The sequence below is a fragment of the Triticum urartu genome, chromosome 2 (genome assembly GCF_003073215.2).
Source record: "Triticum urartu cultivar G1812 chromosome 2, Tu2.1, whole genome shotgun sequence".
NCBI lineage: Eukaryota > Viridiplantae > Streptophyta > Magnoliopsida > Poales > Poaceae > Triticum > Triticum urartu.
The window spans coordinates 528,376,734-528,448,822 of NC_053023.1; positions in this window are offsets into that span (position 1 = coordinate 528,376,734).

Genomic DNA, 72,089 nt, shown 5'->3' on the forward strand with positions numbered 1-72,089 from the left:
CGCGCGTGGGCAAGGGAGAGGCGTAGTAAGCAAGCTTCTCCTCGTTCGGCGAGTTGATGGGACACATCAAAGCAGTACTAGTACTAGTACTAGTAGTCCATACCGCGTCCTTTCCGATTAATATGGCTTAATTTGAAACGAGAAAAATACACTGGCGGTCAACGTATGTAACAATACGCTCTTTACGGTCACTATATATAGTTTTGAGGCAATTATACGATCACTAGCTCATCGTAGAGCACCGTATTGCACCCTACTGACCGGCCACATAGTCGACGTGGCACTTTCTTGACTGGTTAAATTGTCACCTGGTGTCTGGGTCCCACCTGTCAGTTGGCAGAGCAAAGAAATTAGTTAAACAAAACTTTACGCTGGCGCGACACGAGTCCAACCCTTGCGCGCGAACCGCCCTGGCTGTGTATGTGAGTGCATGCACGTGTCCTCCCTTGGTCTTCCAACAAAGAGTGTACATCAGCTATAAAACAAAGAGTGTAGTACATGATGTACATCTACACTTCCAATGCATTTAGCCTTTAATCTAAATTGATATTGATTGACTAATGCACCAACTTGTGTTGTAGGTATAGGCTACATGTCTATCCTTATTTACAGCATGCAACGGCCTTTATTTAATCTTCTTATCTCAATGGTCGCATGCACACATAAGTCTGCTACTTTTGGGCGTTAATTATGCCCTGGTCAATGTGTATATCTCTAAATGTACAATCTTTCATGGACGTAAGGAGTAGGTTGAGCACTTGAGCGTGAGCGTGTGTGTTGCGTCATGTGCTGTGTGCCGCATGGGTGCGTGAGTGTTGCGTGCGTCCATGTGTACGTGTGAGTGTTGCATGTTGCATGCATGCATGCATGGGGCTTACTCCCTCCCATTAACATGTTCATATTTCAAGCTTCCTCTGTTCCCTCCATATGGTGATACTCCCTCTGTTCCCAAATACGGAGTATTTGTCTTTCTACAGTTTTCAACAAGTGACTAGGTACGGAGCAAAATGAGTGAAGTGAGCGTAGAGGCATAGGGATACTGTAGAAAGGAAATCCTTGCGATCCATTATTGCCCATCTCGGTCAGAGAGAACTATTCAACTAGTCTTCGCAGTGAAGTGACAATACACGCTGCAGCAGATGGGACACATAATTAATAAGCTAAACCAGCGTGTTGGTGTTACTAAATCAGCCTTACCCAGTACTGCCATCTCTTCTTCTTCCTCCTCTCTTCTTCTTCCTCCTCTCTTCCCCATCGTCGGCCGCACACCATTTACCCCCGCTCACCGCTCGCCCGCCCGTGCCATCTTCCTTGGTAGCTCGCGTGTACCATATCCCCCCGCTCACAGCTCGGCCACACGAGAAGAAGCTTCTTCATTCGCCCGCCCGAATCCACTTCCCCGCTGGCTCGCAGGCACCGAAAACCCCAATGGCAGAACCGACTGACACGCAGAGCCGCGATTGGAATTCCCTCCCCGATGTTCTCTTGGAGCAGATCTATAGTCGTATGGACCTACTCAGCACCGTCCGTCTGGCCGCATGCTCGGTGTCTTTGTACCGTCTACTCATCTGCAACCGGCCGGCTCTTTTCAAGACACCCTGCTTGCTGATGCCCGATCCTCGCAGGTGGCCCAGACACTGACTTGACGGTCCTACGGAGGTTGCCGTGGTGCCCCTCGACATGCTACCACTACCCGTCCACCTGCCCTTCATGCGCGTCCACTACTGGGCGAGCATGAGGGCCAACTAGATCGTCCTCATCCACCACACCGGTAGTCCGTGGCGTCTCATGGATATCTACTCCCAGCGAGAGATCACCCTTCCATCGTTGGATACCGCCGCCATCGAGCCTCGCGGCCCACCGGACACTCCTGCATACTACGCACGAGACGCGTCAAGCTTTTGGCTCGACCTCTGTTTGCAGAAAGTTGTAATCTGTGAAGTGCCCACACCATCAGAAGACTACATGGATTACAAGCTCATTGCCTTGTTCAACATGGGATTAGTCTATCTGGAATACGGTCGCCATACATGGTTATGGCTCATCATCAATCATGTTGAGGCAACATTTCTATCTGATGCTATAGTGCATGATGAAATCGTTTATGCGATCGACGCACAGATTGGCTGCCTATACTGGTGGAATCTATCGTCATGTAATTGTTCTATCTCATCTCATCTTGACCTTATGGATACGACTGCCTGTTCATTTGTTACAAATTTAGAATACATAGCATGTCTATAACCACATCATTGCTATATGTTCCTCTCATTTCCTGGATTTTTATGACCACACATGTTATGTTAGAGTTGATATGAGAACAATTGGCATCTAATGATTGTTAGAATACATATTATGAGAATAACATCATGATTGCTATATGTTACTCTTGTTTACAAGATTTTTATAACAACACATGTTATTGCTTAGAGTTGATATGAGAACAGTAGTAGTAAGTGCTATGGTAGAATATGAGTAGACGCTGTCATAGCTGTTTTCCTCTCATTGTTACATGATGTTTGAACCATGACATATTGCTAGAATATGAAATCCATTGGCTTATTTTTTTAACTTGGGGTATGATTATGACCACGGCATTGCAATTCTCTGTCTATGATATGTGTCACTGTTATAATAATCTTAATTCCACACATACTCTGAACATGATTTTTTATTTTTGTCCTTTTGGTCTCCAATTTGAATTGTTGCAGCAGACGCAAATGCGCTGGCCTTCATGATTCCAGGACCTGGAATCATACCAGCCGATGGGTGATGGTTTATCGCTCATTCAGCTGACGGCGGTCATTTGATGCTCATTCGCACGTACCAAATTGACCAAACCATTACATCAAACCACATGCAGTACAATGCGTGGGGCGTTCGTGACATTGATGGCTATGGCTGCTTCGTGTTCGAGAAAGATCCCAGCTCCGTTGGGCCAGGCGTATTCAACTGGAGGCGGGTTTACAGCCTCGGCAACCACTCCTTGTTCCTCAGGCTCAATTATCCGATCATCCAACCAATCATCGATCATATCACCGGCGATGATTACTGTGCTATGCAACTTCCATTCGTGAGGGGGGCTGTGTTTACACATCATACCATGGTTTTCATGAATCACCATATCCAGAGATTCGTCGACACAGCTTGTTGCCAGATAATCTTCAGTGTGTGAAAGGCATCAAGCTTCCATGCGATGGATGGCTTTTGCAAACCCGACATGCGGCGATGTGGTTCATGCCAACAGCAAATATGCACAACTTGATTCGTGTTGATATCTAGACTGAGCCATGTATTCTACTGCTGTAGCACGACCCTCTTTTGTTGGATATTATGTACTGTTGTTAGTTTGAAGCACTCCTCTGGTTTGAAGGATAGATACCTACCTGGGATCAAGTGCATCCTAACTCACCTGCGTAGGATGTACTGATAATGATGATGGAGATGCTGTGCAGAAGCCATATATATATGTATATATATATATCAGTTAGGCTTCAAGTGCGCACTTGTTAGTTAAACATATGTATAAATTGTGACACTAAATATGACTAGTAAGTAGTACAGTAGCAGTACTTGTCCTGGGTTTGTCACGGCAGATGTCCTCGTGAAAGGACTTAGTCATGGAGCCATCGCAACGAGTTAGCTTAAAGGGGTTAAACCGGACAAGGGGACGTGGGGACTTTATACTAGTTCGGCCCCTTCGATGAAGGTAAAAGCCTACGTCTAGTTGTGATTGGTATTGCTAGGGTTTTGACGACCAGGGAGAGAATCCGCTTTGACTGGACCTCGAGTTGTTGTTTTCTGTCCCCAAACCGTGGCCGGGTCGTCCCTTTATATACACAGGTTGACGCCCGCCGGTTTACAGAGTCCCGAGGCCGGATCATAGAGGTGTCCGGCTTGGTCTCTATTCCTCTAACTTGCAATACAAGTTTACATGATAAAGTTGGTTCACATCTATAGGCTTTAATCTGTCTTTGGGCCTTGGGCCTTCTTAAAGCGCCAGTATCTTCTATCTTCATGGGCTTCAATCTTCATGGAGCTAATCCGGCCATGCCTAGCCGGTTTACCTCCAGTAACTATATCCCCAACATTAGGCCCTAGATTGATTTGAACCTGTTCATGTCAATCTCCAATACTTAGAAAAATTCTTGCTCTGGCACCTTTGTATAAATCTGGTAAATCGCCGTGACGTCATCCTTTAAATCCGCAGCCAATCATTATGATGTCATCTACCCGTTGAAGCCGAAGATGCCCTTCATTAATGATCGTGTCAACCCTCGAGGCGTCATCCTTAATAACTATCCATTTCCAGCTCCTCGATTTACGCACCTGTCACTTATCGGCTCACCTTATAAATAAGACCACGGGCCCTTTTCTTTACCCCCTTCATCTCCGCTTCCCTCTTCTTCCTCCTTGCGACATCTTTGTCCCTGAGCGCCGCCGCCGCTACCGAGCTTCGCCACCGTTCCTCCGCCCGCCGCTGCATCAACCTGGTTGTACCAGAAAACCGCGGTGCTGTTTTGTTGCTTCATCCTCTATGAGTTCTTTCCCTTTCCCCCTTTGTAGATCTATTTGAAGGTTCATTCGTTCTTCGCAGTTTATCAAAGTTCATCGGGGCTCCAGTACGGCTCGGTTCCTCCTCATCTATGGATTTAAAAACTTCACGCTTGATATATTGCGCGTAAATAGCTTACTTTCCGCTACCAGAACAAACCTTTTGTACGCAAAAACCGATATGAAGCATTACGAACTGCTGTGGGTCCAACCCTTGTTAGGTCAAAATATTTTTGCTTTCCTGTCTTCAGTAGATCCAAAATTTCCATGCCCTCTTGCGGAATCTGTTTCTCCTTACTTAGTCATTTTACCTTGGGTATGTATCCTCTTTACCATGTAGGCGGTTTACCCTTGTAAAAACAATCAATCTCATACCATTAGTCCCCTGGTAAACCGGCAAACCCCCTTTACATTCATTGTAATAGTCGGGTTTAACAACACATGTATACCCTTGATATGACCTTGTCATTCATTATTGTATCAGTCTCCGGTTTACGCAATTTCACATATTTGTATATCTTTATTCCATTGCATCTTGCGTACCACCATGAATGATTTGTAAACCGGCATTTCTTTTTCAGCTTTTCGTTTCACAATGGCCAAACAGTTTTACGCTTGCAACTGGGCTCCTTCCCGGGTCACCGAAGAACAGTTGAACGGAATGGTCAATATCGGCACCTTGCCCAAGAAAACTAAAATTCGATGGCGAGTTCCAGGAATAGAGAATCCTCCTACCCCGAGGCAGGGTGAGGTAGTGGTGTTTGTCGACCACATAGGTCATGGTTTCAAACCGCCCGGGTCGAAGTTTTTCCGAGATGTGCTTGCCAGTTTCCAACTCCATCCTCAAGATATTGGACCCAATTCAGTGTCCAATCTATGCAACTTCCAAGTCTTCTGTGAAGTGTACTTACAAGAAGAACCAACTCCTGAGCTGTTCCGGGACTTTTTTCATCTGAACCGGCGTACAGAATTTGTAAACGGTCCCAACACTGAACTTGGTGGTGTCTCTGTTCAAAAGCGGAAAGAAGTTGAATTCCCTCATGCCAAACTGCACAGTCACCCTAAGGAATGGAACCAGACTTGGTTCTACTGCATAGATACCTCTCCTGAAGATGAGAACCCTCTTCCAGGCTACCGTGATCACCGGCTTTCCAACACTCATCCATTGCCGCAACGTTTAAGTTCTGCAGAACGGGCCAAATATGCCCCTCAACTCGCCAAGCTCCAGGCCTTTATGGCCAACGGTTTATCAGGCGTTGATTTTGTGCGTTGCTGGATATCTTGGAGCATCTTGCCACTAAGCCGCCGCCCCGGTTTAATGTGTGAGTACACCGGTGAATTAGAAGACCCCCAACGCCACATCAACAGTCAGTTAACCGATGAAGAGGTCACTGAAGGCGTTAAGAAATTTTGAATGAATCGGAATCAGTCTATCGCCAAACCGGCTTGAACCCCTTCTACACTCAAAATAAACCGCCTGCTGTAAGCACCATGCTTCCTTTTTATCTTTAATATCTTTAAATTGTTCAACTTGTAAACTTTCTTCTGTTTGTGTATAAACAGGGTGATGATCCCTTCTGGAAGCGGAAATCCGCAGATAAAGCAGCAAAGCCATCCCGTCCCAAAACCAAAGCCGTCAAGCGGACCTCAAAGCGGAAAACTGCTGAACGTATCAACATGGAACTTGATGAAGATGCAGAGGAACCGGAAGTTGAGGTAGAACTTGACTCCCTTGGCTCCCTTTTCATGCATCTCATTAACAATGATCTTTATCAGGAGGACGTAGAAGGCAACCAGGCTGATGATGTAGAGGTAATTACCCTTTCCTCCGGTTCAGACTCTATGCCAACACAAAAAACCCGTCAAGCGGTCCGGAAAGTAAGCTTTTCTCATCCTCTTGCTTACTTGGATCCAACGTTTATTTTGAAGACGCAACAGCATGAAGCTCGCCGGACAACCCGGCACAGCGGCCAACAGGTCACTTCGGCCGGTTTATCTGATACCCCGGTTTAGAAGCGCCAATCTGAGGTCTCCCCCACTTCTGAAAATTCTTATCCCAAGGCAGGTTATTTCAGAAAACCTCTTAATCCGTCCGATTCAAATTATCAGGTGACACCTCCCTCATCCTTTGGCGACTCAACAACAACCCAACTCCCTCCTCTCAAAACTGTAGCTGGGTAAGTACTCAAACCCTTTCTTCGAATGTTTTGCATATTCTGAGTAATATGCTAAATTTTCACCTCTTTTATTTTTATTTGCAGAGCCAAAGCCAGACCCAGCAAAAAACCTTGGGTGAACAATCTGTCTGAAAACTAGGTGGTTCTTGAACAGGAGCAAACAGATGAACCGGACCAAACTCGTGAACCGGAGGGTCCCTATCCTGACGCTACCTTTGATGAGCCACCCCCTCAAGACCGGAATATCAATGAACAAACTGAAGTTGATACTACTGTTCCTGATACTGAACCGACAGCTCCAATCCAGGATAGTCCGGTGAGAGTTACTAACACCCCACCATCACCCACAAAAACTACTGGAGGCCCAGGAGATGATGTTATCATTACTGGCATGGGCCACAACTCTCCTGGCCATCCTGTAATCTTGGCCAAACATAGCTTCAAAGAAGAGCGTGCTACCACGGAGAAGGGTAAATGGAGCACTGATTTGTCAAGTTATGCTAATCTCAGCGCTGAAGATCTCCATTCTGGTTTTTTAAACCGTTTGCACTCAAACCGAGATTATGAGACCGGTTTGGTGAACTTGATGAAGGAACGCTATGAGGTATTTTCATCTCCCTTTATTTCTTGATTCCAAAGTTGAAACACTAGCCCAAGTAGCCCCCAAGGGCCGTTTTATGATGTTAATCTTAAACCGGGACTTTGTAATACTTTAATCCTCTCCTGCTGACCCTCAAAATGTGAGGTCCTTAGTGAAAACAAAACCGATACTTTACCAATGTAATTATGTAGTTTTCCTCAGTGTAGCCCCCAAAGGCCGGTTTAGCTTTGCAAGGTAATTCGGGTCTTGAATCCATTCGTCAGTTTTGAACAGATGTACATTTGCCCCCAAGTGTCAAGGATAATGCTTGAATTGTTCTTGAGACTTAGAAAAGATGTATTGATAATAGAGAAAATAGGCATTAGCCCCCAAGTACGAAGTGCATAACTTGTTATACGCTTAGTACTTAGAAAATACATATCCTTTTGTTGACATATTTTCACTGTTATAGGCCGAGCTAAGCAATAGAGATGCCCGAACCGCTGACCTGCAAGAGAACGTGAAGTCCCAACAAGTAGAGGCTGTGAAAGCCAAGGAGGAGCTGACCAATGCCCTGACAGCAATGGAAAAGCTGAAGGAGTCTTTAACAAGTAGCGTGTTGACTGGGAAACTGAAAAGGCCAGTTTAACCAAAAGAGCTAAGGATGTCGAAGCAGCCCTAAAGCCAGTTGTAGATGAACTAACTGGTTTGAAGCAGCAAATCAACTCTATGGCATCCACTGTATTTGGTAAGTATCTCCTTATGTTGTTTGTCTAATTCATGAGATCTTTATTGTTTACCAGTCTGGCTGATATTAAACCCTGACAGGCACTCACATTACTCATCTGGGCGCTGATATGCGGATGAAGCTTAAAGCGGCTTACACCTTAATAGAACAGCTTTACTCTGGATCCCAGCGTGCTATATGCACTGCAGCCTACAATAAACCGGCACCAACACTGATAAAAGAAACCCTTGAGAAGCTGGCCATGCTACCAGCCCGGATTACTGAACTGAAGAAGGCAGCCGCAAGAGCAGGAGCGCTGACCGCACTAATCCGGGCCAAAGCATGGATTCCGGATCTTGAAGCGTATGTCATCATTAAAGGATATCCAGGTGTGAAGGAGGACGGTTCAAGGTTCAACAATGATGATCTCCGAAGGCTAACAAAGGAGATGCGGCCAATAGCTAGCAAACTGGCAGAAGACACAGACTTATCTCATTTCCAGCCGGCTTACGACATTGAAGGGAAGAGACAACCTGCCAAAATCCATGAAGTCGAAGAACTTGTGCCTCCAATTCATAAGCATACTTACGCTCCTGACATTAACCCCTCCAGCCTTATCCATGAAGAAGCCGTGTTTCAAGCTTTAACCGGAATCGATTGGTCAACGGTTGATTTCCAGCGTCTGGGGAGGGATGAAGAAGAAGTGATTGCACCAAATGATCCTCAACCGTCAAGCCGTCCAGACGAAGCATCTTAAACCGGCAGCCGGTTTACCAGCTACTGTGTGCCACTGCTTTGAAACAATTATTCAATTGGAGCCGTTTTGAAGCTTCCTGTAATAGGATAGCAAAACCCCATTATCTGTCATGCCCTCGAGCATGTTTATGTTGCTTTGACATGCGGAAAACTTGTTTCACTTTTTTGGGATCTATTTATGCATAGTCCATGATGATTTGTGTTCCTGGATACAAGAACTTGAAAGTGTCCTAGTGGTTTATCACTGGACGGGTCATGATGCCAAAAATTATACAATACTTGGATGGATAATCAAAGTTTGTATTAAAAATAACATCTGCAACATACCTCGTTGGCTGACCAACTACTTGTATGGTAAAGGTGAAAACACCAATCCGGAGCATTGATAACTCCTGGCTTTCTTACCGTTGCATGTAGAAATCATATTGGGCTAAAAAGTCATTGAGTTGTTTGTATAATAATGGTGACATCTAGTCAAAACCAGACCGGAGCAGTTTGCTACCAATTTAGAATCTGATCATGTACTGACAACTAATCGTTGAAAGTCAAGCCGAGTTGTAATGAACACGGGTTTGTCAGAAAAATGTTTATAAATCCCTTATCATAAAAATAGCAAAAATACAAGAAATGTGCAAGGCTTTTCATGGGCTGCCAGGCCCTAAATCGAGGCTTTTCATGGGCTGCCAGGCCAATGAGTTAAACCATTTTACAAAGCCTTTTTAAGATGGACCTCAATCTTTAACCAATCACTTATTTAACTTTGACAAGTTCAGGGTCCATGGGATTGACTTGTCAAATGTTCGATGGGTCGTACCAGGTTTACCTGGACGGAGTGACTTACTTAAAGAGGCGGGATAACCCGGGGTTTTAGGTGAATACACCTGGCTTCCAAGCCTGGCTTGATAGCCTATTACATGGGTTCAAAACTCATTGTTCTTTGAGAAGCAAGAGCCCCCAGGTAATATGTGAGCTGTGCTTGGTGGTTACCTATGTTTGAGTTGTGCTTAATGCAACAGACTCTCTTTGGCTCCACATAATTTCCTTTTGGCTTAACGCCTATCAAGAGGTGTAGCTATGGTGTGACAGCAACCAAGCCCACTAGTGATATCCCTTTGTGGTGTTAAACCGATCAAGAGGTGTAGCTATGTTGTGACAACAACCAAGCCCCCTAGTGATATCCCTTTGTGGTTTCAAACTGATCAAGATGTGTAGCTATGGTTCAGATACGACCAAGCCCCCTAGTGATTTTCTTTATATCCGTGTGGCCGCAGAGGCTGGTTTAACAAAACTCCGCTTTGTCAGTAGAAACTCTTGTAAGCTCACACACGATGTAAAAAGAACAGAGACCCCACTTTATTCGAGGTTCTGGTTTATTATATAATATATGCATTGTCATAAATATGTACATAAAGAGCCTGTGGCTCAAGTATAGTAAGGGAAGAAGAGCTATATTCCACGTCCGCTTGGTCTCCTCCTCCGATTTACGTGAGTCTTTGTGCTCTCGAACATCAATGAGGTAGTATGACCCGTTGTGCAGATTCTTGCTGACCACAAAAGGTCCTTCCCAAGGTGGGGATAATTTGTGCATATCAGTCTGATCCTGGATGAGGCGGAGCACCAGACCGCCCTCTTGAAAAGTTTTAGTTTTAACCCGGCGGTTGTGATAATGTCGGAGATCTTGTTGATAAATCGCCGAACGTGCTGCTGCGAGATCACGCTCCTCATCTAACAGGTCCAGTGAATCCTAACGTGCCTTCTCATTATCAGCTTCAACATAAGCTGCCACACGGGGCGAGTCGTGACGGATGTCACTAGGAAGAACCGCCTCTGCTCCATAAACCATGAAGAAATGTGTGTAACCCGTAGATCTGTTAGGTGTGGTGTTGATGCTCCATAACACCGAAGGTAATTCCTCCACCCAGCAACCCGGTGTCCGCTTCAAAGGAACCATAAGCCGGGGTTTAATACCTCTCAAAATTTCTTGATTTGCCCTCTCCACTTGACCATTAGATTGGGGGTGAGCCACCAATGCTATATCAAGCCGGATGTGCTCACGTTGGCAAAATTCCTCCATCTCTCCCTTTGATAGATTAGTACCATTATTAGTTATAACACTTTGTGGAAAGCCAAACCGGAATATCACCTTTTTGATGAACTGAACCACCATGGCCGCATCACACTTACTGACTGGCTCTGCTTCCACCCATTTGGTGAACTTGTCAACTGCCACTAATAAGTGGGTCTTTTTGTCCTTGGATTGCTTGAAGGGTCCAACCATATCAAGCCCCCAAGTCGCAAACGGCCAAGTTATTGGAATCATCCTCAACTCCTTAGACGGAATATGAGCACGGCGTGCGAATTTTTGACAACCGTCACATATTTTGACTAAATCCTCCACATCAGCGTGAGCTGTTAATCAATAAAAACCGTGGCGAAAAGCTGAATTTCCCCTGAGACGCTGTAACGATGTAACTCTCCGTTGATTATGGTCATTGACTTGGACCGCCAGATTATTTGCCGGGCCGAGGTTTCATCCTCTGGTAACTCGCCCCGGTTCATGTAAGCCAGGTATGGGATTGTCCAATCTGGTATGACATGCAAAGCTGCCACCAATTGAGCCTCCGGATCAGGAATAGCCAACTCCTCTCTGTTGGTACCTTGACCAACGGATTATGCAGCACGTCAAGGAAGACATTTGGTGGGATCAGTTTACGCTGAGAACCAAGGCGGCTTAAAGCGTCCGCCGCTTCATTCTTTCGCTGGTCTATATGGTCAACTTGATAACCCTTGAAATGGCCAGCCACCATGTCTACCTCTCGTCAGTATGCTACCATGAGTGGGTCTTTTGAATCCCAAGTGCCAAACACCTGTTGAGCCACCAGATCCGAGTCACCAAAGCACTTAACTCGGCTTAAGTTCATCTCCTTTGCCATCTGAAGACCGTGGAGCAAGGCCTCGTATTCAGCTGCATTGTTAGTACAAGGGAACATTAAACGGAGGACATAACAAACTTGTCACCTCGTGGGGAAGTTAGTATGACTCTAGCCCTCGAGCCCTCCAACTGTCTGGATCCATCAAAGTGAATAGTCCAATACGTGTTATCTGGCTTTTCCTCTGGTGCCTGCAACTCTGTCCAATCATTGATGAAATCCACGAGCGCTTGGGATTTAATTGCTGTGCGAGGTGTGTATTTGAGCCCGTGAGGTCCAAGCTCAATAGCCCACTTAGCAATCCGGCCAGTTGCTTCTCTGTTTTGAATGATATCTCCCAGAGGGGCTGAACTGACCACTGTGATAGGATGACCCTGAAAATAATGTTTGAGCTTCTGGCTTGCCATAAACACTCCATACACCAGCTTCTGCCAATGTAGATACCTCTGTTTTGATACAATGAGCACCTCACTGATATAATAAACTGGCCGTTGAACCAGATATTCCTTTCCAGCTTCCTTGCGCTCCACCACAATAGCCACGCTAACAGCTCAGGCATTAGCAGCCACATACAGCAATAACGGCTCTTTATTGATCGGGGCTGCAAGCACAGGAGGTTCATCTAACTGCCTCTTCAGATCCTCAAACGCTTTATCAGCCGCCTCGCTCCAGACAAAATCATCTGTTTTCTTTAACATCTGATATAAAGGGATAGCCTTCTCCCCAAGACGACTGATAAACCGGCTCAAAGCCGCAATCCGGCCAGCCAAACGTTGAATGTCATTGATACACGCAGGTTTAGCCAAAGATGTAATTGCTGAGATTTTTTCCGGATTGCCTCAATGCCTCTGTTTGACACCAGAAAACCCAAGAGTTTGCCTGCCGGGACACCAAAGACACACTTTTCCGGATTGAGCATCATCTTGTAAACCCGGAGGTTGTCAAAGGTTTCTCTCAAATCATCTATCAATGTTTCCTCCTTCCTAGATTTTATCACAATATCATCCACATATGCATGAACATTGCGCCCAATCTGCTTATGAAGACAATTCTGAACACAACGCTGATAAGTCGCCTGGGCACTCTTGAGCCAAAAGGGCATGGAGACATAGCAGAAGGCTCCAAAAGGAGTTATAAAAGCTGTCTTCTCCTGGTCCTTAACTGCCATTTTGATCTGATGATAACTAGAATAAGCGTCCAGAAAACACAAACGGTCACAACCCACTGTAGCATCAATAATCTGATCAATACGAGGGTGGGCAAAGGGATCTGCAGGGCAAGCCTTGTTCAAGTCTGTGTAATCCACACACATACGCCAAGTGCCGTTTTTCTTAAGAACCAGCACCGGATTAGCCAACCACTCCGGGTGAAAGACCTCCACGATAAACCCTGCGGCCAACAACCGAGCTACCTCTTCACCAATAGCCTCACGCCTTTCTTCATTGAAGCGGCAGAGAAACTGCCGGACCGGTTTAAACGTAGGATCAATGTTAAGTGTGTGCTCAGCGAGTTCCCTCGGTACACCTGGCATGTCAGAAGGTTTCCATGCAAAGATGTCCCGGTTCTCACAGATGAACTTGATGTGCGCGCTTTCCTATTTGGGATCCAGGTTAGCGCTGATGCTGAACTGCTTGGATGAATCACCAGGAACAAAATCAACCATCTTAGTATCTGTGGCCGATTTAAATTTCAACGCCGGATCGTGTTCCGTAGTTGGATTTTTCAAAGAAGTCATATCTGCCGGATCAACTTTGTCTTTATAAAACTTCAGCTCCTCCGTGGCACAAACCGACTCAACATAAGCCGCATCACCTTCCTCACATTCCAAAGTGATCTTCTTGCTCCCATGTACTGTGATGGTCCCCTTATGACCTGGCATTTTAAGCTGTAGATAAAGATAACACGGCCTCGCCATGAACCTAGCGTTAGCGGATCGCCCAAACAAAGCGTGATACGGACTTTTGATTTTTACCACCTCAAAAGTCAATGTTTTTGATCTTGAATCATGATCATCTCCAAAAGCCACCTCTAAGGCTATCTTGCCCACTGGATATGCAGACTTACCAGGCACCACACCATGGAAAACGGTGTTTGACGGTTTAAGATTCTTATCTGTCAACCCCATACGATGGAAGGTATCATAATATAGAATGTTGATACTACTTCCCCCACCCATGAGTACCTTAGTGAACTTATATCCCCCAACTTGAGGGGCCACCACTAAGGCCAGATGGCCCGGATTGTCAACCTGGGGCGGGTGATCCTCTCTACTCCATAAAATGGGTTGCTCAGACCAGCGCAAATACTGAGGCACCGCCAGTTCAACAGAGTTCACCGCCCTCTTGTGAAGCTTCTGATCACGCTTACACAAGCTAGTGGTGAAGACATGATATTGCCCACTATTTAACTACTTAGGATTGCTCTGATAACCCGACTGCTGCTGCTGCTGGTTCCCCTGATGGTTGTAACCTCCCTGGTTGCCCTAGTTCCCTTGATTGTTGTTTCCGGTTTGATTGCCCTGAAATCCTGAACCGGAGCTGCCGCCTCCGTAACCCGGCCCCTGGAAACCACCTCCTGAACCGCCGGGCGGGCCATTATCGTACTGAAACATATTGGAGTTCTTGAAATCTCGCATGATAAACAATCGTTCCAAAGATGCGATGCTGGCTTCTCCTTTGATCCATGCTTTGGACAGAGTTGATTTAAAAGGCGCTCCAAATTGGGGCCTGAACCTCCGCCCCTCTGGGGCTGTTTGCGCTTATGGCGCTGACCATTCTCCTGAGCATTGGTGTTAGCCACAAAGTCCAGCCTGTTGTCGGCTTTGCGCTTACCACTATTCCCATGGCCTGCCGGATTATGCTGCTGACCCTTGGTGTTGCCGTTGTTTTTCCCTTTCCCCGGTTTATCCTCCTCTGAGTCAGGGTCTTTGGTATTATCTAAATCGTCATACTTAACCAAAGCGGCCGTAAGCATTGACATATCATTGCAGTGACGTTTGAGCCTTCCTAACTTCTGTTTCAGTGGCAGAAAACGGCAATTGCCCTCCAACGTTAGCACCGCGGTATCTGCATTGATACAATCCGATGAATGTAAAATAGCTGAGACCCGCTTTACCCAATGGGTCGTGGACTCCCCATCCTCTTGGACACAAGCGGCCAGATCCACAATTGACATGGGCTGCTTACAAGTATCTTTGAAGTTCTGGATGAACCGGTGCTTCAATTCGGCCCATGATCCGACAGAGTTAGTTAGTAAGCTCTTCAACCAAGTACGAGTTGTTCCTTCCAACATCATGGTGAAGTATTTAGCACATACTGCTTCATCCACATCTAACATCTCCATTGCCATCTCGTAGCTTTCAACCCATGCCTCTGGTTCTAGATCGGCGGTGTAATTGGGAACCTTACGAGGTCCTTTGAAATCCTTGGGCAGTCGCACATTACGCAAAGCGGGGGTGAGACACGGCACCCCTAAGGAACTGAATAGCACACCTGGCTCTACTGAAGCGGTAGGGTGAACCAGAGTAGGTTGACCGGCTCCGTGCAGAGCTGCTAACTCGGCCTCCTGACGTGCGCGACCATGATCCACCACATCCTACGCATTAGCACCTCCCCCTGCCGGGTTGTGCCCTCGCGGCAAGTTATGGTGATGTGCACTGCTTGACACGGCCGGTTCATCCTCAACGTGCCTGCTGTAGCTCCGGCTTGGATGGGGGGTGGAATGAATCCTCTCACGACAATAAGCCTGCTGCTGGTTTAGAGCTGTTTGAAGGAGATCTTTGGCCCATCGTGCCTCAATCGCAACTAGTGATTCGCCGTCGGTTGGGAGGGCTGCCAACCGTGAAGCGGCGGCCACAATATTGTCCAACGGGTTGGAGTAATGCCCGGGGGGTGTTGGAACATACTGTGGTACAATGTTGTTCTGACAAGGCGGGTCCATCGTGCACGGCTGAATCGGCGCTCCTGTTCCCGGCGCCTTCGTCCGGTTTAATATTGGCTGGTTACTAGTTCCTGCTCCTGGCGTGTTGAAGAGATTTCTTGGCTCATAACTCGGTGGGAGATGCAATCGGTATCTTCTTCTCATGACTTCCTCTGAAGCATTCTGATCCAGCCTAAGCCGGTAGGCCTGAGCTTCCAACTCGGCCCGTTCTGTAGCCATCCTAGCGTTCTCTGCTGCTAGGTCCGCTTTAGCCTGAGTTATCTGATCTTTCACCTTTGCGATCTCCGCGTTGTGCTGATCTCGGGCTGCTGCGTCCACCTCAGCAGCCATCAATGTTGCCAAAGCGTCGAACAAGTCAGACAGAATTTGAGCCGGAGGTGGCCCAGAGCTCCCTGCCCCCGCCGGCATGGCTGTTGTTGAACCGGAGAGCATTGCTGCGGCGGTTGATGAGTGGGGTGCTGATTGTGTATCGGCCATGAAGATAGCGGCCCGGTTTGGCAGATCAGGGGAGTCTGGAATACTGTTGCCCTCGGAATCTCCACTAATCCGGCCATCCTGTAACTGATAGAGCGATTCAGTTTCTCCAGAAGACTCGTCATCGGAGCAGACAACGGTTTCTCCATCGGATGCCGGTCCATCCTTATATTCTGCTCCATGGATGACACCCACGAAAACAGGCCTTGCCATGGGCTGAACCAGGGAAGGGCTTGCACGCTGAGCCATCTCGATGATGTCGGTGCAGGTGTCCGGCTCAGGGCCCGGTTCGCCAATCTTGTGGATGAAGACATGAATCCCACCAAAGGGGACCCGGTACCCGTATTCGATTGAATCGCCCTCGGGGCCCCATCCCACATTGTCGATGTAGAGCTTGTGCGACGACTCTTCGTCATCCGGCCCACAGCGTATCCCTTGAGTCCATCAAAGCTGCCCTTCAAGAACTCGAAACCATCGTGTGATAGCCCCACAGTGGGCGCCAACTGTCGTGGGTTTGTCACGGCAGATGTCCTCGTGAAAGGACTTAGTCGTGGAGCCATCACAACGGGTTAGCTTAAAGGGGTTAAACCGGACAAGGGGACACGGGGAGTTTATACTAGTTCGGCCCCTTCGATGAAGGTAAAAGCCTACGTCTAGTTGTGATTGGTATTGCTAGGGTTTCGACGACCAGGGAGTGAATCCACTTTGACTGGCCCTCGAGTTGTTGTTTTCTGTCCCCAAACCGTGGCCGGGTCGTCCCTTTATATATACAGGTTGACGCCCGCCGGTTTACAGAGTCCCGAGGCCAGATCATAGAGGTGTCCGGCTTGGTCTCTATTCCTCTAACTTACAATACAAGTTTACATGATAAAGTTGGTTCACATCTACAGGCTTTAATCTGTCTTTGGGCCTTGGGCCTTCTTAAAGCGCCAGTATCTTCTATCTTCATGGGCTTCAATCTTCATGGAGCTAATCCGGCCATGCCTAGCCGGTTTACCTCCAGTAACTATATCCCCAATAGTACTAGTATAAGTCGGTCAAATTATTCATCATGTCCACACATTAAATTGACGTGACAACACGCTGCGCGTGAGGTGACACAAGAATCCCGGCGGCGTGTTCGGGTATTCTGGACTTCAGATTTGGAGTACCACTTATCTGTCGAAATCTTTCATCATTCACTTAAAACAGTCGATTGATCATACATTGAGTACCATATAACTGGAATTACCAATGCAAGTCGAAGAAGGATTGGCCGGTGCTGCCGGTTGGCGTCAAGTTCGATCCCACGGATCAGGAGCTGATCGAGCACCTTGAGGCCAAAGTGAGTGCGGACAGCGCGAGATTTCAGTCTCTCATCGATTTGTTCATACCAACCATCGACAGCGAGCACGGCATATGCTACACCCAACCTGAGAAACTTCCAGGTAAGACACCGATCGGCCGTCTACTTGCACAAACATATTCCTTTGTTTATAGCGCTATTTATCTTTTTAGACGCAGACCTGGTGAAGCAATTACAATTTGAAAGTTAATAAAAAGTGAAACAAATGACTGCAACATGCCAAAGATGTTATGAAAATGCCAACTAGGTACACTGAAACCTGTATTCCACAATACTACAGGTATCACACTGAGTGGCCTAAGTAAGCATTTCTTCCCGCGCAATTCCAGGGCGTTCAAAAGGGGCACGTGGACGCGTCGCAAGATACAGTCGGAGTGCGGCATGCACGCGATGTGGCACAAGACCGGCAATACCTTGCCAGTGATGGTCAACGGCCGGCAGACGGGCAGCAAAAAAGGTTCTGGTGCTGCACACCAACAAGAACTTCGACCAGCAGAGGACCAACTGGGTGATGCACCAGTACCACCTCGGGGACCTGGAGCAAGAGAAGGAGCGGGAGCTGGTCCTCTGCAAGATTTTCTACCAGACGAACACTAGGGCCAGGAGTAAAAAGATTATAAGTTAGTTTGGTATTGGTAGTTGTACTACCTTGTCGTCCGCAAGTTGGTATTGTTGTTAACGATCTTTTGGTATGAACTTGCATTTGCTTCCAACCATCATGCCGAGGGTCGACGTGGATATAAAGCTGAATCATTTGTTTCGAAACTAATTTTTAGGCACCTGATTTTTATTTGATGGGTAGCATAAGCACCCTCCGTTTGAATTCCCAGTTCTCCAATTTTTTTGAAACAAGTGCATGCACTTATTATCACGATAAAAAAACCATATCTATGCTGCATCCCAGTTATCAGTATGTACTTGCAGAATTCTCTCCATTTATTTAGCACGTATATTGTTTTTTCAGGTCGAGCAAGTTTTAACTAGGCTGTAGACTGCCCAGGGTTAGTTTTGTTTTTAACAGGCCCAGCCCATGACGACAACGGGGCACAAAGATCCAGTAGGTATCTACTAGCCTCTGGCCCGCCAGCGTTAGTTATATTTTGTCTTACAACATCCGCAGGCAGTCTTTCTTTACTGAATCAAACACATGGCCCAGTTCTATTTTCCTCTTGAAACGCATGTCCTACATCCGTTTTCTAATCTCTACCTATAGTTTTACTAATTCATATACACGTATCATTATATTGAAAACACATAAAATTCCCTTTTCATATTTACATCCTTATTTTTGTTGTTTTTTCCCACCCAGCGCTGATTTTTTACCACTGGTTTTTCCCTTAAACCAACTCAATTGTCCCACGTCTTATTTGCTTACAAAAACAAAATGATTTTTTTGGCAAATCAATAAGTTCTTAAAAAATGTTTATCATTTCGGGATTACAACAGTTCGGACTCCACCGAAATATGCAAAATAAGGTTGACTTTTTGACCGTGGTCCTGGGCAGAAAATGGGCTGTAATAAATTACTTAAGAATTAGCAAATGGGCTGCAAATTATAAAAAATAGCAAATGGGCTTTATGTTGTCTGCCACAGATTTGGAGGCTGACTTGTGGGCCTACTAAGTTCATGCGTACACAAGGTTTCTCAAAAAAGAAACTTAGTCAACAATCGACTCTACCAGCGTCAGACCGTTAGATGTCAATCTAACGACAATCGTGCTTCTTCAGTCTCTGATCTTCCTGCCAGCCGCCCAAACCAGCACCGTCGGAACCGCCTGCTCCCGCCTCCCGTGGCCGGGTAGTGCTGCCGGGCAGGCCTCACGGCCCCATCATACTCGCATCCCTGGCCTGTCTATCCCTCTACTCACCCACACCTCCTGTTATTTTCCGGCGACGACAGCTGAACCAGCCGAACCAATCAACAGCGTAGTGCTTCTTCAACATCTGGTCTTCTTGCCCCCGCCCAAAGCAGCGCCGGTCGTGCCGCATGCTCCTGCCTCCCGTGGCCGGCTGTGCTGCCGCGGAGGCCTCACCGTCCCCATACTACTCCCACCGCTGGCCAGGCCATCCCTCCACTCACCCACCCCCTGTTATTCTGCGGCGACGCAGCCTCACACCGCAGCCGAACCAGTGAACCCTCGTACTCCTCTCCACATGGGCATCCACTACCGGGTCTTCCCCGGTTCTGCGTCGTCCCCTTCCTAGGCCTCGCCGTCGTCCACCGCCGTGGTGCTCTCGGTGCGGCGTGGTCAATGTGGTCAACGACCGACTTCCATCGGAAGAGTACTGTACATGGAGAGGCTGACAGCTGGGTCCACGACAGCCATAAGGAAGTGCCTCCTTATTACGTGCAAAATAATTATTCCTCCACCTGACAGCAGGGACCCACCGGACGGGCCACCAGTATTTCGCGGAAAAAATGTTTCCCCCTGACTGCTGGGACCCACCGGACGGGCCACCGTATTTCGTGAAAAAAACGTTCCCCCCACTGTCAGCTCGGACCCACCGGAAGTGCCTCCTTATTACACACAAAAAAATGAATACTCCCCCTGCTAGCTGGGACCCACCTTGGTGGGAGGCTGACTTGTGGGCCTACTAAGTTGACGGGGACGGAGGGCTTTGTCAACTAAGTCAATATGAACGATTCTAGCTCCAGTGACCTTACGATGTCCATCCAACGGCCGTAGTGCTTCTTCAACCTCTGGTCTTGTTGCTCCAGCCGCCCAAAGCAGTGCCGGTCGTGCCGCCTGCTCCTACCTCCCGTGGCCGGCTGAGCTGCCGCGGAGGCCTCACCTGTAACACCCTCGATGCGACTATATCTCCCACGTGTCGAGGCACGACTTAGAGGCATAATCACATTGAAGGCATATGTCGCAAGTTAGGCAATCTTCACAACATCCCATGTAATATGAATAATAAAGGGGAGATAACATAGTTGGCTTACACTCGCCACGTCAATCAAGTACATAAATAACATTACATCATCCAAACACTCATGGCCCGACTACGGTGCCAAAATAAAAGAGAACCCAACATGCGACAACGGTCCCATTCACCCCCAACTGGGCACCACTACTGATCATCAGGAAAGGAAACATAGTAACGTTGAGAGTCTTCGTCGAACTCCCACTTGAGCTCAAACGCGTCTCCTGGAGCGGAATCATTAGGCCCTGCATCTGGTATTATAGTAATCTGTGAGCCACAGGGACTCAGCAATCTCGCGCCCTCGCGATCAAGACTATTTAAGATTATAGGTAAGGCAAGGTAAAATATGAGTGGAACTGCATCAAGCGACTAGCAAGTATGGTGGCTAGCTTATACGCAAAAGAGAGCGAGAAGAGGAGGCAAAGCGTGAGTGTGGAACTAGAGAACAGCCTGCGCAAGCATTACTCCAACACCGTGTCCACTTCCCGGACTCCGCCGAGAAGAGGCCATCACGGTAACACACTCAGTTGATTCATTTTAATTAAGTCAAGGTTCAAGTTATCTACAACTGGACATTAACAAATTCCCATCTGCCCATAACCGCGGGCACGGCTTTCGAAAGTTCAAATCCCTGCAGGGGAGTCCCAACTTAGCCCATGACAAGCTCCCACGGTCAACGAAGGAATAGACCTCCTCCCAAGATGTTCCGATCAGACTCGGTGTCTCGGTAATTCAAGACACTTCGACAGGTTAAAACAAGACCAGCAACACTGCCCAAATGTGCCGACAAATCCCGATAGGAGCTGCACATATCTCGTTCTCAGGGCACACTCGGATGAGTAAGACGTCGGGTAGGCCAGCCCAGAGTTTCCCCTGGTAGCCCCGGACATCGCTCGGTTGGACCAACACTCAGAGGAGCACTGGCCCGGGGGGGGGGTTAAAATAAGATGAACCTTGAGTCTGCAGAACCCAAGGGAAAGAAAAGGCTAGGTGGCGAATGGTAAAACCAAGGTTGGGCATTGCTGTAAAAGCTTTAATCAAGGCGAACTATCAAGGGGTTCCCATTATAACCCAACCGCGTAAGGAATGCAAAATCCGGGAACATAACACTGATATGACGGAAACTAGGGCGGCAAGAGTGGAACAAAACACTAGGCGAGAGGCCGAGCCTTCCACCCTTTACCAAGTATATAGATGCATTAAGATAAAAAGATAATATAATGATATCCCAACAAGTAAATAAATGTTCCAACAAGGAACGGCCTTCAATCTTCACCTGCAACTAGCAACGCTATAAGAGGGGCTGAGCAAAGCGGTAACATAGTCAATCAACGATTTGCTAGGACAAGGTGGGTTAGAGGTTTGACATGGCAATTTGGGAGGCTTGAAAGCAAGTGGTAGGCATCGTAGCATTGGCATAGCAAAAGAGCGAGCAAACTAGCATAGCAAAGATAGTAGTGATTTCGAGGGTATGATCATCTTGCCTGCACAGTTGTCAGAGTTGACTGGATCCTCAAAAGCAAACTCAATGGGCTCCTCGTTAGCGAACTTGTCTCCCGGCTCTACCCAAACAAGACAAACAAGCAACAAGGATACAATCAACCACGTGCAAACTCAAACAACACAATGCAAAGATGGTATGCTATGCGGGATGCGATGCGGGATGCGAAATGCAAGATATGACAGGAAATGCATGAACCTGGCCTCAACATGGAAAACCAAGTGTTCCACTGGAAAGATGAGATGAAATCGCTTGAAAACGATATAAAGAACGCCGGAATCGGAGTTACGGTTTGGAAATGGCAAGCGAAACAAAAATGACACCGGTCTGCGATTTACAGCAAGTGGGCATCTAAATGCAATGAAATGAACATGCTACAGCACCCAAACATGGCATAAAAATACATGGCAGGGATGCACACAAGATGCTTAACAAAAGTCTAGCACTGAGCTACGGCCAATTCATCCATTAACAGGTTCAAACAAGCATGGCAAAAATGCATATGGAAAACAGATCTCACACTTAGTGAAATTAACACTTGTCTAGAATTTCAGATCAGGTAGCCCTCTTCGGAACAACAAAACTACATTCTACGGGACCTGAACATGGCAAAGTAAAGCATGGCATGGAGGTACTCAAAGAGCTTAACAAAAGTCCCTTAGTGACCTTGAGCCAAAAGGGATCAGAAAATACAATTGCAAACACGTGAACATAGCAAAAACATGATCAGTTTTCAGACGGTGAAAAACTGACATGCTGAAATATAACTCAAGTAGGCATGTTTACGAGCTCGATGCACTCACTACGGTGCAAGTCATGGCAAGACAAGCATACACCCATAAAGAAGGCACAAAATGCAAGATAGACATGGCAAGAACAATAGCATAGCATGCACGGATCAACTACAACATCATCGGCAAAATTGCAAACAAGTTGACAATCTGCCCAGATTCACGAAGTAGCAAAAGTAGAGCTCGATTGACTCAAGCTACGGTGCTCCATAATTGCAAACAAAGACATGGATGGATAGAGTACTACAATATTAACAAAACATCCTTACTGATCATCCTCAAAAGAGGCACGGATCACTAGGAAACAACATGAACATATGGCAACATGAGCTAAACAGATCAAGGACTTAGTGGAATTGCTAAGTCCCTGAAAACAGAATTAGCAAGTGCACCACTTTGCAAGCTTGCACAAGTCACCACACACATCACAAAATATATGGGTTGCACCTCTGGAAAGATGACAAAAACCTTAACAAAACACGTGTAGAGCATCAGGGCATATCATGCACACATTAAACATGGCAAAAATGACAAAAACCTAAATGGAGCAGCAGATCTGACAATTAACTCAAGTAGCCCTCTTCTAACGGCATTTCGGGCATCAAGATGAAATCAAATGAAAATCATGCAATGGAATGAAATGATGTACTCTCTGAGATGAACATTTTGATATGCTATATGCCTGAATCGAAGCTACGGATGCAAAGATACGGCAGGTCAAAGTATGCAACATGAGCTAGGGTTTCTGAGGGAAAAGTCAACCTGAAAATTTCAGATCTGAGATTTGCACGCGGATCGAGGGCGGCCGGCGAGGTACTGTAGCTCCGGTGAGGCTGAGGTGGCCGGGGCCGGCGAGATCCGGTGGCGGGTGGCCGGATCCGTCACCGGGCGCGGCGGGGCGACGAGGAGGAGGCGGCGGGCGGCGGGCGGTGACGGCGGCTTGGCGGCAGCGGCCCGGCGGGGTGCAGCTAGGCGGCAGGGTCGGCGATGGCGGCGACGGCTCGGGCGGCGGCGCGCCGGAGTGGGCGGCGGGGCTGGCGCGCGGCGAGGCTGGAGGAGACGGGCGGCGGCGCGGGGAACGGACCCTCGGGGGCTGGCCTTGGGCTTCCCGGGCCCGGCGGTGGGAGGCGGCGGCGAGTGCCACGTGGCGGAACGCCACTGGTGCGAGGGCGGCGGTGCGGAGTGTCCGCCCGTGGGACAAATGTCCGGCGGCGCGTGAGGTTGATTTAGGGTTTCGGGGAGAGGGGCTCCGGGATATTTCGAGGGACCTATTTATAGGCATAGAGGGAGTTAGGAGAGTCCAAATGAGGTGCGGTTTTCGGCACGCGATCGTGATCGAACGCTCTAGATGATGGAGAAGACTTAGGTGGGTTTTGGGCAAATTGGAGGGGTGTTGGGCTGCAACACACACGAGGCCTTTTCGGTCCCTCGGTTAACCATTGGAGTATCAAACGAAGTCCAAATGGTACGAAACTTGACAGGCGGTCTACCGGTAGTAAACCAAGACCGCTTGGCAAGTCTCGGTCCAATCCGGAAATGTTTAATGCCCACACACGAAAGAAAGGTAGAATTGACCACTGGAGGAGAACGAAGCGCCGGAATGTAAAACGGACAACGGGGAAATGCTCGAATGCATGAGATGAACACTTATGCAAATGCAATGCACATGATGACATGATATGGGATGCATGAAAACGATAACAACACACGGAGACACAGACCCGAACCCGAGAAAATAAATTAAACTTAAAGCCGGAAACAGCAAGAGTTGGATTACAAATTGGGAAAATTACATCCGGGGTGTTACATCACCGCCCCTACTATTCCCACCGCTGGCCAGGCCCTGCGGTGACGGCAGCCTCACACCGCAGCCGAACCAGTGAACCCTCGTACTCCTCTCCGCGCGGGCTTCCACTGCCGCGTCTTCCCCGGCTCCGCGTCGTCCCCTTCCTAGGCCTCGCCGTCGTCCACCGTGTGGTGCTCTCCGCGCGGCGTGGTCAACGTGGTCAAGGAACGACTTCCATCGGAAGAGTACTGTACGTGGAGAGGCTGACAGCTGGGTCCACGGCCACACCCAGTTTTTTTGTGATTTGCCAAGTAAGTCGCTTTGTCAGGCCTGTTGGGCTGCAAATCTTTCAAGACGAGGAGAGCTTTCATTCGGCTGGCCGAGAAAATGGCCCATCAAGTAATGAGAAATGGGTTGTACATTTTTAAAACACATCAAACCGGCAATTAGTTTCAAATATCTTTTTTTCATTTAAGATTTTAAATTACATTAATTTTTATGCGTGGAGAATTTGTTGGATTTTATATTGATATACATTTATTTTTAAAATCAGTTTGAATGTGAGTCGAAATTTCGGGATTAAAAACAGTTCGGACCGCACCGAAATATGCAAAATTTCGTATAATTTTTTAACCGTGGCCACAATATGGGCTGTAATGCTAACAAAAAGAATATGGGCTCCAAAAAAACCTTAATAATTAGCAAATGGGCTGTAAATTATTAGAAATAATGGCAGATGGGTTGTATGTTGTTTTCCACAGATTTGAGGCTTTCCTAAAAAAGGTTGACGCACAAGCAGTGACTGTTGGATGGCCATCCAACGGCCGTCGTGCTTCTTCAATCTCTGCTCTTCCTGCTCCAGCCGCTCAAACAAGCGCCGGGGACTGCCTGCTCCCTCCTCCCCGCGCCGGCTCTGCTGCCGCGCAGGCCTCACCGCCCCACTGTACTCCCATCGCTGGCCTAGCCATCCCTCTACTCACCCACACCTGCTGTTATTCTCCGGCGACGGCAGACGAACCAGTAAACCCTCGTACAGTCGTACTCCCCTCCGCGTGGGAAACAACTGCCGAGTCTTCCCTGCCTCCGTGTCGTTCCCTTCCTAGGCCTCGCCGTCGTCCACCGCCCTGGTGCTCTCGGCGCGGCCTGGTCAACGTGGTCAACGACCAACATGCATCTGAAGTGGACTGTACATGGAGAGGCCGACAGCTGGGTCCACGGCCGCAAATGCCTCCTTATTACGCGCAAAATAATGATTCCTCCGCCTGACATCAGGGACACACCGAAAGGGCCTCTATATTTCGCGAAAAAAAAACATTACCACCGCTGACAGCTCAGACCCACCAGCTATATCTTCGCACGCAAGGAAGTGCCTCCTTATTACGCACAAAAAAATGAATACTCCCCTGTTAGGCTGGGACCCAGTATTAGTGGCAGGCTGACTGTGGGCCTACTAGTTGACGGGGACTGGAGGGCTTTGTCAACTTAGTCAATATGCACGATTCTAGCTCCAGTGACCATACGATGTCCATCCAACAGCCGTAGTGCTTCTTTCACCTCTGGTCTCTTGCTCCAGCCGCCAAACCCGCGCCAGTCATGCCTCGTGTTCCTGCCTCCCGTGGCCGGCTGCGATGCGGCGGAGGCCTCAACGCCCCCTACTACTCCCACCGCTGGCCAGGCCATCCCTCTACTCCCCCCCACCCCCTGTTATTCTGCAGCGACGGCAGCCTCACACCGCAGCGAACCAGTGAACCCTCGTACTCCTCTACGCGTGGGCATCCACTGCCGTGTCTTCCCCGGCTCCGCGTCGTCCCCTTCCTAGGCCTCGCCCTCGTCCCCTGATAACCCACAAGTATAGGGGATCGCAACAGCTTTCGAGGGTAGAGTATTCAACCCAAATTTATTGATTCGACACAAGGGGAGCCAAAGAATATTCTCAAGTATTAGCAGCTGAGTTGTCAATTCAACCACACCTGGAAACTTAGTATCTGCAGCAGAGTGTTTAGTAGCAAAGTAATACGGAGTGTGGTAACGGTAACAAAAGAGTAATGAAAGCAAAGTAATATTTTTGGTATTATGTAGTGATTGTAACAATAGCAACGGGAAAGTAAATAAGCGTAAACCAGTATATGGAAAGCTCGTAGGCATTGGATCAATGATGGATAATTATGCCGGATGCGGTTCATCATGTAACAGTCATAACATAGGGTGACACAGAACTAGCTCCAATTCATCGAATGTAATGTAGGCATGTATTCCGAATATAGTCATACATGCTTATGGAAAAGAACTTGCATGACATCTTTTGTCCTACCCTCCCGTGGCAGCGGGGTCCTAAGAGAAACTAAGGGATATTAAGGCCTCCTTTTAATAGAGAACTGGAACAAAGCATTAGCACATAGTGAATACATGAACTCCTCAAACTACGTCATCACCGGTAAGTATCCCGATTATTGTCACTTCGGGGTTAACGGATCATAACACATAATAGGTGACTATAGACTTGCAAGATAGGATCAAGAACTCTCATATATTGATGAAAACATAATAGGTTCAGATCTGAAATCATGGCACTCGGGCCCTAGTGACAAGCATTAAGCATAGCAAAGTCATAGCAACATCAATCTCAGAACATAGTGGATACTAGGGATCAAACCCTAACAAAACTAACTCGATTACATGATAATCTCATCCAACCCATCACCGTCCAGCAAGCCTACGATGGAATTACTCACGCACGGCGGTGAGCATCATGAAATTGGTGATGGAGGATGGTTGATGATGACGATGGCGACGGATTCCCCTCTCCGGAGCCCCGAACGGACTCCAGATCAGCCCTCCCGAGAGGTTTTAGGGCTTGGCGGCGGCTCCGTATCGTAAAACGCGATGATTTCTTCTCTCCTATTTTTTTCTCCCCGAAAGCAGATATATAGAGTTGGAGTTGGAGTCGGGAGGTATCTAGGGGGCCCACGAGGTAGGGGGGCGCGCCCTAGGGGGGCGCCCCCACCCTCGTGGACAAGGTGTGGGCCCCCTGGTCTTCATCTTTGGCGAGGATTTATTATTATTTATTGTAAGATATTCGTGGAGTTTCAGGTCATTCCGAGAACTTTTGTTTTCTGCACATAAAACAACATCATGGCAATTCTGCTGAAAACAGCGTCAGTCCGGGTTAGTTCCATTCAAATCATACAAGTTAGAGTCCAAAACAAGGGCAAAAGTGTTTGGAAAAGTAGATACGACGGAGACGTATCAACTCCCCCAAGCTTAAACCCTTGCTTGTCCTCAAGCAATTCAGTTGACAAACTAAAAGAAATAAAGAAAAACTTTTACAAACTCGGTTTGCTCTTGTTGTTATAAATATGTCAAGCTAGCATTCAAGTTTTTAGCAAAGATTATAACTAACCATATTTGCAATAATTCTCAGGTCTCATGATTACCCATATCAATAGCATAATCAACTAGCAAGCCATAATAATAAATCTCGGATGACAACACTTTCTCAAAACAATCATAATATGATATAACAAGATGGTATCTTGCTAGCCCTTTCTGAGACCACAAAACATAAATACAGAGCACCTTTAAAGATCAAGGACTGACTAGACATTGTAATTCATGGTAAAAGAGATCCAATCATAGTCACACCCAATATAAATTAACAGTGATGAATGCAAATGATAGCTGCGCTCTCTCCAGTTAGTGCTTTTAATAAGAGGGTGATGACTCAACATAAAAGTAAATAGATAGGCCCTTCGCAGAGGGAAGCAGGGATTTGTAGAGGTGCCAGATCTCGGTTTTGAAATAGAGGTGAATAATATTTTGAGCGGTATACTTTCATTGTCAACATAACAACCAAGAGATGGCAATATCTTCCATGCTACACACATTATAGGAGGTTCCCAAACAGAATGGTAAAGTTTATACTCCCCCTCCACCAACAAACATCAATCCATGGCTTGCTCGAAACAACGAGTGCCTCCAACATACATCAGGTCCCAGGGGGAGTTTTGTTTTGCAATTATTTTGATTTAGTTTGCATAAAGCATGGGACTGGGCATCCCGGTGACCAGCCATTTTCTCGTGAGTGAGGAGCGGAGTCCACTCCTCTTGAGAATAACCCTCCTAGCATGGAAGATACAGGCAGCCCTAGTTGATACATGAGCTATTCGAGCATACAAAACAGGATGATTATTTGAAGGTTTAGAGTTTGGCACATGCAAATTTACTTGGAACGGCAGGTAGATACCGCATATAGGAAGGTATAGTGGACTCATGTGGAATAACTTTGGGGTTTAAGGAGTTTGGATGAACAAGCAGTATTCCCGCTTAGTACAGGTGAAGGCTAGCAAAAGACTGGGAAGCGACCAACTAGAGAGCGACAACAGCCATGTACATGCATTAAAATTAATAAACATTGGATGCAAGCATGAGTAGGATATAATCCACCATGAATATAAATATCGTGAAGGCTATGTTGATTTGTTTCACTTAAATCATTCAAAGGAGGATACCACCCCATCATACCACATCATAACCATCTCAATAGCATGTTGGAACGCAAGGTAAACCATTATAACTCATAGCTAATCAAGCATGGCACAAGCAACTATGATCTCTAATTGTCATTGCAAACATGTTTATTCATAACAAGCTGAATCAAGAACGATGAACTCATCATATTTACAAAAACAAAAGAGGTCGAGTTCGTACCAGCTTTTCTCATCTCGGTCAGTCCATCATATATCATCATAATTGCCTTTCACTTGCACAACCGAACGATGTGAATAATAATAAGAGTGCACGTGCATTGGACTAAGTTGGAATATGCGAGCATTCAATAAACAGGAGAAGACAAAGCAATATGGGCTCTTGGTTAAATCAACAATAAAGCATATAAGAGCCACTTCAACAATTTAATCATGGTCTTCTCCTACTGACCCCCAAAGAAAAGAAAAGAAATAAAACTATTTACACAGGAAAGCTCCCAACAAGCAAAAGAAGAACATGAAATATTTTTGGGTTCTCTTTTTAATTACTACTACAAGCATGGAAAGTAAATTATTTAAAAGCTACAACTAATTTTTTTGGTTTTTTCTTAAGGTTTATTAAACACACAAGAAGAAAGCATAAAAGGAAATAAACTAGCATGCATGATACAATGAAAAAGTATGAGCACTGACATCTAGCAATGAGTGTGTGTGAACATAAATGTAATGTCGGTGAGAAATACGTACTCCTCCAAGCTTAGTCTTTTGGCCTAAGTTGGTGTATAGCCACGGCTGGCCTGGCTGATATCCATAATAATAGTTGGGGTCGTACTGCGATGCAGCGGCTATTGCCTCCTGAGCTGCAGTGTGGCGACGAGCGACCTCCGCTCTCCTCTCGTACTCATCTGCCTCCTCTCTGGTAATAGTATATCCTCATCTTGCCTAATAATCAAAGAAAGCAGGAGCAGGGAGAGTAATACGGACAGCACGACGTCTGTCAAAGATTAGTCGGTACTGGAGAGGCGATTCGTTCCTCTCAACAAAATGGTGAGAAACCATAGAATCAAAATCTAAATAAGTAGGAGGCAACTCCATGTCTCCTTCATGAACGTCTATCTCAAGAAATTTAGCTAAGCGGGTTGCATAAATTCCTCCAAAGAAATCTCCATTATATTTATTATGATGCAACCTACGAGCTACAATGGCTCCCATATGATAAGATTGGTCTCCTGACACAACACTCTTGAGAATGCTAAGGTCAGGGACACACATCTGACATGCTTCATCCTTAGCATTTATGCACCTACCTATGAAGAGAGCAAAATAATGTATAGCGAGAAAGTGAATGCTCCCTATGGTAGCTTGCGTTATATCTCTAGATTCCCCTACAGTTATACTAGCAAGAAAGTTTCTAAATTCAGATTTAGGGGGATCCCTAACACTACCCCATTGTGGAAGTTTGCAAGAAAAAGTGAAATCCTCTAAGTCCATGGTATAAGATTTGTCATAAAGATCAAACATGACTGAAGGAGAATTACGCGAAGATGAATACTCAAACCTCCTCACAAAAGAGCTTGTGAGATCATGATACTGGGGGCATTTGTCTGCCTCAAAGTCCTCAAGACCGGCATTACGCAAATATGCGTTAAATTCTTCTTTAATTCCCGCTCGATCCATAAAATTTTCAGAAGGCCACTCACAAGGACGCACTGGAGCATCTCTTGGTGGCTCTACGTCAGCATCACGCATTGCAAGCCTGGGTCCTTGCTTCTTTGAAGAACCACCTTGGAACATTTTCCTAAGCATATTTCTTCGTCTGAAAAATTCTGAAAATTTTTAGTAACTTCAAAATAAAAGTAAACCAAACTCAATAATATTGATAGCAACCACTCCTACAAGTGCCTAGGGCCTATATCATGCATCAAAACTACTTTTGACCATATAAATTTGACGTGCAAGCTCAAGAACAGGGTCACCTAAGCTGCAAAAATTTGCAATGAGTAAAGCACTAGAACAAAAACTAATTGGACCAATGGAAGAGTCACATACCAAGGAACAATCTCCCCAAGCAGTTTTGTGAGAGGTGCTTTGAGCAAGGAGATCGAAAATGGCAGCAAAGAGGGCTGAAACTCGTGCTTGAGTTGGTTTTTCATTTTTGTGGGAGGAAGAAGAAGAGGATGGGTGCAGGAATAAGTGGATGAGGGCCACCGTGGGCCCACGAGGCAGGGGGCGCGCCCTAGAGGGGTGGGCAAGCCCTCCACCCTCGTGGCAAGGTGGTTGGCCCCCCTGGTGTGTCCTTTGTTCCATAAATCCTCAAATATTCTATAAAAACTCATATTTAATTTTCAGGGCATTTGGAGAGCTTTTATTTTCGAGGTATTTTTATATTGCACGGATAATTAGATAACAGACAGAAAATTATTTATTTTTACTTTACTTCAACTAAATAACAGAAAGTATAGAGAGGGTACAAAAGGTTGTGCTTCTAGTTTCATCCATCTCATGCTCATCAAAAGGAATCCGCTAACAAGGTTGATCAAGTCTTGTTAACAAACTCATTCCGATTAACATGAAACCGGAGAAATTTCGAATAACACTAGGTTACCTCAACGGTGATATGCACATCCCCAATAATAAGTATATCATATTTCTTCTTGACAGTGGGAAGAGGAAATTCAAAACCTCCAAATATAATCGATGGAATTTTTCCGATAGAATTGATACTATGAACTTGAGGTTGTTTCCTCGGAAAGTGTACCGTATGCTCATTACCATTAACATGAAAAGTGGCATTGCCTTTGGTGCAATCAATAACAGTCCCTGCAATATTAAGAAAAGGTCTTCCAAGAATAATAGACATACTATCGTCCTCGGGAATATCAAGAATAACAAAGTCCGTTAAAATAGTAACGTTTGCAACCACAACGGGCACATCCTCACAAATGCCGACAGGTATAGGAATTGATTTATCAGCCATTTGCAAAGATATTTCAGTAGGTGTCAACTTATTCAAGTCAAGTCTACGATATAAAGAGAGAGGCATAACACTAACACCGGCTCCAAGATCACATAAACCAGTTTTAACATAGTTTCTTTTAATGGAGCATGGTATAGTAGGTACTCCTGGATCTCCAAGTTTCTTTGGTATTCCACCCTTAAAAGTATAATTAGCAAGCATGGTGGAAATTTCAGCTTCTGGTATCTTTGTTTTATTTGTAACAATATCTTTCATGTACTTAGCATAAGGATTCATTTTGAGCATATCAGTCAATCGCATACGCAAAAAGATAGGTCTAATCATTTCAGCAAAGCGCTCAAAATCCTCATCATCCTTTTTCTTGGATGGTTTAGGAGGAAAAGGCATGGGTTTCTGAACCCATGGCTCTCTTTCTTTACCATGTTTCCTAGCAACAAAATCTTTCTTATCATAACGTTGATTCTTTGATTGTGGGTTATCAAGATCAACAGCAGGTTCAATTTCTACATCATTATCATTACTAGGTTGAGCATCATTATGAACATCATCATTAACATTTTCATTAGGTTCATGTTCATTGCCAGATTTTGTTTCAGCATCAGACATAGATATACCATTTGGATTATCAGGTGGTTCAGCAATAGGTTCACTAGAAGTTTGCATAGTTCTATCATTTTTCTTTTCCTTCCTTTTAGAAGAACTAGGTGCATCAATATTATTTCTCTGAGAATCTTGCTCAATTCTCTTAGGGTGGCCTTCAGGACACAAAGGTTCCCGAGTCATTCTACCAGTTCTAGTAGCCACTTTAACAACATAATCATTTTTCTTACTATTCATCTCATTGAGCAATTCCTTTTGAGCTTTAAGTACTTGTTCTACTTGAGTGGTAACCATAGAAGCATGTTTGCTAACAAGTTTAAGTTCACCTCTAATATTAGCCATATAATCACCCAAGTATTTAATCATATCAGCATCTTGTTTTAATTGTCTACCAAAATAAGCATTGAAGTCTTCTTGCTTAAACATAAAATTATCAAACTCATCCAAGCATTGACTAGCAATTTTAGCAGGAGGGATTTCAGCTTTATCATATCTATAGAGAGAATTTACCTTTACTACCTGTGTCGGGTTATCGGCGTCTGGAGGTTCTTCGATAAATAAAGGATTAAGATCATATGTTTCTTCAATAGACGGTAAATTAAGACCATGTATTTCTTCAATAGGAGGTAAATTCTTAACATCTTCAGCTTTAATACCTTTTTCTTTCATAGATTTCTTTGCCTCTTGCATATCTTCAGGACTGAGAAATAGAACACCTCTCTTCTTTGGAGTTGGTTTAGGAATAGGATCATTAATTGGAGCAGGAGCTGGCTCAGGAGGTGCCCAATTATTTTCATTTGTCAACATATTTGTTCAATAAAATTTCAGCTTCATCCGGCGTTCTTTCCCTGAAAAGAGAACCAGCACAACTATCCAGGTAATCTCTAGAAGCATCGGTTAGCCCATTATAAAAGATATCAATTATTTCATTTTTCTTAAGAGGATGATCAGGCAAAGCATTAAGTAACTTGAGAAGCCTCCCCCAAGCTTGTGGGAGACTCTCTTCTTTAATTTGCACAAAGTTGTATATTTCCTTTAAAGCAGCTTGTTTCTTATGAGCAGGGAAATATTTAGCAGAGAAGTAATAGATCATATCCCGGGGACTACGCACACAACCAGGATCAAGAGATTAAACCATATCTTAGCATCACCCTTTAATGAGAACGGAAATATTTTAAGGATATAAAAGTAGCGAGATCTCTCATCATTAGTGAACAGGGTAGCTATATCATTTAATTTAGTAAGATGTGCTACAATGTTTCAGATTCATAGCCATGAAAAGGATCAGATTCAACTAAAGTAATTATATCAGGATCAACAGAGAATTCGTAATCCTTATCAGTAAACAAATAGGTGAAGTAGCAAAAGCAGGGTCAGGTTTCATCCTATCATTTAGAGATTGCTTGTTCCATTTAGCTAATAACCTTTTGAGTTCATATCTATCTTTGCAAGCTAAAATGCTAAAGAAGCTTCTTGATCAAATAAATAACCCTCGGGAATAACAAGTGATTCTTCATCATCACTTTCGTCATCATAATCAGATTCAATATTTTCAATCTCTCTAGCCCTAGCAAGTCGTTCCTCGAGAAAATCACCAAGTGGCACAGTAGTATCAAGCATAGAGTAGTTTCATCATAAGTATCATGTATAGCAGAAGTAGCATCATCAATAACATGCGACATATCAGAACGAATAGCAGAAGCAGGTTTAGGTGTCGCCTTACTCATAACAGAAGGTGAATCAAGTGCAGAGCTAGATAGCAGTTCCTTACCTCCCCTCGTAGTTGAGGGATAAATTGTTGTCTTAGCGTCTTTCAAATTCTTCATAGTGTCCAGCAGATATAAATCCCAAGTGACTCAAAGAATAGAGCTATGCTCCCCGGCAACGGCGCCAGAAATTAGTCTTGATAACCCACAAGTATAGGGGATCACAACAGCTTTCGAGGGTAGAGTTTTCAACCCAAATTTATTGATTCGACACAAGGGGAGCCAAAGAATATTCTCAAGTATTAGCAGCTGAGTTGTCAATTCAACCACACCTGGAAACTTAGTATCTGCAGCAGAGTGTTTAGTAGCAAAGTAATACGATAGTGGTGCTGACGGTAACAAAAGAGTAATGAAAGCAAAGTAATATTTTTGGTATTATGTAGTGATTGTAACAATAGCAAAGGGAAAGTAAATAAGCGTAAACCAGTATATGGAAAGCTCGTAGGCATTGGATCAGTGATGGATAATTATGCCGGATGTGGTTCATCATGTAATAGTCATAACATACGGTGACACATAACTAGCTCCAATTCGTCAATGTAATGTAGGCATGTATTCTGAATATAGTCATACATGCTTATGGAAAAGAACTTGCATGACATCTTTTGTCCTACCCTCCCGTGGCAGCGGGGTCCTAATGGAAACTAAGGGATATTAAGGCCTCCTTTTAATAGAGAACCGGAACAAAGCATTAGCACATAGTGAATACATGAACTCCTCAAACTACGGTCATCACCGGTAAGTATCCTGATTATTGTCATTTCGGGGTTAAAGGATCATAACACATAATAGGTGACTATAGACTTGCAAGATAGGATCAAAAACTCTCATATTGATGAAAACATAATAGGTTCAGATCTGAAATCATGGCACTCAGACCCTAGTGACAAGAATTAAGCATAGCAAAGTCATAGCAACAACAATCTCAGAACATAGTGGATACTAGGGATCAAACCCTAACAAAACTATCTCGGTTACATGATAAATCTCATCCAACCCATCACCGTCCAGCAAGCCTACGATGGAATTACTCACACACGGCGGTGAGCATCATGAAATTGGTGATGGAGGATGGTTGATGATGACAATGGCGATGGATTCCCCTCTTTGGAGCCCCAAACGGACTCCAAATTAGCCCTCCCGAGAGGTTTTAGGGCTTGGCAGCGGCTCCGTATCATAAAACACGATGATTTCTTCTCTCCTATTTTTTTCTCCCCGAAAGCAGATATATAGAGTTGGAGTTGGAGTCGGGAGGTCTCCAGGGGGCCCATGAGGTAGGGGGGCGTGCCCTAGGGGGGGCGCCCCCCACCCTCGTGGACAGGGTGTGGGCCCCCTGGTCTTCATCTTTGGCGAGGATTTTTTATTATTTATTGTAAGATATTCCATGGAGTTTCTGGTCATTCCGAGAACTTTTGTTTTCTGCACATAAAATAACATCATGGCAATTCTGCTGAATACAGTGCCAGTCCGGGTTAGTTCCATTCAAATCATACAAGTTAGAGTCCAAAACAAGGGCAAAAGTTGTTTGGAAAAGTAGATACGATGGAGATGTATCATCCACCGCCCTGGTGCTCTTGGCGCGGCGTGGTCAACGTGGTCAAGGAATGGCTTTCATCAGACGTGACTGTACGGTGGAGAGGCTGAAAAGCTGGGTCCACGGCCGTAGCAAGGAAGTGCCTCCTTAATTACGTCGCAAAATATTATTCCTCCACCTCACAGCGGGGACCCATCGGATGGGCCACCGTATTTTACGAAAAAAACATTCCCCTGACTGTTGGGACCCACCAGCTACATCTTCGCACGCAAGGAAGTGCGTCCGGGCAAAAAAAATGATTCGCCCCCCTAACTGTGGGACCCACCAGCTACATCTTCGCAGGCAAGGAAGTGCCTGACAAGTCGGGACCACTTGGTCGAAGCGTACGTAGCGTTGTCATTCTGGTCGCGAACGTGTACGTACATATATACTGGTGGATGTAGAGGCGCGCACGTGTCGTAGTAGAGGCGCGACGTGTCGTAGTAGAGGCGCGCACGTAGCAATGTACACGTACGTACAACGCGCCAGGGTGCAAGAAAGAAAATACGGCCACGTATGTGTACATATGGGCGGGGTCTCGAACGCCTACTCGCATACGTACGGCAGGGCTCGTGTACATGGCTGGGTCGGAAGAGAAACAACATCGTCGTCGTGTTCATGGGGAGGCAACGAGAATGCGTCGTGTTCATGGGGAGGCAACGAATGTGTCGTGTTCATCGGGAGGCAACGGAACGCGTGGGAGCCAACCGGCTGGGTCGGAACGGAATGCGTGGTCATGTTCATCGGGAGGGCTTGGACGGAACAGGCGATGGAAACGAGGCCTGGCGTACCGCAAAATGGAGGAAACGGCCTTGTGTTCGACCGACCACGTTCTAAATGGGATCCTGTTCATCGGGAGGGGTCTGGCGTACCACAAAACGGAGGAAATGGACCTCCTACGGTCGAAACGGGGGTCCTGTTGATCGGGAGGGGTGTGGCGTACTGCAAAACGGATGAAAAGGACCTCCTACGGTCGAAACGGGGGTCCTTTTCATCGGGAGGGGTGTGGCGTACCACAAAACGGGACTCCACGGGATACTGTTCATCTCCACCGTCGACCTCCTCCAGCCTCCACGGGCTCCTGTTCATCCAGCCTCCACCGTGCGCTACTCCACCGGCTACTGTTCAACCACCCCTCCACCGTCTACTGTTCATCCAGCCCTCCACACCACGGGGTCCTGTTCATCCACCCCTCCACCGTCTACTGTTCATCCGGCCCTCCACCAGACCACGGGGCCCTGTTCATCCAGAGACAACGTCACCGCTCGTTGTTCATCCAACCCCCCCCACCCCACGCAAAGCTCACTGTGCATCCCAGAGGCAGTATCGATCGGCTTCAGTTAGCAGTAGTAGTGAAGGAATCGCTCGATCGGGTTCAGTTAACATCCATTGATCGATCGCTCAGGTTCAGTAACGCGTAGCCTACAGTGCAATCGCCTGGGTTCAGTTAATTAGAGCCCAACGCCTCGCTTGGGTTCAGTTAGAGCCAAAGTCTCGCACACACGCGCGTGTGTATGAGAGAAACACGCATCGCTCGGCCCCCGACCTCCCACCGTAACCGGGAACTCCCCAAAATTTTCCTCCCCCTCGCTTCTACCACGGTTTTTTCCGTCATGGACGGCCCAAAGAATGTCATGCAGCTGCGTCTCCGGCCCGCCTAGGATGAAAAGCCCATTTTCTGTCATGATTTTTTGTCATAGAAGTAGGAGCCCACCACATCTATGATGATACCGGGTTTTGTCACAATTATCGTCATAGAAGTGTCATATGTATGACAGGAAAAAAATTCGTTTGGCCCAAAATGTCACGGATGTGTCTTTTTTTGTAGTGCTTGTTTTTGCAGGGCACGTTGTGATGTGATATGGTCAAGACATGATGCTAAATTTTATTGTATGAGATGATCATGTTTTGTAACATAGTTATCGGCAACTGGCAGGAGCCATATGGTTGTCGCTTTATTGTATGAAATGCAATCGCCATGTAATTGCTTTACTTTATCACTAAGCGGTAGCGATAGTCGTAGAGCAATAGTTGGCGAGACGACAACGATGCTTCGATGGAGATCAAGGTGTCAAGCCGGTGACGATGGTGATCATGAAGGTGCTTTGGAGATGGAGATCAAAGGCACAAGATGATGATGGCCATATCATATCACTTATATTGATTGCATGTGATGTTTATCCTTTATGCATCTTATTTTGCTTAGTTCGACGGTAGCATTATAAGATGATCTCTCACTAAATTTCAAGGTATAAGTGTTCTCCCTGAGTATGCACCGTTGCGACAGTTCGTCGTGCCGAGACACCACGTGATGATCGGGTGTGATAAGCTCTACGTTCACATACAACGGGTGCAAGCCAGTTTTGCACACGCAGAATACTCGGGTTAAACTTGACGAGCCTAGCATATGCAGATATGGCCTCGGAACACTGAGACCGAAAGGTCGAGCGTGAATCATATAGTAGATATGATCAACATAGTGATGTTCACCATTGAAAACTACTCCATCTCACGTGATGATCGGACATGGTTTAGTTGATATGGATCATGATCACTTAGATGATTAGAGGGATGTCTATCTAAGTGGGAGTTCTTAAGTAATATGATTAATTGAACTTAATTTATCATGAACTTAGTCCTGATAGTATTTAAATATCTATGTTGTAGATCAATTGCTCACGTATGCTTCCCTGTTATTTTTGATATGTTCCTAGAGAAAAATAAGTTAAAGATGATAGTAGCAATGATGCGGACTAGGTCCGTGATCTGAGGATTATCTCATTGCTGCACAGAAGAATTATGTCCTTGATGCACCGCTAGGTGACGGACCTATTGCAGGAGCAGATGCAGACGTTATGAACGTTTGGCAAGCTCGGTATGATGACTACTTGATAGTTTAGTGCACCATGCTTTACAGCTTAGAACCGGGACTTCAAAAACGTTTTGAACGCCGAAGCATATAAGATGTTCCAAGAGTTGAATAGTATTTCAGACTCATGCCCGTGTCGAGAGGTATGAGACCTCTGACAGTACTTTGCCTACAAGATGGAGGAGAATAGCTCAACCAGTGAGCATGTGCTCAGATGTCTGAGTACTACAATTGCTTGAATCAAGTGGGAGTTAATCTTCCAGATAAGATAGTGATTGACAGAGTTCTCTAGTCACTATCACCAAGTTACTGGAACTTCGTGATGAACTATAATATGCAAGGGATGACGAAAGTAATTCCCAAGCTCTTCGCGATGCTGAAATCGCGAAGGTAGAAATCAAGAAAAGCATCAAGTGTTGATGGTTGACAAGACCACTAGTTTCAAGTAAAAGGGCAAGGGAAAGAAAGGGAACTTCAAGAAGAATGGCAAGCAAGTTGCCACTCCCATGAAGAAGCCCAAAGCTAGACCCAAGCCTGAAACTGAGTGTTCTACTGCAAAGGAAATGCTCACTGTAAGTGGAACTGCCCTAGATACTTGGCGGATAAGAATGATGGCAAAGTGAACAAAAGTGTATATTTGATATACATGTTATTGATGTGTACTTTACTAGTGTTTATAGCAACCCATCGGTATTTGATACTGGTTCAGTTGCTAGGAGTAGTAACTCAAAGCGGGAGTTGCAAAATAAACAGAGACTAGTTAAGGGCGATGTAATGATGTGTGTGATTCCAAGGTTGATAAGATCACCGTCGCACACTCCCTTTACCTTCGGGATTAGTGTTGAACCTAAAATAAATGTTATTTGGTGTTTGCGTTGAGCATGAATATGATTGGACCATGTTTATTGCAATACGGTTATTCATTTAAGTCAAATAATAATTGTTATTCTATTTACATGAATAAAACCTTCTATGGTCATACACTCAATATAAATGGTTTATTGAATCTCGATCGTAGTGATACACGTATTCATAATATTGAAGCCAAAAGATGCAAACACTACAAAAAAAAGACACATCTGTGACATTTTGGGCCGAACGAAAAAAAAATTCTGTCATACTTATGACACTTCTATGACGATAATTGTGACAGAACCCAGTATCATCATAGATGTGGTGGGATCCTACTTCTATGACAAAAGATCATGATAGAAAATGGGCTTTTCATCCTGGGCGGGCTGGAGATGCAGCTGCATGACATTCTTTGGGCCATCCATGACGGAAAAAACCGTGGTAGAAGCCAGGGCGAGGAAAATATCGGGGTGTTCCCGGTTACGGTGGGTGGTCGGGGCCGAGCGATGCATGAAGGTTTGCGCGTTTCTATCGTACACGCATGCGCGTGGGTGCGAGGTGTTGGGCTCTAACTGAACCCGAGCGAGGCGTTCGCCTACTGAACCCGAGCGAGGCGTTCGCCTACTGAACCCGAGCGATTGAACTGCAGGCTGCGCGTTACTGAACCCGAGCGATCGATCGATTCCTTCGCTACTGCTGCTAACTGAAGCCGATCGATGCTGCCTCTGGATGAACAGTGAGTATTGCTGGGGGGTTTGGATGAACAGTTCCCGGTGGGGTGGATGAAAAGGACCTCGTGGTGTTGCCTCTGGATGAACAGGACCCCGATCGATCAAGTCGGTTGGGGCTGGATGAATAGTAGATGGTGGAGGGCTGGATGAACAGTAGCCCGTGGAGGGGTGGTTGAACAGGAGCCCGTGGAGAGGGAGGGTTGAACAGTAGCCGGTGGAGTAGCGCGCGGTGGAGGCTTGATGAACAGGAGCCCGTGGATGAACAGTCGCAGGTGGAGGCTGGAGGACGTCGATGGTGGATGAACAATAGCCCGTGGAGGCTGGAGGGGGTCGACGGTGGAGATGAATAGTATCCTATGGAGTCCCTTTTTGCGGTATGCCACACCCCTCCCGATGAACAAGACCCCCATTTTGACCGTAGGGCTCCAACAGAAGTCTGTTTCCTCTGTTTTGCGGTATGCCACACCCCTCCCGATGAACAGGACCCCTGTTTCGACCGTAGGAGGTCCGTTTCCTCCTTTTTGGGGTCCGCCAGACCCCCCCCCCCCCGATGAACAGGATCCCGTTTCGAACGTGGCCGGTCGAACACAAGGCCATTTCCTCCGTTTTGTGATACGCCAGGCCTCGTTTCCATCGGCTGTTCCATCCAAGCCCTCCCGATGAACACAACGATGCATTTCGTTCAGACCTAGCCGGTTAGCTCCCCATGAACACGACGACGACGCAGTTTCTCCGTTCTGATCCATCCATGTACACGAGCCCTGGCCATACGTATGCGCAAGTAGGCGTTTGAGACCCCGCCCGTATGTACGTACGTGGCCGTATTTTCTTTCTTGCACACTGGTCGCTGTACGTATGTGTACATGCTACGTGTGCGCCTCTACTATGACACTAGCGCGCCTCTACATCGACCAATATGTACGTACACATTCGCGACCAGAATGACAACGCTACGTATGCTTCGACCAGGTGGGTCCTGACTGTCAGACACTTCCTTGCGTGCGAAGATGTAGCTGGTGGGTCCCAGCAGTCAGGAGGGCGAATCATTTTTTTGCCCGGACGCACTTCCTTGCGTGCGAAGATGTAGCTGGTAGGTCCCAGTGGTCATGGGGAAACGTTTTTTTTCACGAAATACGGTTGCCCTTCTGATGGGTCCCTGCTGTCAGGTGGAGGAATCATTATTTTCTGTGTAATAAGGAGGCACTTCCTTGCTGCGGCCGTGGACCCAACTGCCAGCCTCTCCACGTACAGTCCATGTTCGATGGAAGCCGTTCCTTGACCATGTTGACCACGCCGCTGAGAGCACCAGGGCGGTGGACGACGGCGAGGCCTAGGAAGGGGACGACGCGGAGCCGGGGAAGACGCGGCAGTGGATGCCCACGCGTAGAGGAATATGAGGGTTCACTGGTTCGCTGTGGTGTGAGGCTGCCGTCACTGCAGAATAACAGGGGGTGTGGGTGAGTAGAGGGATGGTCTGGCCAATGGTGGGAGTAGTAGGGGGCGGTGAGGCCTCCGCGGCATCGCAGCCAGCCACGAGAGGCAGGAGCACGAGGCACGACCGGCGCTGGTTTGGGCGGCTGGAGCAAGAAGACCAGAGGTTGAAGAAGCACTACGGCCGTTGGATGGACATCGTACGGTCACTCGAGCTAGAATCATGCATATTGACTAAGTTGACAAAGCCCTCCATCCCCGTCAACGTAGTAGGACCACAAGCCAGCCTCCCACTATACTAGGTCCCAGCTAGCAGGGGGTATTCATTTTTTGTGCGTAATAAGGAGGCACTTCCTTGCGTGCGAAGATATAGCTGGTGGGTCCGAGCTGTCAGCGGCGGTGACATTTTTTCGCGAAATACAGAGGCCCTTTCAGTGGGTGACAGATGTCAGGTGGAGGAATCATTATTTTGCACGTAATAAGGAGGCATTTCCTTGCGTGCGGCTATGGACCCAGCCGTTAGCCTCTCCACGTACAGTCCACTTCAGATGCATGTCGGTCGTTGACCACATTGACCAAGCCGCGCTGAGAGCACCAGGGCGGTGGACGATGGCGAGGCCTAGGAAGGGAACGGCACGGAGCCAGGGAAGACTCGGCAGTTGTTTCCCACGCGGAGGGGAGTATGACTGTATGAGGGTTTACTGGTTTGTCTACCGTCGCCGAAGAATAACAGCAGGTGTGGGTGAGTAGAGGGATGGCTAGGCCAGCGATGGGAGTATGGTGGGGCGGTGAGGCCTGCGCAGAAGCACAGCCGGCCGCGGGGAGGAGGGAGCAGGCAGTCCCGCCGGCGCTTGTTTGAGCTGCTGGAGCAGGAAGAGCAGAGATTGAAGAAGCACGACGGCTGTTGGATGGACATCCAACAGTCATTGCATGTGCGTCAACCTTTTTTTTAGGAAAGACTCAAATCTGTGGAACATAGCATACAGCCCATCTGCCATTATTTCTAATAATTTACAGCCCATTTTCTAATTCTTAAGGTTTTTTTGGAGCCCATATTCTTTTTGTTAGCATTACATCCCATAGTGTGGCCACGGTTAAAAAATTATACGAAATTTTGCATATTTCGGTGCGGTCCGGACTATTTTTAATCCCGAAATTTCGAGTCACATTCAAACAGATTTTAAAAATAAATGTATATCAATATAAAATCCAACAAATTGTCCATGCATAAAAATCAATGCAATTTAAAATATCGAAATGAAAAAAAGAAATTTGAAACTAATTGCCGGTTTGATGTGTTTTAAAAATTTACAGTGATAACCCACAAGTATAGGGGATCGCAATAGTTTTCGAGGGTAAAGTATTCAACCCAAATTTATTGATTCGACACAAGGGGAGCCAAAGAATATTCTCAGGTATTAGCAGCTGAGTTGTCAATTCAACCACACCTGGAAACTTAATATCTGCAGCAAAGTTTTTAGTAGCAAAGTAATATGATAGTAGTGGTAACAGTAGCAAAAGTAGTATTTTTGGGTTTTATAGTGATTGTAACAATATCAACGGAAAAGTAAATAAGCGGAGAACAATATATGAAAAGCTCGTAGGCATTGGATTGGTGATGGAGAATTATGCCGGATGCGATTGATCATGTAACAGTCATAACCTAGGGTGACACAGAACTAGCTCCAGTTCATCAATGTAATGTAGGCATGTATTCCGAATATAGTCATACGTGCTTATGGAAAAGAACTTGCATGACATCTTTTGTCCTACCCTCCCGTGGCAGCGGGGTCCTATTGGAAACTAAGGGATATTAAGGCCTCCTTTTAATAGAGTACTGGACCAAAGCATTAACACATAGTGAATACATGAACTCCTCAAACTACGGTCATCACTGGGAGTATTCCCGATTATTGTCACTTTGGGGTTGCCAGATCATAACACATAGTAGGTGACTATAGACTTGCAAGATAGGATCAAGAACTCTCATATATTGATGAAAACATAATAGGTTTAGATCTGAAATCATGGCACTCGGGCCCTAGTGACAAGCATTAAGCATAGCAAAGTCATAGCAACGTCAATCTCAGAACATAGTGGATACTAGGGATCAAACCCTAACAAAACTAAGTCGATTACATGTTAAATCTCATCCAACCCATCACCGTCTAGCAAGCCTACGATGGAAATACTCACACACGGCGGTGAGCATCATGAAATTGGTGATGGAGGAAGGTTGATGATGACAATGGCGACGGATTCCCCTATCCGGAGCCCCGAACGGATTCCAGATCAGCCCTCCCGAGAGAGTTTAGGGCTTGGCGGTGGCTCCGTATCGTAAAACGCGATCAATCCTTCTCTCTGGTTTTTTTCTCCCCAAAAGTGAATATATGGAGTCAAGGTCGAGGTCGGTGGAGCGTCAGGGGGCCCACGAGACAGGGGGCGTGCCCCCCACCCTCGTGGATAGGTGGAGGCCTGATACGTCTCCAACGTATCTACAATTTTTTATTGTTCCATGCTATATTATATTCTGTTTTGGACATTATTGGGCTTTATTATACACTTTTATATTATTTTTGGGACTAACCTATTAACCGGAGGCCCAGCCCAGAATTGCTGTTTTTTTGCCTATTTCAGAGTTTCGCAGAAAAAGAATACAAACGGAGTCCAAATGGAATGAAACCTTCGGGAACGTGATTTTTGGAACGAACGTGATCCAAAGGACTTGGACCCTACGACAAGAAAGCAACCAGAAGGCACGAGATAGGGGGCGCGCCTACCCCCCTAGGCATGCCCTCCACCCTTGTGGAGCCCATGTTGCTCCACTGACGTACTTCTTCCTCCTATATATACCTACGTACCCCCAAAATACCAAATACGGAGCCAAAAACCTAATTCCACCGCTGCAACCTTCTGTACCCATGAGATCCCGTCTTTGGGCCTTTTTCGGAGCTCCGCTGGAGGGGGCATCGATCACGGAGGGCTTCTACATCAACACCATAGCCTCTCTGATGATGTGTGAGTAGTTTACCTCAGACCTTCGGGTACATAGTTATTAGCTAGATGGTTTCTTCTCTCTCTTTGGATCTCAAAACAAAGTTCTCCACGATTCTCATCGAGATCTATTCGATGTAATCTTGTTTTGCGGTGTGTTTGTTGAGATCGATGAATTGTGGGTTTAATGATCAAGTTTATCTATGAACAATATTTGAATCTTCTCTGAATTCTTTTATGTATGATTGGTTATCTTTGCAAGTATCTCCGAATTATCAGTTTGGTTTGGCCTACTAGATTGATCTTTCTTGCAATGGGAGAAGTGCTTAGCTTTGGGTTCAATCTTGTGGTGTCCTTTCCCAGTGACAGTAGGGGCAGCAAGGCACGTATTGTATTGTTGCCATTGAGGATAACAAGATGGGGTTTATATCATATTGCATGAGTTTATCCCTCTACATCATGTTATCTTACTTAAAGCGTTACTCTGTTCCTTTGAACTTAATACTCTACATGCATGTTGGATAGCGGTCGATGTGTGGAGTAATAGTAGTAGATGCAGGCAGGAGTCGGTCTACTTGTCTCGGACGTGATGCCTATATACATGATCATGCCTAGATATTCTGATAACTATGCTCAATTATGTCAATTGCTCAACAGTAATTTGTTTACCCAGCGTAACAATTATGCTCTCGAGAGAAGCCACTGGTGAAACCTATGGCCCCCGGGTCTATTTTCCATTATATTAATCTCCCGTCAACAAGCTATTTCTAGTGCCGTTTTTATTTCGCTTTATTTACTTTGCATCTTTATCATATAAATACCAAAAATATTATCTCATCATATCTATCAGATCTCACTTTCGTAAGTGACCGTGAAGGGGTTGACAACCCCTTTATTGGGTTGGTTGCGAGGATTTTATTTGTTTGTGTAGGTGTGAGGGACTCGTGAGTGGCCTCCTACTGGATTGATACCTTGGTTCTCAAAAACTGAGGGAAATACTTACGCTACTTTGCTGCATCACCCTTTCCTTTTCAAGGGAAAACCAACGTAGTGCTCAAGAGGTAGCAAGAAGGATTCCTGGCGCCATTGCCGGGGAGTCTACGCAAAAGCTAACATGCCAAGTACCCATAACAAACCCTTATCTCCCGCACTACATTATTTTCCATTTGCCTCTCGTTTTCCTCTCCCCCACTTCACCCTTGCCGTTTTATTTGCCCTCTCTCTCCGTCCTCCTTCTCTTTCCCTATTTGCCTCTTTTTGCTCATTTCTTGTTTGCTTGTGTGTTGGATTGCTTGCCTATCACGATGGCTCAAGATAATACCAAATTGTGTGACTTTACTAATACCAACAACAATGATTTTATTAGCACTCCGGTTGCTCCTCTTACCGATGATGAATCTTGTGAAATTAATGTTGCTTTGCTGAATCTTGTCATGAAAGATCCGGTTTCCGGCCTTCCTAGTGAATATGCCGCTACCCATCTATACAACTTTGTTGATTTGTGTGATATGCAAAAGAAGAAAGATGTGGACAATGATATTGTTAAATTGAAGCTATTTCCTTTTTTCGCTTAGAGATCGTGTTAAAGCTTGGTTTTCATCTTTGCCTAAAAATAGTATTGATTCTTGGAATAAGTGCAAAGATGCTTTTATCTCTAAGTATTTTCCTCCCACTAAGATCATCTCTCTTAGAAACGATATCATGAATTTTAAGCAACTTGATCATGAACATGTTGCACAAGCTTGGGAGAGGATGAAATTAATGATACGTAATTGCCATACACATGGTTTGAATTTGTGGATGATTATACAAATTTTTTATGCCGGATTGAATTTTGCTTCTAGAAATCTTTTAGATTCGGCCGCGGGAGGCACTTTTATGGAAATCACTTTAGGAGAAGCTACTAAACTCCTAGATAATATTATGGTTAATTATTCTCAATTGCACACTAAAAGATCTACTAATAAGAAAGTGCATGTGATAGAAGAAATTAATGTTTTGAGTGGAAAGATGGATGAACTTATGAAATTATTTGCTAATAAAAGTGTTTCTTCTGATCCTAATGATATGCCTTTGTCTACTTTGAATGATAATAATAATGAATCTATGGATGAGAATTTGGTTGGTAGGAACAATTTTGGTAATAACGCGTATAGAGGCAATTTTAATTCTAGGCCGTTCCCTAGTAATTCCTCTAATAATTATGGTAATTCCTACAACAATTCCTATGGAAATTATAATAAGATGCCCTCTGATTTTGAATTTAATATTAAAGAATTTATTACCTCGCAAAAGAGTTTCAATGCTTTTCTTGAAGAAAAATTGCTTAAGATTGATGAGTTGGCTAGGAATGTTGATAGAATTTCTCTTGATGTTGATTCTTTGAAACTTAGATCTATTCCACCTAAGCATGATATAAATGAGTCTCTCAAGGCCATGAGAATTTCCATTGATGAGTGTAAATAAAGAACCGCTAGGATGCGTGCTAAGAAAGATTGTTTTGTGAAAGCGTGTTCTTCTAGTTTCCATGAAAAGAAAGATGAAGATCTAAAAGTTATTGATGTGTCCCCTATTAAATCTTTGTTTTGTAATATGAATCTTTATAATGATGGGACTGAGTATGATCCACCTTTACCTAGAAGGCGTTCCAAAAATTCGGAGTCTTTAGATCTTGATGCTAAAATTGTGAAAAGTGGGATTGAAGAGGACAAAACTTTAAGTATCAATGAACCCACTATTTTGGATTTCAAGGGATTTAATTATGATAATTTCTCTTTGATAGATTGTATTTCCTTGTTGCAACCCGTGCTAAATTCTCCACATGCTTATAGTCAAAATAAAGCCTTTACCAAACATATCGTTGATGCTTTGATGCAATCTTATGAAGAAAAACTTGAGTTGTAAGTTTCTATCCCTAGAAAACTTTATGTTGAGTGGGAACATACTATTAAAATTAAAATTAAAGATCATGAATGCTATGCTTTGTGTGATTTGGGTGCTAGTGTTTCCACGATTCCAAAGACTTTGTGTGATTTGCTAGGTTTCCGTGATTTTGATGATTACTCTTTAAACTTGCACCTTGCGGATTCCACCATTAAGAAACCTATGGGAAGAATTAATGATGTTCTTATTTTTGCAAATAGGAATTATGTGCCTGTAGATTTTATTGTTCTTGATATATATTGCAATCCTTCATGTCCTATTATTCTTGGTAGACCTTTCCTTAGAACGATTGGTGCAATTATTAATATGAAGGAAGGGAATATTGATTCCAATTTCCGTTAAGGAAAGGCATGGAACACTTCCCTAGAAATAAAATAAAATTACCTTATGAATCTATTATGAGAGCCACTTATGGATTGCCTACCAAAGATGGCAATACCTAGATCTATCTTCGCTTTTATGCCTAGCTAGGGGCGTTAAACGATAGCGCTTGTTGGGAGGCAACCCAATTTTATTTTTATTCCTTGCTTTTTGCTCCTGTTTAGTAATAAATAATTTATCTAGCCTCTGTTTTGGTTGTGTTTTTTGTGTTTAATTAGTGTTTGTGCCAAGTAGAACCGTTGGGAAGACTTGGGGAAAGTCTTTTTGATCTTGCTGTAAAAAACAGAAACTTTAGCGCTCACGAGAATTGCTGCCATTTTTATTTGGAAAGTGATATTTAGTTAATTATTTTTGCATATGATTAATAGATAAATTACTCACGTCCAGCAATTTATTTTATAATTTTTGGGGTTCCAGAATTTTGTGTTAGCTACAGATTACTACAGACAGTTCTGTTTTTGACAGATTCTGTTTTTCGTGTGTTGTTTGCTTATTTTGATGAATCTATGGCTAGTAAAATAATTTATAAACCATAGAGAAGTTGTAATACAGTAGGTTTAACACCAATATAAATAAATAATGAGTTCATTACATTACCTTGAAGTGATTTTTTGTTTTGTTTCACTAACGGAGCTCACGAGATTTTCTATTTTGAGTTTTGTGTTGTGAAGTTTTCAAGTTTTGGGTTAAGTTTTGATGGATTATGGAACAAGGAGTGGCAAGAGACTAAGCTTGTGGATGCCCATGGCACCCCAAGGTAAAATTCAAGGACACCCAAAAGCCTAATCTTGGGGATGCCCTGGAAGGCATCCCCTCTTTCGTCTTCGTCTATCGGTAACTTTACTTGGAGCTATATTTTTATTCACCACATGATATGTGTTTTTCTTGGAGCATCTTGTATGATTTGAGTCTTTGATTTTTTTAGTTACCACAATCATCCTTGCTGTGAACACCTTTTGAGAGAGACTCACATGATTTGAAAATTGTTAGAATACTCTGTGTGCTTCACTTGTATCTTTTGAGTTATATAGTTTTTGCTCTAGTGCTTCACTTATATCTTTTAGAGCACGGTGGTGGATTTGTTTTATAGAAACTATTGTTCTCTTATGCTTCACTTAGATTATTTTGAGAGTCCTACAAAACAGCGTGGTAATTTTCTTTAATTATGATAGGCATTCAAGATTAGTTAAAAATAATCTTATGAGTGTGCTGAATACTATGAGAAGTTTGATACTTGATAATTGTTTTGAGATATGGAGATGGTGATATTAGATTCATGCTAGTTGAGTAGTTGTGAATTTGAGGAATACTTGTGTTGAAGTTTGTGATTCCCATAGCATGCACGTATGGTGAACCGTTATGTGATGAAGTCGGAGCATGATTTATTTATTGATTGCCTTCCTTATGAGTGGCGGCCGGGGACGAGCGATGGTATTTTCCTACCAATCTATCCCCCTAGGAGCATGTGCGTAATACTTTGTTTCGATAACTATAGATTTTTGCAATAAGTATGTGAGTTCTTTATGACTAATGTTGAGTCCATGGATTATACACACTCTCACCCTTCCACCATTGCTAGCCTCTCTAACACCGTGCACTTTTCGCCGGTATCATATACCCACCATATACCTTCCTCAAAACAACCACCATACCTACCTATTATGGCATTTCCATAGCCATTTCGAGATATATTGCCATGCAACTTTCCACCGTTCCGTTATTATGACACGCTTCATCATTGTCATATTGCTTGCAAGATCATGTAGTTGAAATCGTATTTGTGGCAAAGCCACCGTTCATAATTCTTTCATACATGTCACTCATGCATCATTGCACATCCCGGTACACCGCCGGAGGCATTCACATAGAGTCATATTTTTTTCTAAGTATTGAGTTGTAATTGTTGAGTTGTAAGTAAATAAAAGTGTGATGATCATCATTTTTAGAGCATTGTCCCAAGAGAGGAAAGGATGATGGAGACTATGATTCCCCCACAAGTCGGGATGAGACTCCGGACCAATAAAAAATGAGAGAAAAAGAGAGAAGGGACAATGCTACTATCCTTTTACCACACTTGTGCTTCAAAGTAGCACCATGATCTTCATGATAGAGAGTCTCCTATGATATCACTTTCATATACTAGTGGGAATTTTTCATTATAGAACTTGGCTTGTATATTCCAATGATGGGCTTCCTCAAAATGCCCTAGGTCTTCGTGAGAAAGCGAGTTGGATGCACACCCACTTAGTTCCTTTTGTTGAGCTTTCATATACTTATAGCTCTAGTGCATCCGTTGCATGGCAATCCCTACTCACTCACATTCATATATATTAATGGGCATCTCCATAGCCCGTTGATACGCCTAGTTATGTGAGACTATCTTCACCTTTTTTGTATTCTCCACAACCACCATTCTATTCCACATATAGTGCTATGTCCATGTGAGGGAGTCCTGGATTAGGGGGTGTCCGGATAGCCGGACTATACCTTCGGCCGGACTCCTGGACTATGAAGATACAAGATTGAAGACTTCGTCCCGTGTCCGGAAGGGACTTTCCTTGGCGTGGAAGGCAAGCTTGGCGATACGGATATGTAGATCTCCTACCATTGTAACCGACTCTGTGTAACCCTAGCCCTCTCCGGTGTCTATATAAATTGGAGGGTTTTAGTCCGTAGGGACAGAACAACAATCAGACCATAGGCTAGCTTCTAGGGTTTAGCCTCCTTGATCTCGTGGTAGATCTACTCTTGTACTATCCATATCATCAATATTAATCAAGCAGGACGTAGGGTTTTACCTCCATCCAGAGGGCCCGAACCTGGGTAAAACATCGTGTCCCCTGCCTCCTGTTACCATCTTCCTAGACGCACAATTCGGGACCCCCTACCCAAGATCCGCCGGTTTTGACACCGACATTGGTGCTTTCATTGAGAGTTCCTCTGTGTCGCCACTTTTAGGCCTGATGGCTTCTCCGATCATCAACAGCGATGCGATCCAGGGTGAGACCTTTCTCCCCGGACGGATCTTCGTATTCGGTGGCTTTGCACTGCGGGCCAATTCGCTTGGCCATATGGAGCAGATCGAAAGCTACGCCCCTGGCCATCAGGTTAGATTTGGAAGTTTGAGCTACACGGCCGACCTCCGCGGAGACTTGATCTTCGACGGATTCGAGCCGTAGCCGAGCGCGCCGCACTGTCACGATGGGCATGATCTAGCTCTGCCGCCGAACAGTGCCCTGGAGGCCGCACCCGCATTAGCTCCGACCCTTAATTCGGAGCCAACTGCGCCAATCGAGGATGGGTGGTTGGACACCGCCTCGGGGGCTGCAATCTCTACGGCGATTGAGCCGAACACCAGCCCTATTCTCTGCGAAGCTCGTGACTCCAAGGAGCCGGACTCCTCTCAAGACTCCGAGCCCTCCGTGCCCCTACCGATCGAACCCGATTGGGCACCGATCATGGAGTTCACTGCCGCGAACATCTTTCAGCACTTGCCCTTCGGCGATATTCTGAATTCACTAAAGTCTCTCTCTTTATCAGGAGAGACCTGGCCGGACTATGGTCAGCAAGGTTGGGATGCGGATGATGAAGAAATTCAAAGCCCACCCACCACCCACTTCGTAGCCACTGTCGATAATTTAAATGACGTGCTCGACTTCGACTGTGAAGACATCGACGGTATGGACGATGATGTAGGAGATGAACATGAACCAACGCCTACAAGGCACTGGACAGCCACCTCATCTCATGTTGTATACATGGTGGACACACCCAAAGGAAGCGACGACAAGGAATACAGGGATGCAATGAGGGATCGCTCACTTGAAAAGCAATCAAAGCGGCAGCGTAAGCGCCGCTCCAAGCCCCGCCTCGACAGAGACAGCAGCCATACAGACCCAGTCATAGAGCAGGATGAGCCGGAGGACGACGAACATGCCTTCGAGCAACCGTCCGAACAGGGCAACTTGGATAAATAAACCGAACATCCCGTCCCTGGCGAAAACAACAATCCGGACGACCTTACGCCGGATAGTCTCATGGAGCAGAAGAACCTCCACAAAAGGCTCGTCACCACTGCGCGTAGCCTGAAAAAGCAGAAGCGGAAGCTCAAAACTGCGGAAGATGCACTCAGAATCAGATGAAGCAAAGTACGCAACACCGCAGAAAAATATGGCGGCAGTCGCCGCACAAAAAGCTATCCAGAGCAAAAGCTACTGCCTGAATTTGACGAGGAGGCCTTAGAGCCCCGCAGTCAAAAAATAGGAAAGCCACCCGGTCGGATAGACGACCGCATGGCCAGCATGGAGCGGCAAGCGGTGCCACACACAAGCCGGCACGCGATCCACCAAAGGATCCGCATCAAAAGATGGCCCAGCCAGATCTATCTATAGGCCAAGAAAACAAGCTCTAGTAAGCAATGCAATACAACAAATATCCGAACATCACGGCACACCCAAATGCAGGGGTGCTGCACACCCCCTATGTTTCACCGATGAGGTGTTGGACCATGAATTTCCAACGGGATTCAAGCCCGTGAACATAGAGGCGTACGACAGAACAACAGACCCTGGGGTCTGGATCGAGGATTATATCCTCCACATACACATGGCCAGAGGAGATGACCTCCATGCCATAAAATACTTACCCCTCAAGCTTAAAGGGCCAGCCCGGCATTGGCTCAAAAGCCTTCCAGAGAACACCATTGGAAGTTGGGAAGATCTTGAGGATGCTTTCCGGGCAAATTTTCAAGGGACCTATGTCCGCCCTCCGGATGCAGACGATCTCAGTCACATAACTCAACAGCCCGGAGAGTCAGCCCAGAAATTCCGGAACAGATTTCTTACTAAAAAGAATCAGATAGTCAACTGTCCGGACGCCAAAGCCCTAGCAGCTTTTAAGCATAATGTTCGAGACAAATGGCTCGCCAGACACCTCGGCCAAGAAAAGCCAAGAACAATGGCCGCATTAACAAACCTCATGACCCGCTTTTGCGCAGGAGAGGACAGCTGGTTGGCAAGATGTAGCACCAGCGACCCAAGTACATCCGAAGTTAGGGATGGAAACGGAAAACCCCGACGCAGCAAGGACCAGCGCCGGAATAAGGGAAACAGCCCAAAGAGCACGGCGGTCAACGCCGGATTCAAAAGCTCGCGACAGAATCAGAGAAAGCCGCCCCTCAAGGATAACAGGGACGAGCTATCCAACTTAAACAAAATCTTGGACAAGATATGTCAAATACACAGTACTCCCGGGAAGCCTGCGAATCATACCCACAGAGATTGTTGGGTTTTCAAGCAATCCGGCAAACTCAACGCCGAACACAAGGGGATCGACACACCAAGTGAGGACAACAACGAACCCCACAAGCAGAGCACCAGGAAACAAAAGGATTTCCCACAAGAAGTCAAAACAGTAAACTTACTTCACGTGACGAACAGAATGGCGCCAACAGAGATACGCGCCATACGGCCTATCCCAAAGGAGTCTCGCCAATGGTTGTTAAAACCAATCACCTTCGACCATCAGGATTACTCTAGAAGTATCCAGAACGCAGGCTGGACTGCCTTGGTATTAGATCCAATAATCGGCGGACTCCACTTTACAAATGTCCTGATGGACGGCGGCAGTGGTCTAAACCTGTTATACCAGGACACAATCCGCAACATGGGGATAGACCCAACAAAGATTCGCCATAGCAAAACCTCCCTTCAAGGAGTAACGCCAGGCCCGGATGCCCGTTGTATGGGTTCTCTCCGGGTAGAAGTTATGTTCGGCTCCCCCGTTAACTTCCGTCGCGAACAGCTAACTTTCCACATCGCCCCATTCTCAAGTAGCTATCAAGCACTGCTAGGGCGCGAAGCTTTTGCTCGCTTTAACGCAATACCGCATTATGCATCTCTTACGCTTAAGATGCCCGGTCCACGAGGCATCATCTCATTAAAGGGAAAACATTGAGTGTTCCTCCCGTGCGGAAGACAGTGCGGCTGCCTTGACAGCCCCACAATAAAGCGGCTTCACCAGCCACAGCACCTAAACAGGTCGTCAAGACCACGAACACGGCTAGACGAGTCCGGCATAAAAATACAATCGATAAAGGCTTAATAGCCGTATACCCCTGTACTAGGGGCTCCACGCATATAAAACAATAGACAATAAAGCTCAGTTTTACCTATTTCGATTTATACTTTGTTTATTTACTGTAACTCATGTTCGGCACAATCTTTCTTTAACTAAGTTCCTCTCTTTTACAGATGAACACCGTGCTACGCCCGTCCAGGATACGGCACAACGGAGACACAGGCGCAGACGTGCAGCAGGGACCAGTTCCAAGGATTCTTTTCAGATTAAGACCCTGCGTAAACCTTTTTTACTGTCTCTTGTTGATACACATCCCCTGGTTTCTTGGTATAACCAAGGAGGAGGCTGGCGTTTTGGCATGTGGCCACGTCAGAGTTTTGCGCGTACCTGGACACTAAGGGCTTATTACTAAGGGCGTTATCCCGCCCGCCCTCATAAAGACCGAATACCTTAGGGAGTGTTCGGCGTCGCGAGTTTGGCCTTATATGCATCAGCTCCGAATCATGTCTTTGGTCAAATGTTGGGTTTGCCAGGCTCCTGTGTTTTGCTACCTTACGTTCCACTCTATCGGCTAAGGCGGCACCAGGAGAACTACTGCGATTGTGCCTCGGTTCGGCCAGGCGAGCACCTCAGTAGAGAAAGCCGAAAACTGACTGTCATGATATAGCGTGAGACTGGTCAACCACTCGATGACTTAACGGAATCTTTAGGATTCCTCCGCATTAACAAAGGGCCGCTTCCCGGCAAGGCACATACGTGCCCCGAGTTTGGGTGATCGCAGGCGCCACCAGGGGCTATATAAGTAGCCTCACTGTCAAACTCCTATGGCTAAGTGAAAGTGATAAAGCATCATAGTCCGATTTCCTAGTTCGCTGCGCTATCACCTCCTTTGTAGGACCAAGACGTTGGATCAAGTGTGAAAATGCGCCTTCTGCGAACACCCCCGCATTATGTGCGTGGGGGCTGAAGCCGACGACTGCCATCTTCCAGATTATATATACATATATGTTAAACGGCCGCACAGGAGGTATTACAATACTTGCAGGCACAAGTATAAAAAGCTTCTGCAATTTATCAAAATATTGTCTCTATTAAACGAGCGCCTTGCAGAACTTCCTGAAAATAGTGCTCGGCAGGTACTCGGCTTCCATCCGAGTCTGGGGATGCAACAGCGGTGGCCTCCATTTCCGCCCAGTATGTCTTGACACGCACAAGAGCCATCCATGCACCCTCTATGCACGCTGACCTCTTTATCGCATTGATATGCGGCGCCGCACCAAGGAACTGCTGCACCAAGTTGAAATAACTTTTCGGCTCCGGCCTCTCTGGCCACAGATGACTCATGACATACTTCATGGCGAGTCCGGACAACCTATTTAGCTCAGCCCATTCGGCCAAACGATCGGCTAATGACAGCGGACGCTCCGGATTGTGGAACTGCGACCAAAAGAGCTTTTCCACTTCGCGATCTTCTTGATCTCGGAAGTGTTCGGCCGCATCTGCGGCACTCGCTGCCAAATCCAGATAGGTGTCCGCCATACTCCACATCCGGTCTAACGGAGCATGTTTAGGATCACAAAACTTCCTCCACAGCATAAAGGGCTTTCCAGCCGCGATCTCTCCGACCTGACGTAGCTCCTCCTTCATAGCTCTCATCGCAGAGCGAGCATCCTTGGCATCGGCAACGGCCTTCTCCAGGTCCGTCTGTTCTGCCCGATCTTCTTTTTCAAGAAGCTTGCAACGGCCAGCAGCATTCTTCAGCTTCACGGCCATCTCGGCCATTTCCTTCTTGCTTCGGCAGTGAGCAGCATGTTCGTCTTTCAGCTCTTCAATTGCCTTTAAGGCAGCCGCATCACTTTTCCTGGCTTGCTCCTTGGCTCGGGCAAGTTCCGCCTGAAGATTCTCCATGGCAGCAGCACCATCTGCATCAAGCTCACACATTGTAAGATACTGGCATAAAGCTCCTCTTACCAGGTGCCGCCGGAGGAATTACATACCTTGTGCCTCGTCAAGCCGCTTGTTGACAAACGCGATGTCGGCATCTGCCACGTCAAGTTGCTGCTTTAGCTCGGCAACTTCATCAGTCCGGGTGGCCACCGGACACTTCGCCACCTACGTATGAAGGCGGCAAATTAGACCTGGGATCATGATCCTCTGCGCGCCATCACTTTTGACAACGCACAGAGTCTCAGGGGCTACTATCTACACAGGGCGCATCTTATTTATGCACAACTGTCCGAAAAGGGTACATTATTTCGCGTACCTCAAAACTTGTCCGTAAACTCCTGATGGCCTCGTGCAATCCGCTCTCCGCGGATGAAATCCTCTCAATCACCGTACCCATGAATGCACGGTGCTCCTCTGAGATAGATGCTCGCCCTAGCAGATCCTTCAGCTCCTCCGACCGCGCACCAGACGGTGTCGGACTCGTCCGATGGCCCTTTTCGAAGGCCGAACGTGGAGGGCTTTGGGGGGCCATATGACTACCTTCCAGCCCAGCCGAATTCGGAGAAACCCTCCGCGACGATACCTCAGGGTCGCCCGCCTCGCATGGCGGTACGGCAGGGGGAGGCGTTCCGCTCTCCATCATCTCCGGAAGAAGATCCCCCAAAGACGAGCTCTGCTGAGAAGGGCCAAGGTCCGAGCTACAAGGTAAATTTTCGGTTACTTTTCTCAGATATAAAGCAAGGATTTCTCTCATTTCTTAAAGAAAAATCCCTCTCTACTTACGGCTCGGTGGAAGGTTGATCCCCTTGAGGGCATAATTCGGCTGAAGTATCCCCCAGCACAGGACCCTCTGGCGAAGATTTCTTCCCCCGCTTTGAGGCCATGGTCTCCGGGTCTTCGGAGGCGGTCCTCTTCTTCCCTTGAGGAGAGGAATTTTCGATTCCTCCCTTCCAAACAGCCTCCTTCGAGGAGGCCGTAGCTTCCCTGTCCCCTCCCTCGCTTTCCTTTGAAGGCACAACCTCCAACATCCTGACTAGCACGGGACCCGGCGTGGTCTCGGGGAGGGGGGCCGGACACCTGATTAGCTTTGCTTTAACTATCCACTCCTGTTTAAAGGACAGCTCTTTTAGGGGCAATTTTTTTGATAAATATACGGATAGCGAGTCCGGGCACAAGGCTACTTACTTGAGTATCCGGACGATTGCAGCTCAGACCTGCGTCCTCCGTAGAACCCGGACACACTACTTGTGGTCCGAAGAACAATTTGTACATCTCCACAGGCGTCATGCCAAGAAAATGTTGGAGAACTCGTGGTCCCTTCGGGTTGAACTCCCATAGGCGAAGGGGGCGACGTTTGCAGGGCAGAACTCGGTGAATTAACATAACATGCGTCACCACGACCAGACTAATGTCTCTTTCTAGGAGATCTCGGATGCGGCCCTGCAATAGGGGCACGTCCTTTGCCGACCCCCAGTCCAGCCCCTTTATTGACCCATGACACCAGTCGTGGCGGGGGACCCGAGCGGAAAGCAGGCAGCGCCTGTCGGATTTCGGGTTCCGGCAGACCCTTGAGGTACACTGGGTGCGCGCGGAGATTTCGCCTTCTACCTACCTGCACCCCTCCGCCTCGCTGAGATCTAAGCTATGGAAAGAACATACAAGGAGCACAGGGTTTATACTGGGTTCGGGCCACGTTGTGGCAATACCCTACTCAGTGTGTGGTGTGGTGGATTGCTCTTGGGCTAATGATGATGGGAATACAAGGAAGAACAGCCTCGCGAGGGTCTATTCTTGGTTGTGGGATGAACTGCTAGGAGGAGTTCAGTCACCCTTCTCTCTCTCTCTCTGTGATGCTACTCGATCCGATTTTCCTCGCTAGTTTCTGGGTTGGCCGATTCTGGATCCCCCTACCCCGGGGGTGGCTAGTCCTATTTATAGGCAAAGGCCCTGGGCCTCTTCCCCAAATATAGAGCGGGAAGGGCGCCAACAATTGGCCATTTTGAAGGGGAACATCTGGTACACTTATCCTGACTAAAGTTGGTCCTCGCCTACCAAAGACTCTGGTGGTGACGCTGGCTTGGGCTCCACAATGACTTCCTTCCTGCCGTTGGACTGGTCTTGGTCTCGTTGCACCAAAACGGGTGCCTTTGCTGGATGCTCCCGCCTGCGCTTGCTCCCTTTGCACCAAAGAGGAAAGGAGGACACTACGCGGGCTGGCACCCGCCTGGCGCCCTTGGTCGTCATGGCTTGCGTCACGGGCGCCTCGTGAGGTACCCCGCCTTGATCTCTCCGCCTCCTCGCGAGCCAGCCTGATGAGGCCGTGCCTGAGGAAGCTCCGTGTCGTCCGCCCCGCGAGGCTTGGCCCCTCGCGAGGGTCTTGGGTTTGCGTCGATGAAGACGGGCCGTGCTGGGCCCCCTTTGAGCCACGCCACAGGCCGCAGGCAGGCAAGTCTGGGGACCCCGTTCCCAGAACTCCGACAGTGCCCCCGGGCCCAAGGCGCGCCCGGACATGGCGTGCAGGGAGGCGAAAGGGCAAGGGCGAAGCGCCGCGGGCCCTAACAGCCTGCGGCCTTGGCGCCGCGTGGCGGTTGATTGGACGTGGGCGTCTCCACTTCCCCATGGCGCCTCGGCAACTGCACGGATTGGACAAGTCCCTGCATGCAAAGCGGGTCATGATTACCTGCGATCGTGGGGGCCGACGGTTGGCCCTCGCCGGCTATAAGTACGGATCGGCGCGCGCCCTTCCAGTTCATCCCCCCTTGCTTCTCCTTCTTCTTCATGGCCCCGTCGAGGAGGTTCTCGGCCGCAGAGAAGGGGAAGGCTCGCCAGGTTGAGCCTGCCTCTCCCGCCCAAGCGCGGCCGAGGGCGCCCTCGCAAACATCCTGTGGCCACCACGGCAGCTCCCCGCGGCCGTGGAGACGATTTCCAGCATGGTGACGGGCGGACTGCTGCGGCCGGGGGCGCGTTTCGGTCGCGCGTCCCCCTAGGCCGCGCTTTCGCGCTGCAGAGGTGCTGCCGGAGTTCGTTGTGTGGTCGGCGGAGCCGACTAGCACCCGGCTTCCGCTTCCTCGCTTCCTCCTCGGCGAGCTTCCGGCCGGCGCCCAGGGCGGCCTCTGGCTCCAGGCAGACGGCTGCTGCAGCCGGGCCTCATGGGCTTCACTGGAGGTCTCCACAGCCGGGAGCCTGGCCTTGGCCCGCGGTTGGCAAACGTTCGCCCGCGCGCGTGGCCTAAGCCGTCGGTGCACCCTGCACTTCAAGTTTGACGGCGACGCCACCCTCTACATGAGGGTGTTTGGGGAAGATGGTCGCCGCGCATGGTGCAGGGTGCTTCCCTGAGGACGACGACCGCGGCCGGGAACCCAGCCCCGGCGATGATGGAGAGGATAGCGCTCGCGTGATTGGCGGCGCTTAGGGTTCCCCAAGCATCACCGGTTCTTCTTCAGGCGGTGACTCTTCTAGCGGTGGCCGCGGTCAGCCTCCACGCCATCGTATCTACTTGGGAGGTGGCAGCGTGTCTGCCCGCCGTCGCGCATCGGTGAAGCGCGAGAGGGAGTCTGCCTGAGCGTCGGAGGCAGCTCGGGTCTTCCCTGCAGGCCGGTGTGAGGCGAGCTGCGCCTGATTTGTTCTTCCTTTTCCTTTTTCCTGCGTAAAAAGACAGTAGTGTGGAGCCCTGTAGGGGCGTGTTTGGGTTATTGCTGTTACCCGTTGCTTTGCTTCCATTATCGTGCCTTCCGGCTATGTGCCCGCGCATGGGTAGTTCCCGGCCCCAGCCGTGGGGGGGCGCCCGACCCAGGCCCTGTGTTTGTGTCGCGGTGCCCGTGGGGCACCGACTGGAGGGGTGCTCCTGTAATGGACCCAGGTCGCGAAACCTTTGAACGACTAGGACTGGAACTCTCGCGAGGGAGCTCGGCTGCCCCCCCTCGCGAGCCTTGCATAAGAGAAATCGAGGCAGGAGAGTGAAAAGTCGAAGAACCACAAGCCAAAGATGGCAACAACTTCAATAAAAGTTTGAATGAGAACAAACAAGCCAACTGCGAAAAGCAAATGAAAAAGCCGCGTCCGGCACCTAATCTAGTCTTCGACGTCTTCTCACCAGCGCGGAGCTAAGTGCTGCCACTAGGCGTGGGAGGGAGCCCCAAGGCCTGAGGCCGGCGCTCCTGAGACTCCGGGGCGTGCACAGCCCCAACTCCTTATTACATGAGAGTGTCACGGGCGGCGAGCTTCACAGGCGTTGGCCTTCTTCACAGGCTCCGAGCCTTTTCCAAAACGCGACAGCTTCACAGGCATTCGCCTTCTTCACAGGCTCCGAGCCTTTTCCAAAACGCGACAGGTTCACAGGCAGTCGCCTTCTTCACAGGCTCCGGGCCTTTTTAGGGGTAGAACCTCCGGAGTTGCTGGATGTTCCATGTGTTCTGGACCGGCACCCCCTCCTGAGTCTCCAAGCGCGCGGAGCCGGGCCTGGAAACATGAACAACCTTGAACGGGCCCTCCCACATGGGAGAGAGCTTGTGCAGTCCCTCCCTGGAGAGAACCCACCTGAGCACGAGGTCTCCTACCTCGAGAGTTCTGTGGCGGATGTTGCGGCAGTGATATCGTCGCAATGCTTGTTGGTACCTGACCGCTCGCAGCGCGGCTTCTCGGTGACGTTCCTCCCCCAGCACGAGGTCCATCCCCCGCATGGCGTCCTGCTGTGCCTCGTCGAACGCCAGGACCCGCGCGGAGCGACGTCTGACCTCGTGAGGGAGGACCGCTTCGGCTCCGTAGACCAGGAAGAACGGGGTCTCTCCAGTTGGCTTGGTCGCGGTTGTGCGGATGGACCACAACACGGACTGAAGCTCGTCGTACCAACCTTTGCCGCAGGCCTCCAGCTTCTTCTTGAACGTCCTGGTCTTGAGGCCCCTTAGGACCTCTGCGTTGGCTCGCTCGGCCTGGCCGTTGCTTCGGGGGTGCACCACCGAAGCGTAGCATATCTGCGTTCCAAGGTTAGCACAGTATGTTTTGAAGATGTTACTGGTGAACTACGAACCGTTGTCCGTGATGATGCGGTTCGGCACCCCGAATCGGCTCACGATGCCCCTGATGAACTTGACCACGGAACCCGCGGGGATGGTGCGGACGGCCTCTACTTCAGCCCACTTGGTGAACTTGTCCACGGTGACGTAGAGGTAGCGGTAGCCCCCTGGCGCCCGAGGAAACGGGCCCAGGATGTCCAGCCCCCAGACTGCGAATGGGCCACGAAAGGGGTATAGTCTGTAGCCTTCTGCGGCTGATGGATCTGCTTGCGTGAACTGGCAGGCCCTCACAAGCTTTCACTAGTTCGACGGCGTCATTGAGTGCGGTGCCAATTAACCCACTGCGGGAACGCCTTGCCGACGAGGGTCCGTGATGATGAATGATGTCCACAGTCTCCGCCGTGTATATTCCAGCCAGTTCCTTCCTTGCTCCTGGAGATGCAGCGCAGGGGACACATCGTTTGGTCGCTTCCGGTTAGAAGCTCTCCATCCTTGATGCAGTATGTCGTGGCCTGCCGTGCCACACGCTCTGCTTCTTCCTCCTTCTCCGGCAGGGTCCCTCGTGTGTTAAGTAACTCCGGAGCTCCGTGATCCAGCACCCCTCCTGAGGTTCCATTCGTCAGGAGCAGGCGTGCTCCTGAGGCCGGGCCACAGACCGGGGCTCCTGAGGCAGGTGGCTGGGGGAGCTCCTCCCGAGGCTGAGCCGTGTTTGATAATGACAGCAGGGCTGAGGGCTTGAAGAGCCGCTCCTCGAAAACGCCAGGCTCCTGAGGTAACCGCCTGGACGCCCGTTTGGCGATGTCGTCGGCCTCCTGATTGGTGCCACGGGGCACATGCTGCAACTCCAACCCCCAGAACTGCTTCTCCATCCTGCGGACCTCCGCAAGGTAGGCTTCCATGTGCTCATCTTTCGGCTCGTACACCTTGTTGGAGAAATTGACAAGGAGCTGCGAATCGCCCTTGATGGTGAGGCGTTTCACCCCCAGGGCAGCTGCGGCCTTCAAGCCCGCTATTAAACCTTCATACTCCGCTATGTTGTTGGAGACCTTTTCACCTTGCTGGAAACAGAGCTGTACAGCGTAGTAGAGCTTGTCTGAGTGGGCGATATAAGCACCGCCCCAACCCCAGTGCCATGCCTGGAGAACGCCCCATCGAAGTACATGACCCAGCCTTCTGGCGCCTTGTTTCCCGGGGAGAGGGACCGATCCTCGTCGGCCTTGAGGCCTGGTGCCTCCGTCCATTCTGCCACAAAATCCACCAATGCTGCTCCCTTGATGACTCTGGTCGTGCTGAATTCGAGCTGAAACGCTTGTAGTTCTATGTTCCACTCAGCGACCCTTCCAGCTGAGTTAGGGCTCCTGAGCACTCTCTCCAGGGGGTATGACGAGACGACCTTGATGGGGTGACCCTGAAAATAGTGTCACAGCTTGCGCGAGGCCACCAGTAGCGCGAGGAGGAGCTTCTGAGGCATGGGGTACCGTGCCCTCGCGTCCCGCAACACCGTGCTGACGAAGTACACTGGGTGCTCAACGAGGTTGGGTGCGTCAGTGCTGGTGGCACCCTCCGGAGACCATTGGCGCCTCCTGAGGCGATGAGGCCTCCTAAGGCTGGCCATCTGGGAGAGGGGCCTCTTCCGCCTCCGGTGCACTCCTCTGCGGCTGATCTCCTCTGCCATGGTGGCGGTTTCCGTGTGGGCATTCCTTGTTCCTGTTTTGCCTTGTCCCGGGCTGCTGCTGTGGTTTTGATTCGACGCTCCTCTCTAACCGCCACCAGGGCTGCACTGGCAGAGTAGGGAGTGGCGGCGAGGTAAAGCACCAGGGGCTCTTGAGGGCGTGGAGCCACCATGACCGGAGGGCTGGTCAGGTATCTCTTGAGATCCTGGAACGCCTTGTCGGCCTCTTCGGTCCACTCAAAGGGCCCCTTTTTCTTCATTAGCTAGAAGAAAGGCAGCGCTCGCTCCCCCAACTTGGAGATGAAGCGCCCTAGCGCGGTCACGCGCCCAGTGAGCTTCTGCATTTCTCTGAGGGTCTTTGGCGGGCTCATGTCCTTGACCGCCTTGACCTTTTCCGGGTTAGCCTCGATGCCTCGGTGGGACACGAGGAAACCCAAGAGCTTGCCCGAGGGGACTCCGAACACACACTTCTCTGGGTTGAGCCGCAGGTTCACTGCGTTGAGGCTCGCGAAGGTTTCCTCCAGGTCTTGTATCAGGGTCCTGGCCTCCCGAGACTTCACCACAATGTCATCGACAGAGCCTCAACATTCTTCCCGAGCTGCGGGCCCAAGGTGATGTGCATCAGCCGCTGAAAGGTCGCCCCTGCGTTACGCAGCCCGAATGGCATGCATGTGTAGCAGTACACCCCACACGGGGTTAGGAAGGCTGTCTTTTCGACGTCTTCTACCGCCATCTTGATCTGGTGATACCCAGAGAAGGCATCCAAGAAGCATAGCAGGTCGCATTCGCGGTGGAATCGACGATCTGGTCGATGCGGGGGAGCGGGAACGGATCTTGCGGGCATGCCTTGTTGAGGTTGGTGAAGTCGACACACATGCGCTCCTTCCCTCCCTTCTTTGGCACAACGACAGGGTTGGCCAACCAATCCGGGTATCGGACCTCGCGAATGACCCCAGCGGCTTCTAGTTTGCGGGTCTCTTGGACGATGAAGGCCTGCTTTTCTGTGGACTGCCGCCTTGCCTTCTGCTTCACAGGGCGCACGTTGGGGCACACGTTGAGGTGATGCTCGATTACGCTCCTAGGATCCCCGCCAACTGGTCAGGCTCCCAAGCGAATACCTTCTTGTTTGCGCGCAGGAACCTGACCAGGGCCTCCTCCTGCTCGGGCTCGAGGTTGGCTCCTATGGTGAAAGTGGCGTTGGTGGACCCGTCCTCATCGACGGGTATCTGCTTGGTTTCTGCCTTGTCTTGGGTGAACAACTGTTTCTTCTTGGCGGGTGCAGCCCCCTTGGGCTCGGGGCGTCTCCGAGTCGGCGGGCTGTGCCGACGCCGCCGTCTTGAAGGCGAGCTTGAGCACCTCCGCAGCGCAGTCTCCGGTGTCCCCGTGCACGGTGAGGACACCGCTGCTCCCGGGCATCTTCATGAGGTTGTACGCCGGGTGCGTCGCGGCCATGAACTGGGCCAGCGCTGGGTAGCCGAGGATGGCGTTGTAGGGGAGGCCGATGGGGGCGATGTCGAAGTCGACCAGCTCCGTGCGGAAGTTGTTGTAGGTGCCGAAGGTTACTGGAGCCGGATCTGTCCCAAGGAGCTGGATGATCCGCCCCCAACGCCTGAGAAGGGCCGGCTGGGTTGCAGCCGTTCCAGGGGTATGCAGAGGAGGTTGAAGGCCTCAACCGAGAGCACGCTGAGGCCCGCAGCCGCCAGAGTTCTGGTGACGGCCACCTGGCAGATGGTGGGGGTGCACAGCATGGGGAGCGCACCCGAGTAGGCCGAGTTGGAGGGGTGGTCCTCCAAGCTGAAGGTCAGGCCGGCCTTGGGCGCCGCCCGGTCCAGGAGAGCCCCCTGCCGCGTGGAAGCGGCGTTGACCCGGCGGATGAACGGCTTGACGTGGTGACTTGTAGGCGGCGCCTGCGAGCCACCCAAGAGGGCCGCGATGACCGGGGGTGCTGGTGTAGCTTGGTGGGCGGGGGAGAGGCCGCGGAGTTCTTCCCAAGAGGCCACGGAGGCTGCCGGCAGGTGGAGCAGCCATGCGCGCGGAGCGCCGGTGAGGGCCATGGGGAGCCAGTTGGCCATGACCCTATCGTCACCTCCAGCTTCGAGGATGGCCTCCTCGTACGCCAGCAAGAAGGCCAGCGGATCAGTCACGCCACCGTAGCGCGGCGGCGTCGTTGGCTTGAACTGGTCCGGCCACCGTACCCGTTGCAGGGCTGGGGCCAGGGCTCGGAGCCCCTTGGCCCCCGTGCTGGCGCCGGCGGCCGGAGCGGGCGACGCGCTTCTCATCGCGAGGCAGGTCGTGGTGGTGGCGGAAGGGAAAACTCCAGTGCACCCCCTACCTGGCGCGCCAAATGTCGGATTTTGGGTTCCGGCAGACCCTTGAGGTTCGAACACTGGGGTGCGCGTGGAGATTTCGCCTTCTACCTACCTGCACCCCTCCGCCTCGCTGAGATCTAAGCTATGGAAAGAACAATACAAGAGACACAGGGTTTATACTGGTTCGGGCCACCGTTGTGGTGTAATACCCTACTCCAGTGTGTGGTGTGGTGGATTGCCTCTTGGGCTGATGATGATGAGGAATACAAGGAAGAACAGCCTCGCGAGGGTCTGTTCTTGGCTGTGGGGATGAACAGCTAGGAGGAGTTCAGTCACCCTTCTCTCTCTCTCTGTGTGATGCTACTCGATCCGATTTTCCCTCGCTAGTTTCTGGGTTGGCCGATTCTGGATCCCCCCTACCCCGAGGGTGGCTAGTCCTATTTATAGGCAAAGGCCCTGGGCCTCTTCCCAAATATTGAGCGGGAAGGGCGCCAACAATTGGCCATTTTGAAGGGGAACATCTGGTACACTTATCCTGACTAAAGTTAGTCCTCGCCTGCCAAAGACTCTGGTGGTGACGCTGGCTTGGGCTCCAGAATGACTTCCTCCCTACCGTTGGACTGGTCTTGGTCTCGTTGCACCGAAACGGGTGCCTTTGCTTGATGCTCTCGCCTGCGCTTGCTCCCTTTGCACCAAAGAGGAAAGGAGGACACTGCGCGGGCTGGCGCCCGCCTGGCGCCCTTGGTCGTCATGGCTTGCGTCACGGGCACCTCGTGAGGTACCCCGCCTTGATCTCTCCGCCTCCTCACGAGCCAGCCTGATGTGGCCGTGCCTGAGGAAGCTCTGTGTCGTCTGCCCCGCGAGGCTTGGCCCCTCGCGAGGGTCTTGGGTTTGCATCGATGAAGATGGGCCGTGTTGGGCCCCCTTTGAGCCACGCCGCAGGCCGTAGGCAGGCAAGTCTGGGGACCCCCGTTCCCAGAACGCCGACAGCGCCACCCACTTGGTGCTCCTGGGAGCTGTTATAAAACCACTCTCGTTGCCATAAGCTGGACTCCCCTTGAAAAGAGCCCTCGGGCCATGGAGCACCAGCATTCTTGCTTATAAAAGCACCTCCGCGATCCGCGTGCCGTCCCTCGATAATCTTAGGATCTACTTTGAAGGTCTTGAGCCATAGTCCGAAGTGAGGAGTTATACGGAGGAAGGCTTCACACACGATGATGAATGAGGAAATATGGAGGATGGACTCCGGAGCTAAGTCGTGAACATCCAGCCCATAATAAAACATGAGCCCCCTCACGAAGGGATCCGTTGGGAAGCCTAGCCCCCGAAGGAAGTGAGACATGAACACCGCACTCTCACCAGGCTTGGGAGTGGGAATGACCTGCCCTTGAGCAGGCAGCCTATGTGAGATTTCGCCGGTCAAGAACCAGGCCTCTCTCAACTTCAGCACGTCCCCCTCCGTGATGGAGGAGGGCATCCATCGGCCTCGAAGGTCGGAACCGGACATTGTCGAAGGTACGAAGCACCTGAAATCTGGAGCCTTGGGTGTTGGAACTCGAGGCGAAGGGCGAACTCATTTGAAATTGAAAGAAAGGAGTGGGGCCTTGGTCCCTTTATAAGAGGTTGAATACCAAGGGCCCTCCCCGTGACCATTTGGGACTCGCCTTTGATCGAGAAAACATACCAACGGGTACGGTTGGGTTACCCACGCCCATATTGATGAGAATCCCGGGATAAGGGGACACAATCTCTACTTTAACAAGATGTGCCAAGGAAACCGTCTCGCTAAACGCGCTGAGGTGGGACAGTAAAATGATTCGGATAAAGACTTGGCCGAGGTGTGATGTCACGCTACGGAATACATTAGCAGATTAGATTTGTGTAAATATTATTCTCTCTATGGCAATATGTGGAAACTTATTTTGCAGAGCCGGACACTACCTTTGTGTTCAAAATCTTCTATGAAGTACTTGGAGGAGGAACCCGCCTTGCAAAGCCGAAGACAATCTGCGCGCCGGACTCGTCGTCATTGAAGCCTGGTTCAGGGGCTACTGAGGGAGTCCTAGATTAGGGGGTGTCCGAATAGCCAGACTATACCTTCGGTCGGACTCCTGGACTATGAAGATACAAGATTGAAAACTTCGTCCCGTGTCCGGAAGGGACTTTCCTTGGCATGGAAGGCAAGCTTGGCGATACGGATATGTAGATCTCCTACCATTGTAACCGACTCTATGTAACCCTAGCCCTCTCCCGTGTCTATATAAACCGGAGGGTTTTAGTCCGTAGGGACAGAACAACAATCAGACCATAGGCTAGCTTCTAGGGTTTAGCCTCCTTGATCTCGTGGTAGATCTACTCTTGTACTACCCATATCATCAATATTAATCAAGCAGGACGTAGGGTTTTACCTCCATCAAGAGGGCCCAAACCTGGGTAAAACATCGTGTCCCCTGCCTCCTGTTACCATCCGCCTAGACACACAGTTCGGGACCCCCTACTCGAGATCTGCCAGTTTTGACACCGACACCATGGCTCACGCTCATGTATTGCGTGAAGATTGAAAAAGTTCGAGAACACCAAAAGTATGAAACAATTGCTTGGCTTGTCATCGGGGTTGTGCATGATTTAAATACTTTGTGTGGTGAAGATATAGCATAGCCACTATATGATTTTGTAGGTATAACTTTCTTTGGCCATGTTATTTTGAGAAGACATAATTGCTTAGTTAGTATGCTTGAAGTATTATTATTTTTATGTCAATATTAAACTTTTGTCTTGAATCTTTCGGATCTGAATATTCATACCACAATTAAGAGAATTACATTGAAATTATGCCAAGTAGCATTCCACATCAAAAATTCTATTTTTTATCATTTACCTACTCGACGACGAGCAGGAATTAAGCTTGGGGATGCTTGATACGTCTCCATCGTATCTATAATTTTTGATTGTTCCATGCTATATTATATTCTGTTTTGGACATTATTGGGCTTTATTATACACTTTTGTATTATTTTTGGCACTAACCTATTAACTGGAGGCCTAGCCCAGAATTGCTATTTTTTTGCCTATTTCAGAGTTCCGCAGAAAAAGAATATCAAACGGAGTCCAAACGGAATGAAACCTTCGGGAACGTGATTTTTGGAACGAACGTGATCCAAAGGACTTGGACCCTACGACAAGAAAGCAACCAGAAGGCACGAGATAGGGGGCGCGCCTACCCCCCTAGGCATGCCCTCCACCCTTGTGGAGCCCATGTTGCTCCACTGACGTACTTCTTCCTCCTATATATACCTACGTACCCCCAAACTACCAGATACGGAGCCAAAAACCTAATTCCACCGCCGCAACCTTCTGTACCCGTGAGATCCCATCTTGGGGCCTTTTCCGGAGCTCCACCGGAGGGGGCATCGATCATGGAGGGCTTCTACATCAACACCATAGCCTCTCCGATGATGTGTGAGTAGTTTACCTCAGACCTTCGGGTCCATAGTTATTAGCTAGATGGCTTCTTCTCTCTCTCTGGATCTCAATACAAAGTTCCCCACGATTCTCGTGAGATCTATTCGATGTAATCTTCTTTTGCAGTGTGTTTGTTGAGATCGATGAATTGTGGGTTTATGATCAAGTTTATCTATGAACAATATTTATTCTCTGAATTCTTTTATGTATGATTGGTTATCTTTGCAAGTCTCTCCGAATTATCAGTTTGGTTTGGCCTATTAGATTGATCTTTCTTGCAATGGGAGAAGTGCTTAGCTTTGGGTTCAATCTTGCGGTGTCCTTTCCCAGTGACAGTAGGGGAAGCAAGGCACGTATTGTATTGTTGCCATCGAGGATAACAAGATGGGGTTTATATCATATTGCATGAGTTTATCCCTCTACATCATGTCATCTTACTTAAAGCGTTACTCTGTTCCTTTGAACTTAATACTCTAGATGCATGCTGGATAGTGGCCGATGTGTGGAGTAATAGTAGTAGATGCAGGCAGGAGTCGGTCTACTTGTCTCGGATGTGATGCCTATATAAATGATCATACCTAGATATTCTCATAACTATGCTCAATTCTGTCAATTGCTCAACAGTAATTTGTTTACCCACCGTAATACGTATGCTCTCGAGAGAAGCCACTAGTGAATCCTATGGCCCCCGGGTCTATTTTCCATCATATTAATCTCCCGTCACCAAGCTATTTCTAGTGCCGTTTTTTTCGCTATATTTAATTTGCATCTTTATCATAAAAATACCAAAAAAATTATCTTATCAGATCTCACTTTCATAAGTGACCGTGAAGGGATTGACAACCCCTTTATTGCGTTGGTTGTGAGGATTTTATTTGTTTGTGTAGGTGTGAGGGACTCGTGCGTGGCCTCCTACTGGATTGATACCTTGGTTCTCAAAAACTAAGGGAAATACTTACGCTACTTTGCTGCATCACCGTTTCCTCTTCAAGGGAAAACCAATGCAGTGCTCAAGAGGTAGCAAGGCCCCCCTGACGTGGATTCTTCCTCCAGTATTTTTTATATATTCCAAAATAATTAACCATTGATTTTCAGGTCATTCCGAGAATATTTGTTTTCTGCACATAAAACAACACCATGGCAATTCTGCTGAAAACAGCGTCAGTCCGGGTTAGTTCCATTCAAATCAGGCAAGTTAGAGTCCAAAACAAGGGCAAAAGTGTTTGTAAAAGTAGATACGACGGAGACGTATCAACTCCCCCAAGCTTAAACCTTTGCTTGTCCTCAAGCAATTCAGTTGATAAACTGAAAGTGATAAAGAAAAACTTTTACAAACTCGGTTTGCTCTTGTTGTTTTAAAATGTAAAGCCAGCATTCAAGTTTTCAGCAAAGATTATGAACTAACCATATTCACAATAACATTTAGGTCTCATGTGTACTCATATCAAGGGCATAATCAACTAGCGAGCAATAATAATAAATCTCGGATGACAAGACTTTCTCAAAACAATCATGATATGATATGACAAGATGGTATCTCGCTAGCCCTTTCTGAGACCGCAAAACATAAATGCGGAGCACCTTTAAAGATCAAGGACTGAGTAGACATTGTAATTCATGGTAAAAGAGATCTAGTCAAGTCATACTCAATGTAAACTAACAGTAATGGATGCAAATGACAGCAGTGCTCTCCAACTGGTGCTTTTTAATAAGAGGTTGATGACTCAGCATAAAAGTAAATAGATAGGCCCATCGCAGAGGGAAGAAGGGATTTGTAGAGGTGCTAGAGCTCGGTTTTGAAATAGATATGAATAATATTTTGAGTGGTGTACTTTCATTGTCAACATAACAACCGATAGATCTCAATATCTTCCATGCTACACACATTATAGGCGGTTCCCAAACAGAATGGTAAAGTTTATACTCCCCCTCCACCAACAAGCATCAATCCATGGCTTGCTCGAAACAACGCGTGCCTCCAACTAACAAGAGTCCCGGGGGAGTTTTGTTTGCAGTTATTTTGATTTGATTTGCATAAAGCATGGGACCGGGCATCCCGGTGACCAACCCTTTTCTCGTGAGTGAGGAGCGGAGTCCACTCCTCTTGAGAATAACCCGCCTAGCATGGAAGATACAGACAACCCTAGTTGATACATGAGCTATTCGAGCATACAAAACAGAATGTTTATTTGAAGGTTTAGAGTTTGGCACATACAAATTTACTTGGAATGGTAGGTAGATACCGTATATAGGTAGGTATGGTGGACTCATGTGGAATAACAAGGCATGGCACAAAATAACAATATCAAGGGCACTAAGGTTGCCATAGTTTCCAAGACCAATTAAGCATCTACTAGCAAATATTGAGAAGTAACGTAAAACTGGAAAATGTATGCTAGTGATTCTTGCATCGGAAACTTTCCTCGTTTCCCCTACAGCAATGTATCAATAAATCCATCCACATCATCAAGATGTGGTTCCTCTACACTGCCCTCAAAAGGGATCAAACAAACCCGACAAAAATCATGAAGTGACATCTCCTTATGCTCATCATATAAATAAAATTCCATTGTAGGAGGTGAGCTCCTAGCATGGAAATGAAAGTTTTGCACAAAGATATTGGTGAGTAAGAGATACTGTTCCCGTTGGTCGTGGAGGAAGGCGGTGAGGCCTGCATTCTCAGCCAATTCATAGAAATCATCATAAATCCTGGTTGCTCTCAAGAAATCATCACAAGGCCATTCACACGGCCGAACCTCCGCGGTGCGAGGGAGATTATACTTGGGCTTCTTGTTCTCTTCACTTTGTTTATCCTTCGAGCTTCGGCTCGACGAGCCCCTCAAAAATATCTTCATCTTTTTCTTAAAATTTCTAAAATTGTTAGTAACTTCAAAATAAAAGTGAACCAAACTCAACAAAATTGATAGCAACTACTCCTACAAGTGTCTAGAGACTATATCGTGCATTAGAACTACTTGGGACCATATAAATTTGACATGCAAGCTCAAGAATAGGGTCACCTAAGCAGCAAAATTTTGCAATGAATAAAGCACTAGAACAAAAACTAATTGGACCATTGGAGGAGTCACATACCAAAGAACAATCCCCCAAAGCAGTTTTGTGAATGGAGCTTTGAGCAAGGAGATCAAAAATGGCAGCAAGATGAGCTTGGACTCGGGTTTGAGCTGGCTAGTGATGTTTTTGGCAGGAAGAAGGAGTGTGTGGTAGCTGGAATAAGTGGAGGGGAGCCACCATGGGCCCACGAGGCAGGGGGCGCCCCCTCCACCCTCGTGGCCAGGTGCTTGCTCCCCTGCTGTGTTCTCAGTGCCAGATATTCTCAAATATTCTAGAAAAAATCATATTTAATTTTCAGGGCATTTGGAGAACTTTTATTTTCGTGATATTTTTTATTGCATTGATAGTTCAGAAAACAGACCGAAAAATACTAATTTTGCTTAATTTAATATAAATAACAGAAAGTAAAAAGAGGGTACAGAGAGTTGTGTTTTCTAAATTCATCCAT